This window comes from Indicator indicator, chromosome 1 (genome assembly GCF_027791375.1).
Source record: "Indicator indicator isolate 239-I01 chromosome 1, UM_Iind_1.1, whole genome shotgun sequence".
In the NCBI taxonomy this organism is placed as follows: domain Eukaryota; kingdom Metazoa; phylum Chordata; class Aves; order Piciformes; family Indicatoridae; genus Indicator; species Indicator indicator.
Genome location: NC_072010.1, coordinates 111,173,321 through 111,236,249, shown reverse-complemented (window position 1 = coordinate 111,236,249; position 62,929 = coordinate 111,173,321). Strand labels below are relative to the sequence as shown.

Genomic DNA, 62,929 nt, shown 5'->3' with positions numbered 1-62,929 from the left:
TGTGAGGGAGAAATGTATTTACTGACACACGAGCACATCTTGTCCCATCTCAGGTTAGTGGAAGTCTCATGGGCTGCCTCACACTATTGTCATGCTTCCGACTGCCCGACGTAGACGAGCCATTTTTGATGGGCCTGGTTCTGCGGATCGATATGATTTACGTGGGGGTAGTTAGTGAACTTTGTCACATATTCAAGCCCTGTTTTGCTTTCCCAGTTTCTTCTTCGCTTAGCAAACAACAGAAATGACTGACCGAGAAGAAGCTGAGATACAAATTTCAGAACTGGATTTACTTTCGAGCATGTTTCCTTATGAGGAGGAGTTCATTGTGACTGACCAGCTGGCTGTGGCAGAACTAAAACACTATGTGGAAAATGAGTCTGCAGAGATGCCATCTTCCAAAGTTCAGTTTATATTGAATGTAAAGCCAGAGGTCACTAATGCCTCTATGGTATTGTAAACACCTTTTTTATTCATTTTGTGGGATTTTAGGTCTTACTTTGAACTGAACGTTTGCTCATATGTTTTTTAGGTGGAATTCTCTATGTCCTGTGCTTTACCATTTAAATACCCAACTGTTCTACCAGAAATTACTGTCAGGTATGATATTAAAATACAGCTAACAAGAATATTTAGAAGTTATTATGTACTACATAAATACATTTATAATAGAAAAAATCCCAAAGCAAAACAGTCATTTTTGAATAGCTTACTGTCAGGCCAGAAATAAACAGTGCTGAAGGAAAAAAAAGTCTCCATGATTATGATTTCTCTGATGTCCTCAGCAAATAAGTGATAAAAATCACACAGAATCACAGAATGGATAGGGGTTTGAAGGAACCTCCAGTGATAATCAAGTCTAATTCCCCTGCCAAAGCAGGATCACCTAGGGCAGGCCACGCAGGAATGCATCCAGGCAGGTTTTGAAAGTCTCCAGAGAAGAAGACTTCACAGCCTCTCTGAGCAGCCTGTTCCAGTGCTCCATCACCCTCACCATAAAGAAATAACTCCTTGTGTTGAGGTGGAACATCCCATATTCTAGCTTGTATCCGTTGTTACTTGTCATATCACTGGACACCATCGACAAGAGACTATCACCATCATCCTGCAGTCATCCTTGTAGCTCTCTGTTGGACTCTCTCCATCAGATCCCCATCTCTTGAATTGGATGAGAAAAAGAAAAGTGTGGAGGCATGTCATCTTCTGTACAGAAGGGTTAAATGTAGATGTTATTCATAGGTTTTATGCTCGAGAAGAGAGACTGTTGCGTGTTCTGACAAGACTTAAACTAAGGAAATGAAAAGTTAATCAATGGTCTTTTGCTTTCCTTGTCAAATTGCTGTTACTCCCAGGTTTCTGTTAACTTTTCATTGGAACATTTCTGTTTCAAGCAGTAGCTTTACACATTACTGGAAATCAGTTCAGCTACCATACTTTTCACATACCTTCTTGATTTTGATTTACAGATTTACGGTACTACATGTGAATACAAGAGTTAGCACACCGGTGAAACACTAATTAAGACCTTTTCATAGCTAGTTTGACTTAAGGATCAATAGCAAGCATATGCAATCTAAATATGGCCTGTTTTTTTTTTAAGCTTGAAGTAAAACTGTTTGAAAAACATGATAAATTGTAAGCATATTACAACTGCATCTGTTATTTTTTTTTTTAGGTCATCATTCTTAAGCCGCTCTCAGCAGATTCACCTTAACTCTGATCTCAAAACGTATTTGATGCAAAACTGCAATGGTGAGCCCTGCATGTTGAGTGCAAGGGAATGGGTTAAAGATCACGCAGCTTCTTACATTGACAAAGAGCTTTCGGCTTCCTCAGTGACAACATCACATTCCATGCAGGCAGAAGATACCACCTTCACACGATTGTGGATCTATAGTCACCACATTTACAATAAGCAAAAAAGAAAGAATATTATTGACTGGGCCAAAGAACTCTCTCTGTCAGGGTTTTGCATGCCTGGGAAACCAGGTGTTGTTTGTGTGGAAGGTCTACAAAGTAGCTGTGAAGAGTTCTGGTCGAGGTTTGTATTTCTTTCTACTTAAATGCCATTAGTAGTTAGACTATTGTGTTTGGAGTTGTGTATGTATAAAGTGGGAAATCCAACCACATTCCAACCTATAAAAGTCTGCAAAATATTTGTGTTTAATATTTACAGTAATGAATATCCACTATACAGTTATCTGCAGCAGCCAAAGCTGCTAGTACCACATGGTGCACATTTATTCCTGTTTTACCTTCCTCTGTAGTTTATTTGTGTAGTGATGGTCTGCAGTACCCCAGTTGTGCTGGATCGGTGTGCTGTTAAATCACTTTACATTCATATTGTATTCTGTTCCCATCATTTATACTTCTAGTTGGTGCAGACTATATGGACGTTGTCGTTTGGTAATAACGGGTATGAGAATATGAGAATTCTTGGCACAGATAATGCAGAAGAGAGCACTGAAATTGAAACCACATCTTCATCAGTTATTTTATGAGGAACAACATTAAGGTTTTTGAAGCCTGAGAAGGTGTAAAGAGACAAGCTCCTGCTTATGGAAGTGTTTTCATATGCATAGCATTTCTATGATCAGCTAAGGAATCGTTATTTCTGTCAAGATAAATGTATAAATGGAATCTTCTATGATAATAGCTATTTTATGGTATTTTCTAAAGCAGTATTTATTTTATTGATAGATTCATAACTTTCCAATTGCTTTCAGAATAAGAAGATTAACGTGGAAAAGAATTCTCCTTCGACACAGAGAAGATGTTTCTTTGGAAGGTGGAGGACTTGCTGAGATTCAGAAACAAAGAAAATTCTCCACTTTGGAAGAAAAATGTTTTGATGCACATGGTGCCAGAGGAAATCATATGGATTTGGGACAGCTATATCATTTTTTGGAAGAAAAAGGTTGTGCTGATATTTTTCAAATGTACTTTGGGGTTGAAGGACATTGAAGGGGTTGAAGATCACCATAGGTCCAAGTGTAAGTTAATCCTCATAAGAGATTCTTTAGGTGATCTGCAACAGTTGATCAGAGAGAGAATTAATAATTCGTGGTTTATATGATGAATCCAGCTTTCAGTGAAAGCAAATATCCAGTGAAATCCTGAATAATGAAAATTACTAGATGAACGATTTATTACACTTTTTGGTTTTAAGGGCATTTAAGGGTATATACTTAACTGCAATGGAAGAAAGTATGTATAATAACCTTCCCAGCACTTACTGAATTATAGATGAATGGCTGGAATTGCATTACAGATGTTGGCTGGAAATAAAATACAGCAGAGAGGAAACAGTCCCAGAGGCTCCTAGAGTACGTGGAGGATAAATTCCTGACACAGCTAGTGATGGAGCTAACCAGTACTGTTAGCTACTGTACTACCTGTTACCCTGCTGTACCTGCCTTTTGTGAACAGAGAAGGACTTGTGGGTGATAGAATGGTTGGGGGCTGTCTTGGGCACAGTGATCATGAAATTACAGAGTTCTCAGTTGTTGGAAAAGTAAAGAGGCAGGGGTCATCAGAACTGCCATCTTGGACTCCCAGTTGGCAGACTTTGTCCTCTTAAGGAGACTAGTTAACAAGAGTCTCTTGGGATGCAGTCCTGAAGGGCCAAGGACTCCAGTGTCCTACTTAACACAGCCCACTTTCACAAGCTCCCCTCCCTTCACACAGATCCAAGAGATCCAGGAAGGCTGAATACTGTTCAAGTCTTAAACTATAGACCTGTCAGTCTGACCTCAGTGCCAGGGAAGGTCATGGAGCAGATCATCTTGAGTGCCATTTTGCAGCATGTCCAGGGCAACCAGGTGATCAGGCCCAGTCAGCATGGGTTCATGAAGGGCAGGAGGTGGGTGTTGGTCTCTTTTCCTCAGTAAAAAGTGATAGAACAAGAGAAAGTGCTCTCAAGGTGCAGCAGGGAAGGATTATATTGGATTTTAGAAGACATTTCTTCACTGGAAGGATTAGGCACCCTAAGGAAATGATTAAATCCCCATCCATGTAGGTGTTTAAAAGACACACAGATGTGATGCTAAGGGACATGATTTAGCACCAGACTTGATAGAGTTAGATAATGGTTAAACTTGATGTGATTCTATGATTCTATTCTAATTAAAATGAATGAGTGTATGGCTAAGAAGAAACAAAAATGAAGCGTGAATGTCTCAAAAAAAGACATGTGATGTTTACATTATTTGTTACTCTTTACATACACTACATGAAGACTTTTTAAATGCTTTTTTACTTTCTAACTGGACGTATTCAGTCAGTCATGAGATTCAGGTTTTATTAAAAAAAAAAAACAACATTGCAAACAGGATGAGCTCGGGTGCCTACTCTGATGCACAAGAATTTTCCATAGATAAAATTTTCCATAGGTAAAAGGGGTACTCTGATGGCTCCACTACATTTGGAGCTGAGGAGTCTAGTCTGTTTATTCAGATGAAAGCAGAAACTTTCTGAGGATTGAGCTCCCTTACAGTGCACTCCAGACTAGTAAAAGTATCTTCAACCTGTGGAGTTTGTGCGTCTGCATTCTACTGACATACAGTGCCTTACCCTGCCTATGCTTCTGAGTCTGGACTCAACAAAGTGGTTATCATTGAAGTTTTGTTTATTTGTTCCTTTGCTTATGGATTCTATGTCTAAATCACATACATGTCTTAAAAGCAGGCATTGGGTTGCTTCTGATGTCAATTTCTGATTTTCTGATTATGTATTTCTGTGTAGATATGGTAAAATACCCAACATTGTGATGTATGGTACAGATTTGGGCACTTTTCACAGTGATTTTATTTGGCAAGGGCAGATTTGCTTCTAATTTGAAACTCTGCCATATCCTAAGCCCTTGTCAGTGTACAAGAAAACCACAGTTCAATGAAGGCCTCACAATACTCCTGAAGTCTCTGCACTTTTAAGATCCATTGATGGGTACAAAATGTAAGGATATTTCAACTCGTTTATATCAATGCTCTATTTCACAACAAGGCATTGGCAACCATTTGCTATTTCAGTGCCAGCACTGGGTTGTCTGTCACAGGCACCTTCTGGGGAAGATGGCCCATGCCAGCACTGGCATGACCACTGACCATGGTCCCCGGGGACCTTGACAGGCTGGATAGGTGGGCCCATGTCAGCTTCAGGAAGTTCAACGAGGCAAAGTGCAGAGGAGGACTTGGGAGTGCTTGTTGGTGAGGCACTTGACATGAGCCATCAATGTATGCTGGCAACCCCAAAAGCCAACTATGTCCTGGTCTGCATCAAAAGATGTGTGGCCAGCAGGTCAAGGGAGGGGATTCAACCCCTCTACTCTGCTCTTGTGAGACCCCACCTAGAGTACTGCATCTAATTGTGGAGGCCCCAACACATGAAAGACATGGGGAGGGTCCAAATGAAGGCCACAAAGATCATAGGAGCACTGGAGGACCCCTTCTCGAAAGACAGGCTGAGGGTTTGTGTCTCTGCAGCCTGGAGAAGACTCTGGGGAGAGCTTATAGTGGCCTTCCAGTATGTGCAGTGAGTATATAGGAAAGCTGGAGAGGGGCTGTGATGGACAAGGAGCAGTAGTTTTAAATTAGAGCAAAGTAGATTCAGATTAGTCATTAGGAAGTTCTTTACTATGAGGGTGGTGAGAACACTGGGAGAGATGGCCCAGAAAAGTTGTGGATGCCTCGTCCTTGGAGGTGTGTAACACAAGGCTGGATGAGGGTATGAGCAAGATGGTCTAGTGGGAGGTGGCCCTGCCCATGGCAGGGGTGGGTAGTGCTACATGATCTTTAAGATCCCTTCCAACTCCTGCCATTCTGTGACTTCCCCGGACTGGGGAAGCCGCCGCCGCACGCCTGCCCTGCCTCCCCGCCCTCCGGAAGTGCTGCGCTCCTCCTCTCCGGTTTACCGTGCGTCTCAGCGCTCCCGGCCGCTGCTCAGTGCCGCCGCCGCCATGGGGGGCAAGAACAAGCAGCGAACCAAGGGCAACCTGCGGGTGAGCGTGTCCCGCCGGGCGGGAGACGGCTGTGCCTGTGAACCTCGGGTCTCTGCTAGTGGCTCCGGCAGGGCCGGCAGGCGGCCGGGCTGGGGAGGGCGGTGGGGCCCGGGCCCGCGCCCTGGCCTCGGCGCGGGGGCTTCCGGCACGGACGGCTGGGTTAAGCAGCCCTTCCCCACCTGGTGCCTCGGGAAGGGGGCTGAGGAGCACGGAAGGCTGTATCCTCTGGGGGAGGGCGCTACTTTTAGGCCCGATTTTGGGCCTCGTTAGGGCTATGGCCTCCGCCGGGCTTCAGGTGCGACTCAGCCTGGGCCCGTGTTTTAAGGGAGTGTGACTGCAACTTCCTGTGGTGGTTTCACGGGTTTTCCAGGTAGGAGCAAGGGCAGGGGGGTGTAACTGCACAGTCACCACGGACGTAAGTTCTGCAAGGCATCAATGGCTACCTTTAGCGGGATTTTTTTTGATTGGTTGTGGGGTTTGGTTTGTTTGTTTGTTTGTTTTTTTCGCGTGGAGAGTCTTAGAGTACACCTGTCGTGGTGTCTCTGACTTGTCACAGGGCTGAAGTAGTGTGACATCTGTCAAATGTGGCATTCACTCAGAATGGGGGAATTATAGCTCAAAGGTTGTATTCAGGTTATGTAATTCCTACAAATTTACTTTTGTTATGTATTTAGAGAAAACTTGGAACCACAATGAAGCATGTCCTGATAGTTGAGGTTTTGCATTAAAAAAAAAACAAAAACGCTTAATCTGTAGGCATAGTAGTCAGGTAAAATATCTAAGAAAATAAGAAAAGTACAGTGCATTTCAGCAAATAACCATTACTTAAAAAGCAAACAAAAAAACCCCAACTCACAAAACTGCAACTCTGCAACTGTTACTAGAAAATAAAAGGTATTTGATTTACAAGGTATCAGGAGAACATTAAAGCATTAGTTGTTTTTGGAATAGTCTTTTCAAAAGAGTGTGGTTGACATAAACATGAGCTACTGATAGGACGAGCAAGATGTTGACTTAACTGGGGCAAACTAGAAGAAATGCTGAACTTCTGTAATAAAAACGTGTATTTTATATATATTATAATTAATATCTTGGGCAGTGGTATCTTCAAACACCACAGTAACTTATTTACAAAATGTATTCACAGGTTCAGTTATTCTGTTGTGGGTTTTACACTCCACATATAAAGACAGTCAAATGATTTAAGCACAGATCTAACCTTTCCACTACAGCAATTCAAATTGGAAATACAGGTGCTGTGATCTTTGGATTTTCCCACAAATGGGATTCCGTGGTACATTGTCTGGGTACTCATGACTTGCTCCTCTGTCTGGTATCTTCCCAGACGCTGTGGCTATAATTCAAGCAGTCCTTGGCTCAGAGAGGGCTAAGGAGCGTCTCTCTTGTCATGCCCAGTCAGAGTCTGGAGCTTGCCCTGGGCTCAGAGAGGGCTAGGGGGCTTCTCTCATGTTCTGCATCACTAGGCTGCAGCCTCTTCTGGGATTCAATTCCCTTGGAGCTTTTCCCCTTTCTGCCTTGATCCAGGTGCAAGGCCTGGATGACATTGTTGGTCTGCTAGAGCAGATTCTTCAGCTGCTACTCGGGCAGCATTTGGCTTTTGTTGCTGTCTGGGTGAGAACAAGGCAAGTTGCCTGACTTCGTGGGTGGTTTAAATACTGTCCCAAGACAATTACTGCCCTTTGGTAACACAGGACCCTGATAACTGGACCTCTAGGATGGGGCATATCCAAACACAGCCAAGGGCACACGCAGTTCACAGCTGTGCTACAAAGTTAATTAGATGTTACACATGTTTATCTGGACCCCAGGAATTGTCCAGGAATGCCCATTCACGGGTGCTTACAATGTTAATCACATGTGGTATCCATTTACCTTGACTATCTGGACCCCAAAAACTGTCCAGGTAAGCACCTCAGAATGTGCTTAGCCTGTTGTCTGGCTACGGTCTGTTTGGGGGGGTTGACCCTTCAGGACAACTTCAAAACACTCATTGTAGTACAGACCAGATAGTAGTATACCATGTTACATATCTAGCTGTTTGCTCCATTTCTCTAAGTTTTTCTTGGCCCTTTTGTTGCTGGTAACAGCCTTTGATACATGTGCATTCTTTGGGAGATGTATTGGTCCACATACAATAACATAAGAAGAACTAAAAACAGAAGTAGTGAAGGAGGGTAAATTGTTTCTTAATAAGTTGTTTGCTTATTGAAGGACTCTTTTGTTACCCGTTTTTGTATGTGTATATAACCAATATAATTTTCAATAAGTATTCATGGTTTGTGAGCAAAGGGAATGCTGATTCTAAAAAGAATAATTTTCTAGGTCAAGCTTACATGTCTTTTTTTGTAAGACTTTGTTTCAAATAGGTGATTAATTGCATAATATAAAGAGAATCATTTCAAATGCATGATGCACGCACAGTAAAATTGCGGAAATAGTTAACTGACTTTTGTCCCTTTTTTTTTTTTTTTTTTTGTTAGCCCTCTAGCAGTGGCCAAGCTGCAGAGCTCCTTGCCAAAGAACAAGGAACAGTGCCTGGATTTATTGGCTTTGGAACATCTCAGAGTGATCTAGGATATGTTCCTGCAATCCAAGGAGCAGAGGAAATAGACAGCCTTGTGGATGCTGATTTTCGAATGGTGTTGCGAAAGCTTTCTAAAAGAGATATCACAACAAAATTAAAAGTAGGCATATCTTTTATCCCTCCTCTTGGAGTGCTTGAAAAAAAACAGTCCATCAAATTGCAGAATATCTATCTGACTTCTTAAATCATGCTCTTGATTTTAGGCTATGCAAGAGTTTGGGACAATGTGCAAGGAAAGAGAAGCAGAAGTTGTTAAAGGTGTTCTTCCTTACTGGCCAAGAATTTATTGTAAAATCTCACTAGTAAGTATTAAAAGCGTCTAAGTAAACTTCTCTGGATACTTTCTCTGAGAACCTCTAAGGCAGTCTTTGCTGATTTATCTGGCTTTGGAATTATTGACTTGTTCTAGGAAAAATTGAAGTTGAGGGAAAGTAGTCTTCTTTATCATGGATGTATTTCAGTAGTGGCAGTGGGTGAAATCTTGAAGCGTTGATGTCTAGGCTGTACTTGCTGGACAGAGATAGCTGTTTGTTAAACCTTTACATTACAAATATGGCATAATATATGTTCTCATGAAAAGTTATTTTATGTAGATTCCAGAATGCCTGAAGAGAATGTACTGGTCATTTAAAGAAGGTTTCGGTGGTGGTTTTTTTTTTTTTTTTTTTTATCTAGGACTAGTGTCTGACCACACTTGATAGTTAATAATCTGAAGAAGTTCCGTGAAAAAACCCCAAACAAACCACAAAAAAAACCATGCATAGACAGACAATTCAGTTTTCTGACATATTTAATGCATCTCTAAGCTATTTGAACTGGCTACTGTTGGAAATGTCACATATGACAAAATGAATCACTATTCTGAGCCATTAGGTCAATTCCTAGCGATCCTTCCAGGGGCCAAGAGCATAGATCATCATGATGTTGTAAATTCATACACAAATAATGGATAATAATGCATAGTTTGTGTAAGATTATTATAGTCATTTTAATCCAAATCAGGGCTTCCTCTTGCCTTTCTGTTAAATGTTTGTATAAAATGGAAATTGAAACTGTAGTTAAGGATATCAGGGAAAGATTACAATTTTGAATGTACAACACAGTGGGAATATGATGCTGCTAAGCTGGGACTCTCCCCTTACCTAGAGATACCAAGAGTTTTTGTTGTTGCCTGTTTTCACATCTATACAGCCTGAATCATTGTGAAAATACCTGAATAAAGAGGCAGGTTTTGGGTTTTTGTCATCACTTCTTTGAAGTACTCAGCATTGAAAGTACATTTCTTAAACAATAAACCTTTCTCTTGTTTTAACAGGATCATGATCGCCGTGTTCGAGAAGCAACTCAGCAATCTTTTAAGCAACTCATTCTTAAAGTAAAGAAACATTTAGCTCCTTACTTAAAAAGTATCATGGGATACTGGCTGATTGCTCAATGTGACACTTACTCCCCTGCTGCTTCTGCTTCAAAAGTAGCTTTTGAAAAAGCTTTTCCTTCAAGTAAACAACCTGAAGCCTTAGTATTCTGTAAGGATGAAATTCTTAATGTGAGTTTATATGTTTGTATTTCTTAAAGGCTTTGTGTTGAGCATATGTCAAATTTTATTGCAGATTGAAAATTTATCCTGCCCCCATCTATTCTTCATGCTTAAATTTCTTTCTCACCTGAAACTTTGCTTTTGCTAATGTGAGGAGAAGACTGTGTCCAAGTCACGTCCCTTTTTTTTTTTTTTTTGTGACTTGCAGACCCATTATATGTAAACTTAACCGTTTTGTTTTGTCTCTGTTTGGTGCCTTATCAGAAGCATGTTCACAGATGCACAGATTGCATTGGGTTGGAAGGGGACCTCAAAGGGCATCTTATCCAACCTCCCTGCAGTGAGCAGGGACACCTCCAACTAGATCAGGCTGCTCATGGCCACGCTGAGTCTCATCTTGAGTGTCTTCGGGAGTGGGGCCTCAACCACATCTCTGGGCAGCTTGTTCGAGTGTTTTACCACTCGTTGTAAAGAACTGCCTCTTTATGTCCAACCTAAATCTACTCTGCTCCAGTTTAAAACCATTGTGCCTCATCTTATCACTGTGAGCCCTTCTAAACAGTCCTTCCCCAGCCTTGTTGGTCCCTTGTTGGCTTAGGACTGCAATTTACAAAGAATTAGGAAATTTTGATTCAAACAGTACCACAGCTACTGTGTTCAGTAGGAGTCAGTTAAATTTAGTTCTTGTTCGTTAGTATCTAAAATGTGTTTGGAAGTCTTGAGTTGGAGGTTGTGAAATTTTATTGTGGAGATGTCTCCAATATAAATACTAGATTCTCATGTTTATATATATATTTTTTTTCCCCCCTCTAGGTACTTCAAGATCACCTTCTGAAGGAAACACCTGATACACTCAGTGACCCTCAGTATGTTAGCTTGCTTTAAAGTATGGTTTAATCTTGGTCTGTAGTGGGTTCTCTGTGCCTGGAAGTACTGGATTTAGTTTTGTTTCAAGAGATAGAGTAGTCATTTGAGTCCAGACCCTGGCAGGTTTCTCTGGGAAAATGTTACCAGTTGTCTGAGTCTTGCTTCAGCTCTTCTAGGAGTGGCATTTTTCAATACCTGGAAGATGAGATGACTTGAAACTTTCTAATGTTTAAGATGTGATTTGGTATCATTAGAACCTCTGGAAAGCGTACATTGATGGTGTTGCTGAAATCAAATGAAGGGCACAGAAAAACTGACTTGTAGTTCAGAGACAGTTTAGAAGAGCTTGAGAGGCCTGCTGATTTATTTATGGGTTCACTTTAATTTGTTTTTGTTTTCCAAGAACTGTACCGGAGGAAGAAAGGGAAGCCAAATTTTTCCGGATTCTGACCTGTTCCTTGTTAGCTTTAAAAAAGTTGCTTAGCATGTTACCAAAGAAAGAGGTGCATTCACTGGAGGGAAAGTTAATGTCACTTCTGTCCCAAAATAAATTTTGGAAATACAGCAAGCACAACGTACCACAGGTGACTTTTTTTATTTCTTCATTATTTTGGTTGATTTTAAAGATAATACACTAAGGCTAAGCAAGTATTAATTACTTTTATTTTACAAGAATGATCTTTGTATTTCACTGGATTCTTTTAGAAACAGCCTTCAATTTTTTAGGCCTTAAATAGACAGTATTTTTTAAAATTCGTCTGCTGGCCTAATTTGTTGCTTCTGTGCTACCACCACCTGCTTCTTGGCAATCTGTCATCATTTCAAGTGCATGTAAAAGATACAAACTGTGCCAGCTTAGTGCTTGTGTTGTTAGTGCTTTTGGATTTTTATTTTTTTTAAACCATTTTATTTGTCTTTGGTCTGCTAAGCTCAGTAGTGCATTGATGGTAGTATTTTGTAAAAATGTTACGGTGCTTTTGGGAAAACATTAGAAGTATATTAAAGTAGATTTTTTTTTTCTAATAAATGTTTTATCACCACACAGATTACTTTAAAATATTAAATAGGCTTATCAAATTTATTTTTAATAACATGTCTTTGCTGATGTGGTAAAATACACTGCATGTTGTAAGTTACAGTGACTTTAAAAAGGATGATGTAAACTACAGGGAGTGGGAAAAGTGTTGTCATTTAACTAAAACTTTGTTTTTTCTGTGGTTTATGTCAGGTTCGCTCAGCTTTCTTTGAGCTGGTTTCTGCTTTTTGCCAGTACTTGCCTGAGCTAGTGAAGGCTGAAGCACCAAGAGTTTGTCCTGCTGTTCTTCTCAGCATTGATGACAGTGATGCAGTGGTGTGTCCTGCTCTTTGGGAAGCTGTACTTTATGCTGTCACCACTATTGAGGTAATGTTGGAAAACCAAGAGGCAGGTATTTTACTTGCATTTGATTTTTTTTTTTTTTTTTTATCCAGTGACATTGTTCCATGTCTAGAACTAGGAAGAACAGCTTGACTAAGTTTTCTTTGTTATTAATAACATGAACTCGTCAATGTTACGTGCTCTTTCCTATTTAGGGTTTCAGTGTAACTTTCAATTGTGTCCAGCATGTCTGAAAAAAGTAGATTGACCTGAATCTCTTTGATTAAATAGTTACTAGTAAGTAAAATAATACTTAAAACCTTTTCTTAATTAAAGACAGTTACAGAAATGACCTGCAGTTCATTTTTTGTTTGTTTTCCGTGCTAATTTTATGCTTAGTTCTATGACGACTTTTTTTTTTTAATATCAAGTGAAATAGCATCTTTGAAATTCTTAGCAGGATGAGTGGTTGTCAGAGGTGGAGATGTTTTGGTGGTTTAAGACTGCAGATCTTTGTTATAACTTTTAGAACTGTAGCAATTTGTGGGGGAAAATCGATAATCTTTGTTCACATCTCTATAAGTATAGACACCTGGAAATATAATAGATCCAGTGACAAAAAAAGGTGGTGGTGGTGGAAATTGCCAAGGTATTTTGTAACCATCAGAAGATTTTTGAGAGGAGTTTTGAAGTTAGCAAATGTTCTAAAGTTAGGGTTTGGAAATCATTGCTTATTCTTGATAATAAGAATTCAGTGTTAAGCACAGGACCAGTTACAGTAATGATTTTCATGAGGAATCCTTTAAGCATTATTAGAGAGGCCTTTAATTACGTTTTGCTAACAAGAAAGGTCAACTGATTCTAAGCAATATGGAAATATTCCATTAACTTCTTAAATGCACAAGCTGGAATAGGGAGAAAGTGATTTTTAAAAATAGTAGCAGGTGAATTTAAATTTTACGATAACTTGTAAAATACATAGGGGAATGTGATAACCTAGGGGAAGTGTATTAAATGTCTAGCTTAGCAGTTCTTCCAGGGTAGTCTATTTGCATTTCATTTATTCTAAGTGTATTTCTTTCTGTAGGAGTGTTGGAGTCATGTAAATGCCAGAAAGGGAGTTCTACCAAAGCTATGGACAGTGCTTCGAGAAGGTGGACGAGGATTAGCTGCTGTTATATACCCAAATCTCTTGCCGTTCTTTAGCAGAGTACCTCCTGGTATTGCAGAACCAAAGCTGGAATATTTTAGAACTTTTTTCAGCTCTATGCTTCAAGGGTATGAACCACAAATTTACTAATGTTGTTTGGTTGTTTTTTTTTTCAGTCAGTCTCTTTTACATTTTGAAATAGGACAGCTAGTCTTCTCTAAATGCTTAAAGAAAAGTAATGTGTCATCTGGCTTGAAGATATTTAAATATGCAATAATTGTTTATTTGAGGAGACTGTTTTCACTATCATCCTTGAAAATTACATCTTTTTTGATTATGTCTTCCTTGCCTAAAGCATTCCTTGTCAAATCTTTGTGTTTATTCCATAAAAAGTTTAAAGTAAAAAAATTGATTTAAGCTTAAGAATGGCTTTGAAGATGTCAGGCTCTTCTCACCAGTGTGTAGCTACTACAGAGGTTATTGTGGACCAGCATTGTGATTGTGAAGTTCTTCTGATGCTGATTTTTAAAGGATTAAAATCGCTATAGGTTTTTGCCTTTGAAATACATCAAAACTAGCTTGCTGTCAAATCTAAATAGATGCATGTGCATTGTCTACTCAAACATATGTACGTTATTTTATGAAAGACTGAGATATAGCTTATTTAAACAGAAATCAATTCTTGATTAGTCTTGATGTGGCTATTAGCAGAGCTCTTTAAGAAAAACCTTATGTATGGGTTGATTTTTGAAAAGTGTATGAAATTTTATTCAAAGTAGTAAAATGGTTGTAATACTTGTATCTTAATTTGTGTGGTCTAACTTCCATTGAAAAACAACTCACAGTTGTTTGGACACAAACTGGCTGTGGCAAAACTATTTTGGTGGCTTTATGGTTTGATGCTTTTTTTTTTTTTTTCCTGTAATGACAGAAAGTGACACCAAATCTGAGGTGTGTGTAGAAAATTGCAAAGCAATTGACAAACAGCTAAAACAGCAGGCAGTGTGCTTGACTGGATAGGTTTCCTCTGCTTACACAGACACTGTGTTATGAATGCTAAAACTAGATGGAAAAAGTTATTTTAATATAAATTACATTACATGCCCAGATTTATTGTTTTAATTCTTTAAACATGTCCTATTGAATTTGTTTCGATCTGACTCCCATCAGCGATTCTATGATTCTGTTTTCATGTTGATGTTGTCTCTACGAGAGCAACATAACCAAGGTTGCATATGCAGTGTTACATGTGTGTGGTGCTTTCTCAGAAGCATAGGTGACTAAGGTGCCCTCCCTCCAACGATGCCTTCCAACAGGTTGTCAAGTGAGCGAGCAACAGCCAGCCTTGCGGAAAGCTCCGCCATATCAGCCACGTTCATGGAGTGCCTGCACTTTGTCATACTACAGAAAATAGATGAGGAGGATGACCAAAGGCAAATTCATCAGATGCTTATACGTGACCAGGTATTTAGTAGAAGTACTTCATATTGTTATGTGTACATTTAGTAAGTTAAGGGTTTATTTGTGTTGAAAACTTCACTAGATTTTATGGAAAAGAAGAACGTTACTGAATTCAGTCAATTTCTTCCTTCTTAGAAAATTCCCCCTTTTACTGTGCAGTTTAAATTACATCAAAGAGAAGGAAAAAGGAAAAAAAGCATCCCACCCTGTATATTTTTATTAAATGTTCAAGCATGAGTTACTCTGATGTTTTTGGAATTTTTTCTGGAATGTTTTTCAGAATTGTAGAATTTTTTTGTATTGTAAAGAATAAAATGATCACCTAGCTGGATCTCTGTTCCTTAATAATATTTTTTTGGTCTTTCTAGTTAATTCCTCTCATTGATGCTGTACTTAAGGAACCCAGGTTACAGAATGGACCAGTATTTTATCAAATAGCAGAAACGCTGAGCTCGTGGGAAGCTAAAGCAGAACTTTCCAATGATGATGGCACAGATGAACTTTTCCAGAAACTGTTGTCAAATTTTTGGGACCATCTTTTAAAAATGTGTGTATTGCGTGTCGACACACTGGATGCTGATGAGAAATCATTGTTTGCTGTATCTGCTATGCTAGAAGTTCTTCAGAATCCAAAGAATGCTGCAAAACCAAACAACAGGAAGTCTCTAAAAATCAGATTTACTGATGAGGATGAATCTGAAAGAAACACAGAGAATGGAAAGCTCACAGAATTGAGAAACAGTGACTCTGAAATACAGGCTGGCTTGCACCACAGTTCACTTTTAAGGAAAAAACATTTAGAGAATTTAGTCTGCAGCCTCGCTGAACTGAGTATTGTGTATGTCAATGAACAGAAGTCAGAACAGCATTTGAAATTTCTCTCTGCCCTGCTCAACTATTTTTCTTCAAACAGAGTTTTTCAAGTACTTTTGGAGCAGAGAAGTGATGTAAGCTCTGCTCAAGATGAATCCCAGAACGAAACAAAAGCCCGCCGTGAGAGTCCGTCTGTACAATTTCTGTATGTGTATTTAATAACTTGGTTGAAAGAAGACTGGAGGAAAGACACACAGTTTCTGGTCGACATTTTGTACAGTGTGCTGAATTGTTGCAACAGTAGTGATGAAAGGAAAGTCATTCTTGATGATTTAACAAAGGTATGACTCTGGTACATTTTATTAGCTTTGACAAAAGTTGATTTACTTTTTGTGGGCTGTGGTTAACCCTTTTAAATTGGGGCTGTAGAATGGAAGATATTTTATGTGAACTTGGATAAATTCAGCATAAGGAAGGTAGACTTAGGGAAGATGACAGTGCCAGGATGAAAGGTTAAGACATATGCCCTTTTTTTGTATGCTATAAATCTTTTTATTATTAAAAAAGTAACATCAGAATTTATCTTGCTTCTTTATACAGTGTGCTTTTACACTAGTTATCAATGGACTTTCTCATAAATAACAGTTCCATATTGTGTGTGTGGTAGAGAAGGACTTGGAAGCCAGAAATAATAGAATCAGTAACTTTATTACTGAAACTTAGCAACTTCTGCTTATCCCCTTCAGAAAATAAAGCTGTAAACCAAATAATTAAAATGGTATGAAACTCTTCCTATTCAACAAATTATTTGCTAAATATTCTGGAATTTTGTTTTTCTTTTCAGATGGATCTGAAATGGATTATTTTTCTCCAGATAATTCAAAAGGTACCTCTTAAGATTTTTTTTCATTTCTGTTTTGAATATTTCCCTGGTGCTAGATTTGAGTGGTAAATGTGTTCAAGTGACTTATTTTTAAAAATATAATTTATTTAAGTAGTGATAACTTCTATGGCTTGAAAGTCTTGTAGTAATAGTTTCAGGCTGTTGTTCATTTTAACTGCACTTAAACCTTGGGACATTCTTAGGAATGAAATGATGATACCAGAGCAAAAACATCTTTATCTTTTTGAACATGTTGCTCTTTGAGCCAGGTAGATTTTTCGTTTATTTCTGGTCATCCCTTCTAAGATAGAATAGAGTTGGGTATTAGACTAATAACTTAAATGCTTATTTTTTATCATCACCCTTGTGTCATACTTACAAGGGAACGGTGGCAAACTATTTTTTTCACATGGGATATTGGGAGACTAACGCGTAAGTGATTGCCAGGCATGAAATAGAGAATCACAGAATTAACCAGGTTGAAAAAGACCTTCAAGACCAACGAGTCCAACTTATCACCCAACACCATCTAATCAACTAAACCATGGCACTAAGTGCCTCATTTTATACGCTTCCAGGGACGGTGACTCCACCACCTCCCTGAGCAGCCCATTCCAATGGCCAATCACTCTTTCTGTGAAGAATTTCTTCCTAACATCCAGCCTAACCCTCCCCTGACGCAGCCTGAGACTGTGTCCTCTCATTCTGTCACTGGTTACCTGGGAGAAGAGACCAACCCCCACCTGGCTACAGCCTCCCTTCAGGCAGTTGTAGATAGCAATAAGGTCTTCCCTGAGCCTCCTCTTCTCCAGGCTAAACACCCCCAGCTCCCTCAGCAGCTCCTCACAGGGTTTGTGCTCCAGACCCCTCACCAGCTTTGTTGCTTTTCTCTAGACATGTTCAAGCAACTCAACATCTTTCTTAAACTGAGAGGCCCAGAACTGGACATAGTACTCAAGGTGTGGTCTAACCAGTGCTGAGTACAGGGGCAGAATGACTTCCCTATTCCTGATGCAGGCCAGGATGCCATTGGCCTTCTTGGCCACCTGGGCACACTGTGCTCATGTTCAGCCTACTGTCAGCCAGTACCCCCAGGTCCCTTTCTGCCTGACTGCTCTCAGCCACTCTGTCCCCCGCCTGTAGTTCTGCATGGGGTTGTTGTGGCCAAAGTGTAGAACCTGCACTTAGATGTGTTGAATCTCATGCTGTTGGACTCTGCCCATCTGTCCAGCCTGTCAAGGTCCCTCTGCAGAGCCCTCCTACCCTCTAACAGATCAATACCTGCCCCCAGCTTGGTGTCATCTGCAGACTTACTGATGATTGACTCAATCCCCTCATCCAGATCATCAATAAAGATACTGAACAGGATGGGGCCCAGCACTGATCCCTGGGGGACACCACTAGTGACAGGCTGCCAGCTGGATGTGGCACCATTCACCACCACTCTCTGGGCTCGGCCCTCCAGCCAGTTCCTAACCCAGCGCAGAGTGCTGCTGTCCAAGCCACAGGCTGACAGCTTGGCCAGGAGTTTGCTGTGGGGAACAGGGTCAAAGGCCTTGCTGAAGTAGAGGTAGACTACATCCATACAAAGCATACTAAAAGTTTTTGAGCAAGATCTCATACCATTTGATTTACAATCCAGTGCATTGGCCATAATACTTTTCCTTTAGAGATACTATATGTTTTAGGAATCCTCCAGTTTCATGATTTTGTAACTTTGTCCTATTTTTTTTTCCTGATTTGTGACCTTCCATTTCTTTTTTTTGAGAAATTTAGATGCTATAAATAGAATTTTATGTTTTAAATAGATTTAATTTCAGCCAACCTCGTCATCTGAAAGTTATCTAACTAGAGTGTAGGCATTCCTTGGGCTTTATAGTTGGAGAAAAGTAAAAGGAAGAGCTTGCACAAGGTGACTTATTTAATTCTGAAGTAGAGATCTGACCTAGCCATAAGTTGTTGTGCCTGACCAAAAAGAATGTTGGCGGCAGGGCTTGTTGCAGATATAGACATCTAGAGAATGGTTATGACAGATGATGTGATTCCCACTCTCTGTATATAAATTTGGCTTATTAATCTTAGTAGCAGAAGTTAGTACCTTCAGGACATTATCAGTGTTATTTTTTTGTGATTCAGGCATGCTCAAGCACAGCAAAACTTAACTTGGTCTCTGACTGGCTGAAAGGAGATACGCTTGGAGAAAGACTTGTAATGCTGGCAGACGATCTGTGTCATCTGGGTTTAAAACCTGTAGCAGCTTCATCAGAATCATTGTCTTCAGAAAGGTGGACCCTCCTGAGCTTAGTTTTGTCACAACACATTAAAAATGGTAAGCGTATTTTCCTTGGTGTTTGGGAAGTGTAAATACCACACTTATGCTTTGTAGGAGGTTGAAAGGAATTTGAAAACTTGAAGAATTCTTAATTTGTAACATCTAGGCTTTCTTTTCTAGGCTTTGTGTTTCGTTTGTTTTGTTTTATTTTACCTGACCCAGTTAGCCAACTCCAGTTTAATTAAATAAACACTTAACTTAAAACAACAACATCGCGACATTTTTGTCTGTGGTGCAAAACAGAAGTCAGCATTTAAAGAACAGATTCAGATTTATGAGTCTGGGAAACTGAGGAAAAATTGAAGTAAGTTTGAGTTACTAGCTGGTGTGCTATAAAGTAATATTAATTTTTAAACCATATTACCGAAACCAAATTTATCTTCAAAACTAGAATATCAAAAATAATGGTTATGGGCCCATGCATGCATTATCAATGCATTGTTGCAGGACCTATAAATTGCTTTGAGCCATTTTCAATTAGATTTAATGTAGTTTAAAAACTGTGTGCCTGTACTTATGCTGTATATGTGTTCTATCTTTATGATAGTATCCTATTTAATGTCTTCTTTGCATTTTATGGTATCTGTGATGTAAAGTTACACTGCAGTTCAATTTTCTTGATGTTTTCCATGTAAACTTGCCATTTGTATCCTGTTGAACTCAGCATTTGCTTTGATCCCTGAGGTGTAAGGTACTTCAGTTTATTTGAATGCTGGGCACGTTTGTGGTGCTCTCAAGTTTCAGAGTTGCATGTAGGTTAACTGGAGTGGATATGCATACATTGTGCATCCTTAGGTGTTACAAGATTGCTATTTCTGTTACTGGAACTTCTGATGTAGAGGAGTGTCAGGAAAAGCTGTTTCTTCTCTCCAGAGAGAATTCAGCAAACTTGCTTGCTTCTGAGTCAGCTGTGTTCTAGGACTCATGGTCCAGTTACTTCACTTTCGGTGTTTAGAGCTGAAGGTATTGCTGAGCTTACTTTGTGCTGGGTGCTGTGTGACCTGTTTTTAATGCGTGTTGGATAAGTCCAAGATCTTTCAGGAACTGTGGTGGTTCTTGACTTAGTGATTTAGACCAAAATAGACTGCAGACTTTCAAAAAATGTGTTGTGGGGTTTCGTTTTGATTTGGTTTTTTTGTTGGTTAGTGTTGTGTTTCTTTGTTTGTTTTGTTTTCTGTTATGAGATCTCTCATCTGAGTTTCTCAAAGTAAACTGTCATGGAATGAATGGAAGGGCCTTTCATGGATCAGCAATCAGGGAGATGTAAGGAATTACAAGAAAAAAGGGATAAACACTGTAAGGATGATAATTGTTTCTGATAAAATATTCAGAATAGTTAGAACTGAAACTTCATGGAGCTATAACAGTGTTTTGTGATACTGAATGACTAACTCATATAATGAAAAATTCAATTCAAAACCAGTAATATCAAAAGAATATGTAGAAGGAACAGTATTGTATCTATTCAGTGGTAGGCTCTGAGCTATGAAAAATCACAGAGATCTTCAGTCATTGTGATGATTCCCTGTAAGTAGCAGGTTGGTGTTCACTAGTTAGAAAAGGACTACAGGTGGTTAGGAGCTGCTGTGAAATGAGAAGAGGACAAATGAAAATTCTTACAGCATTGGTATGTCAATATCTTGACTGCCGCCCATAGTTTTAGTCACTGCAACATTCTTCTTCACCTACGTGTTTCTGAAAAAAGGAGTGTTAGAATTAAAACATGCCCAAAGAAAAATAGCAGGAGTTGTCAGGCAAATGCAGTGGCTTCTGCTTGTAAAGGCAATAAAACAAACTAGATTTTTTCAGCTTGCAATGAAAGTGAGGTCGTAGTAAAGAACTATAAAATCATAATTTGTATGGAAAAAGCAAGTGGGAAGGCTGTTCATTATTTCATTAAATGGAGGAGCCTGAGGTTGCTTACAAATATTTAGATAGGCTTGAGGAAAGAGAAAAGTATATGTCTTCATACAGCTCATAAATAAATAAAGGAACTTGTTGCCACAGGATGCATGGTGTTTGAGGATAAATGGGATTAGATCCTGTGAGAAGAGGGCTAAGCATATCCATGAAAGATTGAGCTGAGCAGTGGTCCAGGGTAATCTCTGGCTCACATTTGATTGCCAGAAGCTGAGAGGGCATAAAAGGGGAAGGGAATGCTCACTTTCCATCTAAGCTGCTTCTGGTGGTTTAGTGAAAGGATACTTGGCAATGAGAAACTTCGGCTAGGTTGATACTAGATTACTGTGGAATAAGAGAGTTTAGGTATACATTAGACTGAAACTATTTTGTACTCTATTTTGCATTCAAAATTAGTAAACAAAACCAAATCGGTACGTACTAATATCTTTCAATTATGTTTGCAAAGAAATCGAAGCATTCTGTCTTTATTTATTCCCCAACAGAATCTTTGATCGGTGAGACTTATGTTGAAAGAATTATTGATAAACTTCAAGCAGCTCTGTCTAAAGCCAAGGATCTTTCTGAAGCTGGAAATACTGAACCATCAGTATCTTTTATTTGCGATGTAGCCTCAAACTTTTTCAGCTCAGTTAAAGGGTGTTTACTGCTGCCATCCTCAGAAGACTTGCTGCTTACCATCTTCCAATTGTGTGCTCAGAGGCAGAATGCTACACACTTAACAGGTAATTTGGAAAAGGAATTTCAGCCAAACCTTGTCATGTTTGAGGATTGCATCTTTTTCATGCAACAGGTTCAAGTATATAAGAATATTGAGTTTACAGATATTGAGCACTTGAAGCTACAACTGACATGAAAATTTGTGCTTTTAATTTACAATACTTTATTTTACTACTACAAAGAAGTAATTATTACTAAACATCAAGTCTTGTACATCTTTATAAGGATTTTGACTTTGTGCTTCAGCTATCCATGAGGCTGTGATACTCTATACTTTCTGGAGTGTAACTTAAGTCATTTAAGGTCTGTAGAGTACAAAAAGCATTTTTTCTGGTTCATTTTGCGGTGTGGAAATCCAGTGCAAAAAGGCACAATTGCTTCATCAAAAATAAATACATTTATTCTGAAACCATTTATATTGGTCAAGTTGCTCTGAGAAGTTGCTTTGTTTGCAGACTGAGATCCTGATTTGTATTCTTTAAAAGCAGAATTAGAGAGTGACGAATTATATTTACATTTAGCAACATAGATGCAAAGGAGGTGTTGCAGTTGTGCTCTAGAAGCAAAGTAGGGCAATACCAGCCTGGAAACTGCTGCTCCTTTGCAAATGACTATTGATACAGATATTCAGTGTTTCAATATTCTAAAAACATCTACAGGTTCAAAGACCATATAGACAACAGGAACATCACTCTTACTGGTTTTGATTTTTGTTGTTGGTTCTTTGTTTTTCCCTGTTTCCCCTACGATAGATTTGCTTGTATGTAAGTTAAAACACACTTGGATGACCGGTGTAAATTCACTCGTGCATCAACTTTGGAGTATGCAGAAACAGAGTACCTTCTTGCATAAATCTGCACAATGGGTCAAGAATCAAATTCTGTCTTCCTCTTTGGATGTTAAAAGGTAACTCTGATGCACATTTCTGTTCCATAATATATTGTTCTCCAAAGTATATGAAGTTCAGTGGTATAGTATTCTTTAGTTAGTTGGTGGCTCTATTACTAAGAGATTTTTCAGCCTGATAGAAGTGAGAAGTGTGGGTAGAGCATAATGTAAAAGGGCATTCGTATAGCAAGTATACAGTATTGATGCAACAAACAGCATTTTAACAATTAAAATAAAGTAGCTTTCTTCTACTGAGTAGTGGCAAACTTGTTTATAGTGTTTTCTCCTTTTCTCAGCCTTCAGGTTTTAATCTCTGCTGTTACTGATTTGCTGTCTAAGCTTATGGAAGCTGAAGGACAGTCTGGATATCTTGTGGGAGCCTATGTTGAGTGTGTCACACCAAACAAAACCGAGTGGGGAAAACTACATGAGTCTCTATCCACTGAGGTATGAAAATAATAATGGACTTGAAAGCAGTAGTCAATCTTATCATGAGTCTCTGCTCTTTAGGGTGATAGGCATTCTTTATTTGGACGTGACACTGCAGTTATGAATACGCATGTCTGTGCAGAGCTTCTTTTCAGCCTCTGACCATGACAGGAAAAGCTACTCTATGAAACTACTCTTTTCCTTATGAACACCACTATCTTACTTTACAATTCAGGAATTTCCTGAAGGTGTTATTATCTTGAAGTTAATTCTTCTATAAAATTAATTTTGTGAAAGACAGGAATATCTGCAGAGGGACATGATAGGCATTTTCTGTCCAACCACCAATCTTCAGAAAACTTAATATTACTTGTAAAATATATAGAGTTCTGAAGATAAATATTTATTTCTGAGGCAGCAAGGCAGTTTCATTTAGGTTTTTTTTTTTTAATATGCTGGAGTGGGTCATCCTTACCCCTTTTGGTGTCATGTCTTTTGTGGTTTTTTTTTTATTTGTTTAAAAATAATTCTGAATTTTCAAGGTTAAACAGATCATAGCTTTTATATGCATAATTAAAACGTCAGTTATTTGTTCATATTCTTTTTATGCATGTACTACAGTGGATGCACAAACCTCTTTTGGAAGGAAGGCTTAGTATGAATTGTGAACCTTTGGGATCACATGTTAAGCTGTGCAGCACAACTAAGCTTCCAGGCCATCTGTGTACTTCAGCCTTATTAAGTAAAATGGTGCTACTTGTGTTGGAAAATGGTGTAGTCCATGGAAATGATGATGCCGAAAGAAAGAAAATTGACAATATAAGTAAGTTACAATGGTAAAACTTGAAAGAATTTAATTTTACAATTAGATGCAAATTAACCTGAATTGATAGTTAGTTGGACATACGGGTATGAGAAATCATCCTTTAATTCTTTTATCTTCTGCTCTCCTTTAAAAGTGTGACTATGCACAAGCATAGAGTTTATATTTGTAGAACTTTTTGTGGTTGTTCACATTCTATCTCAACAGAAGCTTGAATTTCAAAGTTGTTCAGTTCAGGCTCTGAGGTACCTGAGATTGCATGTAAATATAACCTTTTTTAATGTATTAAAACCACATTTTTAAAAATAACAAACAAACAACAATAGAAGCAAACAAAATCTGAAACCTCATGCTTATATACTGAATATATTCAGCAGTTGTTAGTAAACTACAAATTTTGTTTAATTAGTTGTAGAGCTGTTGTATTCATTACAATGGATTGAAGAATTGGAGAATCCTCCTGATCTGCTTCTGGAGTATCTTCATATGTTAGAAGACATGCACATCACATATGAGAAGTTCAGTACACTTAGTAATACAGCTAGCCTTCAGCAAACAATATTTGATAGGTATGTAAGAACAAGTAAAACAACACTTAACTGTGTCTTTTATATTGTATAGAGTATTGAATGTCACCCTGTTTCCTTACGTGTAATGATTCAAACTTCATCTAAATGCTTTTGTTGTGACTGCACATACATGTATGTTAACCAGGGTCTTTCTTCTCCTTTGAAGATCAGAGGAACGTGGAAGACTCTGGTCCTTAACCATGGCTAAAGTGATTCGTGTGGAAAACACTGTGTCCTGTGAGATGAATCATCTGTTTAAGACAGCAGAAGGGTATCTTAATACTGCTGCCTATAAACTTTTCGTTTGTTACAAATCTTGGTACAAATCTTGGTAATGTTGAATGATACTGATTTTGATGAATGACAAGACTGAAAGTGTGGTAGTATGTATGTATGGTAGGTAAAAATGAGACTTGGTTTAATGTGTGGGATTGGTTATGTCACAGGAAATTGGATCATTATGATCTGATGGATGTTGTATTTACTAGGTAAAGTTTTGGGTTTATTTCATTTTGGTGTTTTGCTTGTATAAATAGGTTTTTGCCATTAACAGAGGGTAGATTGCATACTCTTCAGTGTCTATCACCTTTTCTGATTGAGGAAGAAAAGAAAGAACTTGTCTTCCACTGTGTGGCCAAACTCATGACATGCACACAGACAGAGCTTTCCAGCACTGATGGTGAGTGTGTTCTTGCCTCAGTCCACTTCATTAGAATTTAGGAACATTACTTTGCTTTAAGATAAAGCATGTTAACTATAAAGTGTAACACAGGTTGTAGGCTTCGCAGTCGAGTTGTTTGTGGGTGGTGGTTTTGTTTGTTTTTCCAGAACAGGAAAGTGCTAGTAAATGAAGTGCAGTTTTTGTTTGGTATTGCTATGCATATACTGTACTTTATAACTAACTCAGTTCTTTGTCATTGTGCTTATAAGGTGTGTTCTTGTTCTCCAAAAAATCCAGATAGGTGAAGTGTTCCTTAAAAATGGGAAACAGTACTAATGCAACAGTAGTATCTCACTCAGAAAATAAAAATTAACACTTTTACAGTAATACTGAAATTCACAACTTGCAGTTGCATCTGCTTAGTTATCTGTCCAAATTATTGCTTGGCACACTACATTTTTAGTAGCAGAAATAAATTAAAATCTTACAAGGTGGGTTTTTTTTTTTTTCCTTTGTTAACTTTGAACTAATAGTGGGTCTTATAAAAGTTTTTGGTTGGTTTGAGGTTTTTTTTTTGTTTGTTTTTTTTCTTTGAAGTTTGGGTTGGATATAGTCTTTTTTTATTTAACAAAGGCATCTCTAGATTAAGTGTGCAAAGAAGAGGGCTTAGATATTATCCAAACTGTCTTAAGAATACTAATGTTAAGTTTAAATAAAATGACCCAGTCAATTGACACATGTGCTGATGTTTGTTTTGTCTTGAAAATTATGACCTATTGAGTATGACATTTTTATTATGTTACAGGAGCATTTGGGTGTCTTTCCATTTTGAACTCCTGCTTGAAGGATAGAAGTATTGACTGTGATCATCTACTACCTGGAATACTAAAAATCATAATATCTTGGAAAAATGATAACGATGATAGCTTTCTCTTTAGCTGGTGTGTACAACTTTGAGCTAGACTTTTTAAAAATCCCTATCTAAACCAAGAGTTTAAAAATACACAGTGGTTATTAACTCAAAGAAAAGCCACAAAGTCAATTTGTAAGTTACAAACACCATCTCTAACATTATGTTTTTTAAGCCATTGTAGAACTGCATCACTTAGTTTAATATATCTGTCTTTAAGTATCTAATAACTCATCCTGAAGAACATTCCCTCAGTGGTTGAAGGGCTGAATGCACCAAGACAGCAAGTTTTCAAAAGCGTTCATAGCTGACGAACTTTTTTAAGGTGTTGCTGGTTATTCAGCTCCAAATTCTAATTGCTTATTGAGATAGTAGAAAGAAAACTTGGATACCAAGCTTAGAAATCTTCTTTTCAAAAAATTCTAGACCTGAAAATGTAAGTTGGAAACCATCCAGCAAGGAGTGAATAATACTGAGGTTCATTTGTGTTGAGTGTAGTGAGAAGCATCCAGGCAACAAGGGTCTCAAAACAATCTGCGCTACTTGGGCCCTTTATGGCTTCTTTTTTTTTCTAATTAGTAACTTAATTTATTATTTTTCTTACATTGATCTAGTAAATACTACCAAATTTCATAGTTTATGTAACTTGATTACTTGAGTGAGTATGTAAAGAGGAGAATTTTAGGAATCTGTAGGACAGGCAAATGAGAAATTAACTCTGATGGCCTGTTTTGTGCCTGTTTACTGACTTATTTGACTTGTCAGCTAGTGTGGCATTCTGGTTTTGAAAATGACAGTGCCAAAAGCACGTAGGGCAGAGCCTGCTGCAAGACTAATTTGTTCTAAGAGGAGAAGTGAAAGCAAGAAAATAGATACTCAGGTGTACAACATGAAGATATGTAAGTTTTGGTTGTGTTTTTATTACAGCAATCTGAAAGAAACAAGTGCTCAGTTGGTTGGTTTCAACATAGAGATGATCCGTTACCTGCCCTTGCTGCTGAAGCATTCCACAGCTCCTTTGGCTGATAGTGAATGGGACTTCATTATGTGCTCCATGCTGGCTTGGTTAGAGGTAATATGAAAGAGACTGTTAATAAACATTGCATTGTAGCTTTTCCTAGGATCCTCCTGATGCCTATTGAACCTACTGGGTTGATGGCAGAGATGTCAGGGTTAAAAAACAGGGCTGTCTGATTGACATTGCATCCTAAAGCTTGGAAAACTGTATGTTAAAAGCTTACCTATCTGTTTACAAAGTGGAAAGTGGGGTGTCAGGATGATACAGTAAAACATTGTAGAAGGTATGCCACATAGCAATTAAATTTGAGAAGTGCATAAGGATTGCCAAAAGGAATGGAAATCAGAGTGCTGCAAGCTTATACTATACAATAGTCTTAAGAAATTTTACTTTGTTCCAGCTAATGTGTGTTACTTCTCAGGTACTTCAGAGTAAGGATGACTATTTATAGCTCAGTATGCAGCATTTCAAAGATACCTTATTTTAAAAAAGCATTTCATTCAAAATGGAGAACTAAAAAAACAAGCTTTGCCTACCCCAATGAGTGCTAATATTGCATCTCCAGTTTTGATGTACTTACTTTTTTAGACTGTTCTCTGGATATCACAGGGATGTAGTTATCTCAGCTTAGCAAATATTCAACACTGTTAAACAGAACTGCACTAAATCCTTTTATCATTGAACTTTGGCAGAGGTCATGTGTATATTTGGAGATAAAATTACTTCCCCCCTTGAAGTAATATGATATTTAATAATGGCTTTAGTAGTCAGGGGATAATTTTGCAGTGTGGCAGCTGTAGGTCTCTATGTTGAAAAGAAATATTCCTTTAAGACCAAAGACATTTAAAGATTAGCTGAATGAAAAGCACTATCTGCATTTCAGTATCTAAATGATCACATGCAACATCAAAATTATATTCTAATGCTGTTAGGAAAAAAGGTTAGAGTGAAGAGCAGATTACTTCTTTATTAATCAAATAAAGACAGAATCTCTCAACCTCTAGTTTTTGACTGGAAACTGCCATGTGTCCTTTCTTGGTCATGCTTACATTTTTTGAGGGCCTTGAAGCATTGATATTCTATTTAAAAGAAAAATAAAGCAAAAAACCCATAGAATGTGTATGAGCAACTTATTGCATAGATTAATGCTTGGGAATTTTACTAATATTTAAAAATACTGCTTTTGGGGGGGTATATTACTAAGAAGAAAAATAAAATGAAGATGCTGTATTGGGTGAGAGGAAATAGGAGGAAATGTTTTCCTGATCACCACTTCAGTAATTTTTGGTTTACAGAAGTGTATTGCCAGTTTTCTTCGATTTGGAAGCAGATGCATGATACTGGTATGACTTTTGTGTTTAGAAGAGAAAAATGAGAGCACTTTATGTATCCATTTTGGCTCACTTGTGTGCACAAGTGCTCCAGATAAGCTACAGCTGTGTGCATTTCTGTTTGAATCCACTTGGTGGCAGTTTCTTTCTGTCATTAGAAAGTTAACATCAGGGGAAGCAATCGAGGATTCTAAACGTTGATGAAACTTGAAATAATTTTTAGCACATGTTACTAAAATACAAATTATATTTTAAATATTTCTTTCTGGTTTTTTCTGTATTTAAATAGTTTTTTTCTTTTTGCCTCCAAGTCATTTAAAAATGTTTTTCTGCAATTTTGTTTTCTTTAAAATTACACTTTGTGGTATTGACAGAGAATATGGAACATATTTTAAAGCCAATTTATAGTTACGAATTCTTCCTTTCATTTTTTTTCCTCCTAGACAACAAGTGAAAACCGTTCGCTTTATCATGTTCCACTTGTGCAGATTTTTGCTTGTGTTAGTTGTGACTTGGCATCTGCTCTTAGTGCTTACTTCGAAGCTGCAACTCCTGAAACTACTGAAAATCTTCCTGTGAACTTGATCAGTGAATGGAAAGAATTCTTTTCTGAAGGAATTCACAATTTGCTGTTACCTTTGTTGGTGAAAGTCACAGGCAAGTATATGGCAAGGAGGGGGGTAATAGGCTGTCAGGCTATCCTGAAATGGGACTTTATGGGCCATATTTTTGAATTTATAGGAATATTATGTCAACATAGCTTATTAAAAAACTCACTTTCTCAAACAGTTGTATGCTTAATTAGTAATTGCACTTAACATAGCAACTTTTAAATTTAGATAGATTTTGACTGAGTCTGAATTGTTTCTAGTAGTGTTTGTTTATGATATCATCTATACATTCTGTGTCACTGCTTGTCTTTCTCTGTTTTAAATAGGAGAAACCAAAAATGCATCTGAAGGCTGCTTTCAGAATGCTGTGTTAACATCTTTGGGTGAAGCTCTAACATACATCTCAAAGGACCAGCTGTTAAACCATAAACTTCCTGCAAAGTTTGTTGCAGGCCAGAAAACAAATCTTCCAGATAAACTTCAGACTCTACTAAATACATTATCTCCATTGTTGCTTTTCCGGGCTAGGCCTGTGCAGATTTCTGTCTACCATATGTTGTATAAGTAAGAATCCACAATTTTCTCACTTTGCTCACTTCCCCCAACTCCGTTTTTAGTTTAAAAAAGAAAAATAAAATGCTGCGGAACATGCACTTAGAGATGTGTTTAGCAAAGTCATGTTCCATTGCGGGAGAAAATTTGTTCTGTATTGAAATGTTGAGAAAATGTTCTGTATTGGGGAATATTATTTAAAGCTGTGAATGCTAAATTTAATTGTAAATTTTCTCTCAATATCATATTGAGAAATTTTTCTGTAGTACATGAAGATAAAATTTTATTTTCTGTACCATAGTTACACGGATATCAGTATCGTAACGATAAAGCTATTTATTTTTAGCATCTCTTTTAACACTCAGAGAATCCTAAAATATATACTGAAATATTCCAGGTTTGATCTAGTTCTGACAGTATAATAGAATGACCCTTTTATTTTCAGTAGTTCAGATCAGGAAAATGAGGAAAGTGAGTAAAAATCCTTAGTATTCTTGTGGAAGTTTTGGGTATCTCTAATAGCAAAAGAAAGAATACAGACTTTGAAAAACCATATCTGCATTTCACTGTTCTAGATGCAGATTGTGAGGCAGATGGCTCAAGCATAAGTCTTTCACACTAATGTGTGAAGTTGCAATAGCTTTACTCTGAGACACAAGTTTGTTGTAGCATGACTCAGGAAGTGTAAAAGGTCTGGAAGAGAACGAAGCAAGGCTGGTGCTTGTTTGTCATTCAGGAACAAAATTTGCAGTGATGACATTTCTCTTGAAATTCTGTTTTGTTATTATTAAGGAATTGCTACTGTTACGTTACTGCTTATCATTGATGTTGACACTGATAAGCAAAGAACTATGCATCACATATATTAAAACTGTAGAAATTAAATCTGATTTCCATGTTGTCTATAGATTAATGCCTGAATTGCCTCAATTTGATGACGAAGATCTCAAATCTTATGGTGATGAAGAGGAGGAATCAGCATTGTATGTATTTTTTTCCTCGTCGTTTTTTTATGACTTTTCTGTATTTTTAAAATGTGTTACTGAAGATGAGATTTGGAGCAGAGTAGTCATCTGTCAGGAGATGATAAAAGGAAGAAAAATGATGTTTATGACAGCAGGGATCATAAATACTGAAAATATTCTATATAATTTGCTAAGTCTGCTTTAGTGATAAAACTGGAAACAATATTTGCAATTGTTTTCAAAGTCGAGTTACTAAATTAAGTGCAACATTAATTGCCAATACCACAGTCCAAACACATTCAGTGATTAGATCTACTGCTGAGTTGCTCCTTTGTTGGCATGACTTGACAATTAAAGCAGGCAGGCAAACCAGTTGTCCACAGTGTAGACTTAATCTGCTCAGCTATAGACTGTTTTCATATTAAGTGATCGACATTCAATTTCTATTTGTCTTGCAAGAGGTAAAAACACCAAGTATCCATTTCAAGGAAAAAAAAAATCTTACAATCCAGCACTAATGTGTGAATCAAAAAGTAAATTTTCCTGTAATAGTAAGGCCCTTTTATGTTCTACTTAACTGGTTTTACTAACAAGTTTCTAGGAAAGCTGTGAATATAAATGCAGTTAATATTATGATCAAGATTTGAGTTCACTAAGCCAGATAACATTATTTTTCCATAGATCACCTCCAGCAGCTCTTATGTCTCTCCTGGCCACTCAAGAACTGTTGCTGGAAAACATTCTGGAGTGTATTCCAGTTGGAGAATTTGCAGTTATTCAGCCCCTGAGCGATGAGTTCTGCCTTGTTCTAGGATACCTTCTCACTTGGAAGTTAACATTAGCTTTCTTCAAAGCAGCTTCTTCTCAGGTACTTGTTCAGAGTCTTTATTTTAACTGACTTTCTCAATGTGCTTATATGGTTGAATCTTGAAGTTTAATTCCGTATCTTCCTTCATCTTTTGTTTGTGTGGAATTAATGGGATTCTGAAACCATCAGTAGGCTTAGATTTCTGCACTGCAGTAGTAAAGGACAGTAATATTAAAGTAATAAAGAACAAAGAGCCATTAACAGAAGATTCTTTCTGGCGTTTTTAAACAAGTGTGATACATTTATATAATCTTAAAATAACTCAAAACGGTGCAGAAAACTAAGTCACTCTTCTAAAATATGAATATGTGAGAAATATGACTGCATTATTTACAGAATAAGCTGTACTCACTAAGTCTCATCTGTATTTTGCTTTATCGTGTATGTTTGTTGTTTTTTCAGCTGCGAGTTCTCTACTCACAGTACCTTAGAAGAACTAAAAGCTTGAATAAACTACTTTATCACTTGTTCAGGCTGATGCCTGAAAACCCTGTCTCTTCTGGGCCAGCTTTAGAAACTCCAAATAAGGACACGAAAACCTTCTTTACTGAAGAGCTTCATCTAGGTGTTAAAGGTTAGTAAAAATTGTAGTTGTGTGTTCATGAGTTTTGATACTGCTTAAAAATACATACTTAGATAATCTTACCTATAAAACTATATAGCTTAAAAATACATACTTAGATAATCTTACCTATAAAATTATATAGCTATAAATACATACCTGTTTTTAAAAATCTTTGGCTAAGACTCCCATTTGAATCTTAACCAAAATTGAAATGTTTATCAGAAAAATCAAGCAAAAAAACCCCAAACAAAATAATGAAATGCTTAGATTATTAATTCAGGACCCAAACAATACATTGCTACTTGTCTGAATCCTGAATGTATGCAAAGATTCCAAAATACTAAAAATGATTGATTATTCTGGGACTTCTCCATTTCTTCTAAATAAATTATTTTAGTGCTAAATGGAACTTCTGTATTTTTTCTTGTATTTTACTACTTTTTTTTTTTTTAATTGAGATGATAAATTGTGTGTTGTTTCAATCATGCTGTTCAGAACAACAAGAGTTAATCAACCATGATGAAAGAAGAGAGAAGAAGAGAGGCCTTTTTTTTTTTTTTTTTTTCCCCTGAGAAACATGAAAAAGAGAATTAGGTTTGAAAGCTACTTCATTGAGATTTGTTATTTTATGTACCTGTACAGATGTAAGAAAAGATACTGAGTTTTCATAATTTTTTGCTTGAACATCAATGTATGTTGCTGAACAATTTATCTGGATGACAGTAAGAAGGAAATACCAACAGGATATCCCAAGAGAAAGATTTCCCTTAGGCGCTTGTGTCCTTCTGTAGAACACTGCAAACCTCAAGTGTGCTCCAAACATCTTACTGTTTGTTTGTTTCAAAGTGAGCATTTTGTAATTTCTAGGACATAAATTATTCTTGATTTCTGGTAGTCCATCAAGTGTTAGAAGATTAATTTCCTCTCTAAATTAGGAAATTAATTTCCAGTTGTGAAGTGTTAGCCTAACAAAGAAACTAGACTGATGAAGAAAGGCAGAGTCAAGCAAGCACTTAGAGTAGCAGATGGAGAAGGAGCATATGCATGAAGTTCCAATTACCGCAGTTATGCTCGTCTCAAAATTTTTGTATGTGGTGTGGAGGAACCAGCATTTGTAACTAATGGCTTAGACTGTTTCAACAGCTTTTTTTTTTTTTTTTTTTCCCTTCCCCCTCCCAGGGACAGGAGACTTGTCATCCCAGATTCCACACTTGGCCTGCTCTGTATACCATATAACACTGAAAGACTTGCCAGCCATGGTCAGGCTTTGGTGGAATAGCTGTGAGAAACGTGTCTTCAGTGTTGTAGATAAATTTACAAGCAAATACGTCAGCAGCATCCTTTCTTCACAGGAAATATCTTCTGTTCAGACTAGCACACAGTTATTTAATGGCATGACGGTCAGTAAGAATTCTTGTCTTTTTTTTTTTTTTAATTTAATTTAGTTCTTTTACAGATGTTTTAAGAAATGTTACTTCTCAGAACCAGTCTTTTTATTACAGCGTTTTATATGCTTGCGTTTTTGTTGTTCTGAGTGGTTGATGAGAACATAGTTTGGCCTGGTACTGATACACTGTTAATGCTTATTAATATTCTGCTTGGAAAAAGAAAAGAATGAGGTTTATGATGTTGGAGGAGTTGAGGGAAGTGGAAGATACTGCTATCAATATATTTCTTTTTGGTTTATTAAAAATGGTAATCAATCATTAATTAATTATATCATAGAATCCTATCATAGAATGTCTTTAGTTAGAAGGGACCTTAAAGATCATCTACTTCCAACCACTCCCGGCATGGTCAAGGACAGCTCCCACTAGACCAAGTTGCTTAAAGTGTCATCCAGCCAGGTCTTGCACACTTCCAGGGATGATGCATCCACAACTTCTCTGAGCAACCTGTCCCAGTGTCTCCTCACACCCATAGTAAAGAAATTCCTCCTAATGATTAATCTAAATCTACTCTGCTGTAGTTTAAAACCATTGCCCATTGCCCTATCACCACATGCCTGTATAAATAGTCCCTCTCCAGAATTCCAGTAGGCTCACTTAAGGAACTGGAAGGCTGCTGTAAGGTCTCCCCAGAGCCTTCTCTTCTCCGGTCTGAACAGACCCAACTCCCTCAGTCTGTCCTCATAGGAAAGGTGTTCCAGCCCTCTGATAATCATTGGGAAATGGCTGGTAATTTCTTTTTTGGTTTTGCAAGATATTAGTGGATTTTTATCATCTTCAAGGAAAGTGTTTCCTGGTCTAAGAAAAGCAATTATTGTGTGAAGTATTTATGCTTTATTTACATATGCACCATCTCTAATAATTTTATATATTTTTTCTGGAGTTTTTTGATATGTGCATTTTTTTAACAGGTAAAAGCTCGGTCTGCAGCACGGGAAGTCATTGCTACCTATTCAGTTGATGATATATTTATTGAATTAATAATACAGCTTCCATCAAATTACCCCCTGGGATCCATAACAGTTGAGAGTGGAAAGAGGGTTGGTGTGGCTGTACAGCAGTGGCGCAATTGGATGCTACAGTTAAGCACATATCTTACCCATCAGGTAAGCTTAGAGAAAGCTCCGAGTTTTCAAAACTTGAGAGTGTTGATGATAGCAAAATATTCTTAGTAATGCAGTATTATTTAGATCTGTATAGTGGATCACACCACTAGATCTCAAATGACTTCATAAAATTGGTCACATCTGCTTTTCTTTTGGTCCTGAATCAGCAAGGTAACATTATTGGCATAGTAAGTTCTGTAAATCCATAGACAAAGTTGAAAATTTAGATCTGTTTGAGACATAGCCCAGTGTTTGCCCCAATGCCATTCAATTACAAATTGAAGAAAAAAAACCTCCAAAAACTAGTACACTGAAGTCTCTAAAATGGTGGTTGCTCAAGTTGCAGTATCTGTGATTAGACCAAAACAGGGACTGAAAATATTAAAATCCCCTGTGAAGTGCTCCTAAGTGTATTCCTTTTGTTATGCTGAATGCTTGCATTTCTATGGATTAGATTGTTATCTGTATTTCGTATATTGGCTTTGCTTATACTTTCAGGTTATAAAGCCTTCAGGCTTTGTTTTCTTCATATGCTTAAGAGAAACAGGGAGTATATTCTGAAGGAATTGTACAGTGTTAACAACTTCTTTCTCTGTTAGAATGGAAGCATTATGGAAGGCTTATCATTGTGGAAAAATAATGTGGATAAACGTTTTGAGGGAGTTGAAGATTGCATGATATGTTTTTCAGTCATTCATGGTTCCAACTACTCTCTTCCCAAAAAAGCTTGCCGAACATGCAAGAAAAAGTTTCATTCAGCTTGCTTGGTAAGTATCTAGACTAAATCTTTTAAACATGCAAATCAATTTATAGTTTGAACTAGAAACTTCTGCTGTAATACTATCAATTCTCCATTATGTCATGGGAATAGCTGGGATTGGCTGAACTCTTTAAACTGTTTTTATGGATTTTGTACTAAGCTGTAAGGGCACCTAATGAGAGAGAGAGGGGTTGCTACACTTCGCAGATAACTGTTTGGAGTTCACTAAGGCAGAAGTCATTACATCTGCATAGGATGTAGTGACAGCCTCTTGTTTTCAGCTCAGACAGGAGAGTAGAAAAGGCTAAATTTGATTCATGTAGCATATTCTTTAGTAAACTCTGCTGATCTGGATAATTAACCTTTACCTATAGCTAACACAGGCACTGGCTGTATGGTTAGAGTTGGCATCTGAATGGTCTTGGAATGGTGGAATTACTGCTGGCTTTAAAAACACTTTTTTTTCTGAGACTAGGTCTAGATGAGAATTCTGTGGTGTCAGGGTTTTTAGAATAAAACTTTAGTGCTGTGTATACAACGTGTACATACATCTGCAAACATGCATATATATGAGGTGTCCCTGCCCATGGCAGGGGGGTTGGAACTAGATGATCCTTGTGGTCCCTTCCAACCCTGACTGATTCTATGTACATGCACACATAAATGGAAAGGGGGTTGTTTTTTCCTGTTTCTTGCTGGTATTTTTAAAGTACAGTTAATGTTTTGATAGTTAATCATTATTTCCTAATGAATATATTATTAGTGATAGATATTAAAGAGTTTTATTTCTCTTTCAGTACAAATGGTTTACATCCAGCAACAAATCCACCTGTCCACTCTGTCGAGAGACATTTTTCTGAAATAAAAATGGTCTTTCTTCTTTCTGTGAGCTAAATAATAAATGAAGAGGAGGCAATAAACTGTATGTTGAAAGAAGCTAACTACGTGGAAGTAATGTCAGTTACTTTAAAATTCTTGACTAGTGGCATATGACACCTTTACCTCTGGACTGTTTTTTGTAAGTTTGAAGATTCTTCTTTGATATAAAGAAATATGTAAGAATAATTTATTTTAATTTGTATATTTTAAAGGTATCGAGAGATATTAAAAAATTCCAAAATACTGCAGCCTTATGTCTGAAAAGTGATGTTGAAGCCATGGTGTAGTGGATTAAAACCTCTTATTTTAGGTATATTTTAACATGGTGTTATACACTTAACCTAGATCATACCTCTTAATGTAACAGCTGAATTTAATATAGGTGGTATGAAGACTTGATTTTTTTATTATAGTGTGTTTGTAATAGTTCCTCTATGGAGGAAAAAAAGAAAGTTATTGCTCTTAGACATTAAGGCATGGAACGAGGGTGATAACCTTCTGTTAAAGCATAACTTTATACACAGAATGCTCTAAATTAACATGTTTATAAATTAAGCTCTCACTTTGACAGTCACACTTTCCCAAAAATACCTTAGCCATCCAGCACCCTAAAACCACAAAAACGTGGAAGTCCAAAAAAATAGTTATTCCAACATGACAACGAAAAACGTTCCCTGTTTAGTGTTGATTGGCTTTTAAAGAGAAGGCCTCTGTACTGATCAGTTCCTGTTCTCATTATTTCATTTAGTGTATTCATTAGCTGGTAAATTAACTGTCATTGAATGTACACTGGTGCTTCCACTGTCCCATAATAATGACTCTTAAGTGAACATGACAGATGAAGACCATTAAATTCCCATATAACCCATACATTTGGGGTTTTTTTTCTTAGCAGCAGTATCATACAAAATATGTTTGATCTTGGATGGTATTTTAGGTGTTTTTCTTTGAAAAGTCAATAAAAGGGGGGATAAATACATTTTGTCATTCTCTGGATTGCTGTGTCTTCCTGTTGTTTGGTTGGTTTTTTTTCTTTTCAGAAATTAGTACCATGAATTTTCAGATGCTGAGTTTTATAGTGTACCTAATTGGTAGTACCTCAGCAGCTGGGTTTTTTCAGATGCTGTATGTGTTGTCAAAGTTAGTCCCTTTTTAGGTAACAGCTCTTGCAGTAATTTTTAGCTGTTGATAACATAGGTCTGTGTTTTTCATGGGTGACCCTGGGCTTCCAGAGGAGAAATTTCCTGACATTTTTTTGAGAAAGACAGAACAGAAAGGATTTAAAACCGGTATTCTAAAGGTCTAGCTGAAAACAGATTAAGGAACAAGCTGCATTGCTCCAGGATTGTTTCTGATCCATCACTTCAGTTATTCCATATGACTTCTTTACAAGTTCAGTAACAGATGTTAAGTCTAGTTGTGGTTAACTAGGTATTGCTTAGAAGAGCCATCTTGAACTCCCCTAGCAGACACTAACGTGCAAGTTGTCTACTAGGAACAGACTTGTGGAGAGCTTTTGTGGCGGTTACAGTAGAACAAAGATATGCAGGTGCTTGCAAAGCAGCAGTATGTCTTCTGACACTGGTACTTGCTGACATAGCAGAGCCAGAAGAGTCTGGTGGAGCACAATTTTTGCTTTCTTCTTGGTAAGAGTTTGATGCTACATATGTCATCTCTAGCTGCCATGCAGCTTATTCTCATGTGTCTTTGAGAGCACGAATATGCTTCCCAAGGGGAGGACATAGGTGTACCCTTGCAGATGCTAAGTGTACTTGAAGACCTCTCTGTAGACACAGCAATTTAAAAGTTACCTGGCTTGTCACCAGTTGCCAGTGTTCAGTAAGATGCTGGGAGCATAACAAGAATCACTTCTTGCAGAACTCACCCATGTTCTCATTTGGATTGCATTTTGACAAGTGCTTCCACTAAAGTTGCAGCAGACAGTGGGCCCAGAATTGACTCGTTAAAATGGATGCATATATTTCCTTGTCCAAATAGCCAGTTGATAGTCCAGTGCAATTTTTTGTTGAAATCATGTTCTGATTTACTATACTTTTAAGTTTCTATTTTCATTATCATGCCTTTTAATTTAAAACTGCATACACTAGCTATTAAAAAAGGAAGAATTGTATAAGTACATTATTTTAATAACCCAAAATGACAAATACACAAATACCTCTTTATAGAGGAAAAGGTCTTTAGTGCAAATGCAGCAGAGTAGGGTATTTCAGTTCCCCCACAACTGTCCTGTGGAAAGCCAGAGGACAACTGTACCTCCTATAGTGGATAATAGCTGGTTAACATTCAGAATACCAAAAAACCCAAAACAAAACAAGAGTCTCAATCAGTTTCACTGCTGTAATCAATACCCTTATGAGACCAAAAATCTTGGCTTAAAAAAATTGATTTGACAGCTTCAGTACTCTATGTGGAACTTTCCATCTGCCTGGAAGGTTAAGACTTCTTAAATTTGAGGATAGTAAGCATCTCTTGTCCTGCTTGCCTGGAAAGTACTCGTGTGCCTTCTAAGCCACATTTCTTCATTGTTTCCAGAATTTCATCTGTAAGGGAAAGTGCAGTGTTAAAACTGAAAGTCATCACTTTTAAGAGGCAGCACTAAGGTATCTGTCAAACATAAGCTGTAAAGCAAAGATTATGAACTGTGTCCTCTTTTAGACAGTAATTTTTATGCAAAGTACCCTTCCACCAAGGACAACAAAAGTTCACAATTTACTAACAAGTTTTGTATTTTGGTATTATTAGTAGCAATGAGAAACTCAGTTACAAAGCTAATTTATAGGGGAAACTGAAATTTCTAGCACCTTCTTCTCCCCAGTGATGCCTTAATCAATCAGGTATGAAAACGTTTTTTTTCCAAAAACTACCCGATAACATACAGCCATTCAGCATCAGATCAGAAGGAGCAAGTCCAAATCTTTTCTTTGTGTGTCAAAATTAGACATCATCACATCTCTAGCTAAAGGCTTTTGCCTTTTAAGTTTACAACACCATTCTCTTTCAGGAGAAAGGGTCGGTCTGATTTTGTTACTTAGCTGAGAAGATTTACAGTCACCTTTCAGACTTGGAACTGGAGCCTTACAGAGCTGCTAGAGTCAGAACCTACATATTACTATTCTCCAACCTAGCTTAGGGAGTTCTTAGTTTTGGTAAATGTCCTTATGTTTTTGGTCACTGGATGCACAAGGCATGAATTTAAAAAAAAAATAAAAAATTCCAAAAGAATCAGGTTATGTAGAAACTTCTCTGTAGATTACAAAACTTGTCAAGATGAGAAGCACAAGAGTCCACAGAGATGCCACAGTTTGTATGAAGCCTACAGATGCACTCTACTCATCTGTAGCATTTCTCAATGATAACCTAGAACACCTATGTGAATTTCAATACATGCAGTCAGTATTCCAATGACTTACCACTACATGGCTGATTCAACTGATGTACTACTTTTTCTTGTTTACTGATTACCTAGAGAACACTGCTGTGATTAACATTTTGATTAATACACTGTTAAATCTGCTTTGGCATATTTAAAGGGTTCAGGGAAAGTGATCACCTGGATCATTTTCTTTAATTGTGACCAAGTAGAATAATCCTCCTGGTGAAAGTAGGTCTGGTACTAATGGAAAAACTCTATCCATTACTTCTCTGCCCTTTTTGCCACCAGCCCAGGATGCCTCTATTCCATGGCTTTCCACCTAGAAGAGTGACATCAAAGAGTGTCATAACACAGAATGATAGAAGTGTCAGTGGTACTTATATGGGAAACATCATCATAAGTGTTTGCAGCTAGACAACAGACAACTTTGATTCAGTAGATGACTTTATGCAGCAAAATAATTTAAAGATCAATTTTTACTTGATGGAAAATACTATTGTTTCAAATTCTACTCTTAAACCGAAGTAAAAGCTAGATTTTGCCAGACTTTGTATTTTCTTACAATGTTTTATGACCTTATTTGTCAAGTGGAAGGTGGCCAGAAAATCCTTTAAGTGCTCATGAGTCAAATACTGAGAGCAGAGTATATTTAGTAGAGATCTGCAGAAGCAGAGGGTATTTATTTTATAGGGAACAAATGCATTTTCCATTGAAAGTCTTCTATAATACCTTAGCATGCCCAACAGAAGTCTTACATGGTTTAGATTTCATGGAGAAACTAGGGAAGACTGAGAAGCTGCAGCTAGCTTATTCTGAAGCTTATTCTCATGTCATCTTTATAAGCAGCTCTAGTAAATCAATTTCACCATGACAGTGCTGTTACAATACAATAGAGCTATTCCTATAAAATCGTTCACTATTTAAGAAAAAACCTCCAGTTTTCATACCAAAGCTTATTTCATATGCCATCTTGCCTCTGTCAGTAGAAATACCATTTTTATTGTGCATTTTGATGGTTCCTACCTCTTCAGAAGGTGTTACCACATATGGTGGATTAAATAGGAGTAGATCAACCTTCCCATTTAATCTTGGAGACAGTCCTTTGACCTGCAGATGAAGTTGATGATTCTTTTGTTAATTACTTTTGTTTGTTTGCTCTTTGAAACATAAAGAATGCAAACATTAAAAATATAAAATAAATTACATAGTGCTGGATATTCTCAGCATTTCAGCCTGACTCAGGAATGCTAAACTTTACTTTCTGTGTGCAAGAGAAGCATCAAGAAGTACTCATACACAGCAAAAGAATTTTAATAGTCTTACGACTATTTATGTATGGGATGTAGAAGAGCAAGAGAAACACAGAGCCAGTACTTTATTCATGCTCAGTTCAGAATTTTAAGTTAGATATAAAAGAATCTTGAATTTTTCATCAGTTAACCTTTTTTACCCAAAATGACCAATTCATGATGGCTGCAGTTCAGTACCCAATTATGAGCAGCTGTTTATCCATTTTAGATCCATTTATTGCTGCCTATCTTTGTCATTTTTTATAAACACATGTATTCAGTGTATTTTAAACAAATAGGTTCTAAGGAAATGAGAAACTTAGCTTTTCTACATACCAGTTTTGTAAGAAGCAAAAAGTAACAACACATACAATTCCTAATAAAATCAGAAAGAAATGTGAACCAGGAATTGCATAGCATCAGAGGGAAGGACTATGATAATGTCAGGTCACTGCAGAATTCCTTGTGCAGCATTTTCCAAATTACATCTCTAATTTTTTTTTAATGAATTAATTTTTAAATCTTAATTTTAAAGCTTAAGTTAATTTCCCCCTTTTTTCATAAACACACTTTGTTGGGTTTTGTTCATCTGTGCTTATGAAGAGAACGTTTGTTCTAGACTTTGATTAATTTTCAGTACCTAGTAAATATTAAGAAATTACAAAAGATTAGAAAAAAAGGAGATATTATTGAAATATCTGTCTTACCAAGTCAGTAATGATTGGCTGAAGGTCAACATTGTTAAGCAGAGCTGTCTCCAGTGTACAATGAGCTGCCATTGGGTTGATATCTGTACATCTAAAAGCATTATATTATGAAGTTACTGGCTACTGTATCAAGAAGAGCCTGTGAACCACATGCTAATTTATGTACTTCTAATAAAAATATCCAACAGCCTTTACTTTGCAAGTAGATAACAAAAAGTATCCAGTAGAACACACATAATGTATCAGTAGCTAAACTACTCTAGCTTTGCTGCTTTAACCGCTGTCTTAAAGCCGAAGTACAGGATTTCCTTTTCAATGCTATCTCTGCATAATATTTATGCATACAAGTCTCTAAACTGCCACCACATTAATGTTGTGTCACTGCCCCCTCAGTAAGACTAGTGAGTGGCTAAAGTGCAAGATTCAACCCAGTAAGCAGAAGCATAAGCTGGGTAATTTGTCTAAGTGGAAAAATGTTATGCTAGTTGCACTGTTACTTCAGGTTGTTACAAAACCTAAAGTAAGTAGTTAAGCTGTCTTCACTTTGACTTCTGTATCTGTAGAACTGAGCTATCTTTGTGAGAATACCAATGTGAACATAAAAAAATGTGCATGTGAGGGCTAAATAGTCTTCATTACCACATGCAAGAGTTTAAGACCTATTGTACTTACATATATATTGCACTGGATCCAATAATGGAAGCTAGAAATGCTGAAACCACACCAGATCCGGATCCTATTTCAAGACAGATCTCAACTCTAAGGAGAGAAAACTGTATGACTTAATTGTAACATATAAGAGCACTTCCAACAGATGCAGGTTGGGCTAGACTGTTATTTCACCCAAACATCGTGAAATACTTACTGATCATAGGCCCTCAAAGCCTATGTCCTCTGTCCTCCCCCAGGCCAATTCACATTCCCCTGTGTCTAACATTAAGGTTCCATTATCTACACAATCTCAATAGTACAGGCTACATTTCTACAGCATTTAATGCACATTTATTGCAGCAAGTCTGAATAACAGAAATTATAGAAGTTCACCATGAAGCCAAACAAAAGCAGAACTCAAATGCAGAATACCTTAGTAGTCTTTCAGCCAGTTCTGGACAAATAGCAGTTACAGGCAGTTTCAAAATAGACACTCATAAGATCAACTCCTTGGGTGATTTCTGTAGTATTTAGGTTGACAGCTGTGCAGATGACAGCCACTGACACAGAGCAATGACCCAAGCTGCTATGAAACTTCTGTAGCTGTGACATGGATATTCTGCTACAGTCATAGAATCACAGAATGATTTGAGTTCAAAAGGGACATTAAAGATCATCTAATTCTACCCCTTCTGCAACTGGCAAGGGAAACTTCCACTAGATCAGATTGCTCCAAACCCCATACAACCTGGTCTTGAACTCTTCCAGGAAGGGGGCATCTGCAGCTCCTCTGGACAACCTCTGCCAGTGCTTCACCACCCTCACAGCAAAGAATTACTTACATCTCGATCTAAATGTATGTTCTTTCAATTTAAAGTCATTACTCCTTGTCCTATCATACCCTCGTGAAAAGTCCCTCTCCAGCTTTCTTGTAAGTACTGGAAGGCTGTCATAAGGTCTCCCCGGAACCTTCTCAACCCCAATTCCCTCAGCCTGTTTCAACAGGAGAGGTGCTCCACGCCCCGAGCATCTTTGTAGCCCTCCCGTGGAGGCGCTCAAGCAGGTCCTTGTCTTTCTACAGCTGTGAGCCCCAGAGTTGAGCATTCAGGTGTGTGCTGTTGCTAACAAAGTTAAGTCTCAGCCCCGTGCACAGCTGCTCGGTCAGCTACCCCGCAGCGTGCCACCTCGCAGTCAGCGAGCAGCGACTGCCAGCCGCGCGAGGGGCAGCTAGGAGGGGAACCACCTTCCCTAGCCCTTCTCACAGCGGGAAGGCCACATCCCTCTAGGGCTTGAAACCCCACCAGCACCTCAGAGACCCACGCAGCGTGGCCGCGAGATCCTATGTTATGTTATGGCATGGCATGGCATGGCATGGCATGTCCCCTGCCCCCGCTCCCTGCGAGAGAAGCCTTCCACCGCCGCCCCGCCCCGTCTCCCCAATTGGCCGCTCCCGAGTGATGCTCTCGCCCCTCCCTGTCGCACCTACCCAGCCTGCCGCAGGCGTTCCGCGTCCTGCTCCAGCGCATCCAGCAGCAGAAAGGTGTCCTCAGCCGGCTCGTACACATCCCCGAAGGGCCCGTGCGGCCCTACGTGCTCGTACCGCGGCGTAGGGAGCGCGGGCGCCGCCATACTGCCCCTCCGCGGGGCGCGGGGCGCGCGTGCGCAGGCGCGCCCAAGCGCCAGGGGATGAGGGTGGGGCCCGGGTCTGAGCGCGACGCGGTGACGCCAAGGGAAGAAGGGCGGGCAGCGGCGAGCCGCTCGGGCGACTGACACTGGCAGTGGGAGGGCGCCGGGTGGGGCCTGCGGGGCGCGCTCCTCGCGCGCGGCCAAAGGGCAGTCGCGTTGCCTCAGCGGTGTGGTGAGATTTCGTTTCCTTGTTAGGGAAACTTTAGTGTGAGCTGCTAGTGAAAATACTTTTCCTGGTGAGATTCCAGCTCAACTGATCCAACGTTAAAAATCTTCGTCTCGATCTAAGTCAGTTTAAGTGTGCATAGTGATCCCTGCAGTGGGTGACCCAGCCGTCTACGAAGATGCAGAAGGAGCCTGCAGCTATTGTTTATGATTGTTGTACGAGCTTCCCAAACTGCTTTTCCACCTTTGCACGGCAGGTTAGCAGGAAGCTACACGGAAGAGCTGCTGAGGAAGTGTCTCAGCGCCAGTTCTACAGTGAAGTGCACTGGGGAAAGATGTTGATACTAGAATGAAGCTCATTTTTTCTAGTTATGGAAGAACGTGTTTCTGTGATTCGTTGTCAGGGACACTTGACAGCATCATTAGGCCCAACCCTGTGAATTCCAGTCTTGCAACAAAAATGAGGCTCACCAAAACTAAGAATTGAAGGGAAAGTTCAGGGCACAGATCAAGTTAGTAATTTGCTCCACACAACAAAATACAAATGAGCAAACAAATTTAGATCAAAAGCAGGAGAGAGGTGTACAAGTTCTAATTCCCATGAAATGTCTGTGTTCAATTATTAATGTACTGAACACTCAAATTCGGAGAACGAGATGAATGTCTAAGTCATGGAAGGAAAAGGGTGATGTTAATAGGTTGGGATATTAAAGCGTTTTTTATAATTCAAAGAACATCAGAACTGGGAAAAGAATTTTTTAAAAGGACATGACTAATTCAGTGGATTAATCTTGATTGAGCACATTTACAGGTTGAGGTGTGTCTCATTTTCTAGCCTCCATTTTTGGCTCTGGAACTAGGGAAAGAACCAATTTCCATTTTTCACTTGCAACTATAAATGGCCTCTGTAAAACAGGGAGTATCTTCCATTCCTGATTTCTCAGCAGCTCATAGTTCATAAACGCAGCTAACTAATTTTGAAGCTAAGTCTGTTCTGTTCATTCCTATATCCACCACTGATTAGCTTTGCACAGAAATGTAGGAAAACTCTGACAGGGAGTTGTTCCTCCTTTACAGGAAGGTGTCATCCTTTATCATTCACTGCCAAGAACTGTGAAACAGATACTTTGCCCTGCAGGTTCACAGATCATCTATTCCATATAATCATGTGAGGTAAAAATAATGTCATCAGTATATTAAGTCTTTGCAATAAGAAAAAAATTGTTTGGGTACATTCTCTTAGAGAAAGGACTATGCCTGCATGCTGGAGACAAAGAAAAAACAAACAAACAAACAAACAAAAAACCCCAAACCAAACCCACAACACCAAAACCTGCAGCAAATGGTGAATTTCCAGGACTCTAAGAGCAGATGTCTCACTGCAGATGTGATGACTTGTGTTACCTAACCTGGTGTTGGACACCAGCTCACCAGCTTTCTGGAAGATTTAACTGAAAATTCAGTATTAGTGCATCCTGCCTCGCATCTGCCTTTAGCTGTGGCCCACCTTTCCAAGTAAAATCAACACAGTACCCTTCAGCATCAAAGTTAGTGCTTTTTCATGTAGCCAACAGGAATTGTGGAGAATCATAATTAATATGCCAGAAATATAGGCAAAGAATTATGAACAGTCAGTAGTAAGCAAGTGTCCTTTATGTCAGATCTTTAGGGGTAAGTCAGTGTAATCAGATATTCAGAGATTAACAATCAGAGAGCCAAAGGTCTTAAGGATGATTTTTGTCCTGTCACAGAAATGAAACTGTCAAGCTTTATCTTAAAATGTTTTAGGTTTCTTACTCCACTGTCTACTGCATAAAGCAATTCTAGAAACTCAGAAACTGAGTAAATCTAGCCATGGAGCTGATCTGGTACTATTATTATCTTTTAGTTTAAAATGTTATTTTCTCTTAATTCATTCCTCCATATGAAGTGTTGTTATAACCTTCATTTTGCCAACAAAATTAACCATTATTGCCTCCTAACTTAGGTCCCTACTGTGCTCTTCTGCAAACTTTTTTTTGGAGTTATTCTGTCTTTCAACATCATGTCTACATAGAGGTTAAACAAGATCATAGCTTGTGAGAAGATACTGATGGTTTCCTTTACTGGAAATCCATTGGCTAACGCAGAGCAACCTGGAAAAGGTTGCCCAGAGATGTGGTGGAAGCCCCATCGCTGGAGACATTCAATACCAAACTTGATGGGGCCCTGAGCAACCTGATCTAGTTGGAGGTGTCACTGCTCACTGCAGGGGAGTCAGACAAGGTGACATTTGAGGGTCCCTTCCAACCCAATGCATTCTATGATTCATTCAGTGATTTATGATTCATTCTAAGATTATCATGCTTGTGTCAGAATGACAGAGGTTAGCCACCTGTTGACTCTTCTAGGTTACTTTGGTCCTCATTTGAGCACAACAGGCTGCTTCAGGGGGGTAGTAGTGAACAGGAGCCTCGCTAGAGACAACATCAGTTTTTTAAATGCAAAAGGAAACCCATTACATACTCCTTCATTCCATCTGTCTTCCCAATGAGTTGCTGCTGTGCCAGAGGAACAAGTACATGTAAAACATACTAAGCTTGCATAAAATTCCATTACTTTGGCAAAATGAAGTCATATTAAGAGACAGAATTTTGCACTGTGTCCATATTAGGAAAGTGAATTCTTTGGATAATTTTTCTTTAATCTTCACAGGTGGTCAAGCTTTGGAGTACAGGAGAAGAAATGACTTCACCATATTCAGCTGTACTCGTTGTTATTTCTGGCTGTTACATACTTCATGAAATCTGATTAATTATTATTGTTTTTTTAATACATATAAGTCTTCTGGGTGAATTCTATAAAACATTTATTTTTATTGCTTATATAACTACCTAAAATGTTTTTCTTGGTAGACAAATATACTGTTTTTGCCAAAACAGATTCTGTTTCAATTTTGGGAAATTATTGGAAAGCTAATATTCCCATTTTCAGTGGTTGCTATGCCATGTTATTAAACTAGGCTTTATTGAAATGAAAAATGGTTCTTGACAGGAATTATAATCATTTGTTTACACTAAGTAAGCTGTATGGCTCTATCCCACTTGGAATTTGGTTGTGTTCCTCTTATACAGTGATGCTTATCTCATAACCCCTTAGCTGTCGGCATTCAGAGGTCTCCATTGTAAATGTCTCAAACATTTCATGGCTGCATCTGGCCCCCCATGTTCCAGAAGAGATGCAGACTTGTGCTGGACCTGTGAATACTCTGGTTTCTGTACATTTGAGGAAGTGGAGCCACCAGGATAAGTGAAAATATAGGACTGCTAAGAGAGTTCTGGAAGAAATCTTTTTATCTGTGTAGTCCAGCAGGCAACCACATCATATAATCTTTCTTAAACTGATCTAGTATTTTCCCAAAAGTAGATAGGTTTCTTGCCATCCGTATTTCTAATGCAGAGTTATTATAACACTTCAGTGCTCTAGTGATTAAACCTTACAATTCCCAGTCTAAATGTGGTAGTGATAGGTTTTATACTCACTTACTCTTCTGGAAAGTATGTGTAAGTTTAAGCAGCTATTTTCATATTTTTTGCTTGATGGATTTGTGGACAAAAAAGTCTCTCATGAGCCTTTGTTTTGCTTGAATAAGTAAGATGTGCTCTTAAGTGTTTCCTGTCATAAGACATTCTTTCCATTTGTCTTGCCACTCTCTTAGACTTTCCACATACAGATTTAAGCCTGACTTCACCCTAAATGTGACTTGTACAAAATACTCCAGGTAATGCTGGATGCTTTGCAGAATTTACTGGCTTCATTTATCTCTCCTGGAACTTTGCTGATACATCCCAGAATCATAGTTGCATCATTTTCTTGCAGGAATGATTTATTAAAATTTGGGGATTAGCTATTTTCCCTCAGTTTTTCCTCAATGGTTTCCAAATACCTGACAACAAAGTGAGAAGCACAAAGCATTTTATTGCTTTTACTAGTCCACTTTGCATGCCTGTTGCTCATATTCTGGTCATTTTGTTTTCCCTGTGTGATGTCTACTGACTTCACATTGTCATCAGAGTGATGTGAAGGTTATTGATAAAAACACTAAGTAAAACCAGGCCCAAGACTGATCTTTCAGGAAGTCACCATTACTAACTTTTCACCTGATACTGCTCCTTTTCAGTATGGTGTATGGTTATCTAACCTTTATTAAAGTTTTTTGTGCACCATGTTTCCTATGCCAATTCCATCCTCTCCAGCTTAGTTCATATTTTTGCGTGTAACATCACATCAAAAGCTACATGGGAGTCTAAGTAGTTTCACTGTGCTTCATTTCTCTTCTTGAAAAATAGAGACAAACAGTGCAGTAACGTAGCAAGTAACACAGCTCTTGCCATCATGTTGTTTTTGTTATCCCATCTTAATAGCAGAGGTCCTGCTGCTTTCCTTGTCTTTTTGTACATGTGTGAAAACCTTTTTGCTCTGTTTTAGTATCTTCATTAAAACTACTTCAAATTGAATTTAGCAATTCTTATTTTACATATTTTCTAGCTTCTAAGACACAGGTTTTTTTACTGATCAGTATTTTTTCTCTTTTTGACACTCTGCATATTCATAATATCTTGCTTGGGATGGTTATTTAACTGGATTGAAGCCTATTCCTGCACACATTCATTCCCATGCTTCCACCTTTATCTACGATCAAATATTTTCATTATCTTTTAATGCAAAACAATTAAGAACTCTTTCTCATTCACATCCTGGAATCTTTTCCATAGTTTGATTTATTTAATTCAATTATGCTTTTTAGTTATTAAAGCTTGCCAGTTTAGAACAGTGTGTTTTAGATACAGACCTAGTTTTGTTTATCCTTTGTTTAATTATGTTCAATTTTTACATGGTCAGTCATGTAATGTTATTTTCCTTGATGTCCTTGACACAACATAGTAATTACTTATCAAAGTCAAAAGTAGTATCTTCTTTTTACTGCTTCCCTGACTAAGTGAAGAACTACACTACTGTTGATGTGAAGAACACTTAGACATTACTAATTTCTAGTGTTTGGATAATTAACTTATTTGCCCATGTGTCACATTTCCCAATTATATTTCCCTTTCTACTCATACTACTGACTTCCCTAACTATACCAAAACCCAAGCCTTAGAGTTTATGGTCCATTCTGGTCTGCTCTCCATTCTCCATAGATACAGGATGAGTCAGGTTTACACAGTTTGTTAATCTGTATTTCTAAGGTTAAAAGTTCTAATCTTTTTTCACTTCCTTGCTTTCTTACTCACTGATGGAAATTCTTGCCCTTACATCATGACATTGCTTCAGTACACAGTGGCATGGTTTTGTTTAATCACGTCTGTGGAATTTTTAGACCTGCTAAGAAAAGGTCCAGGGATGACATATGAAAGAATAAGAATGATGGATACTTGTTTATAGACCTTCCTGAAAAGATCCCAGAGTGCACGCTAAACTTTACAAACCAAATACCAAATATTCTATTGAAGGACTTACCTCACTCATCATTGAAATGCAGCTACCTCCAGGAGAAGGCAAGGAACTTTTTAATAGTCTGCAAAAGTATTTTAATACTTGAGGGGAGAAAATGAAAAATACCATGATCAACTAAGCAGAAAGAGAACGTTTAGAGAAGTAGTAATATTTTAACTGAATGTGAGCCATATATTTAGGAAAGACCTACTGCTAGTGCAAAGAATGTAAATGTGATTTTAAAGTCACAAATTATCAAGTCCTTTGGTTTACATTTACATTTTAAAACACAACTCAACAAGCAGCAGAATAGTAGCAGAACTTTCTTTCATAGCTAGGTTACCAACATTGCCTTCTTCAGTGGATGGGAATTATATTTAATTTCCCCAAGAATTTGCTACAATGTACGTCAGGGCAGATTGGCTCTTTCAGCTATTTTTAGGGTGTTTCTGCTTTTTCTTGCAATTTTAAACTGGTTTAGACATAAATAATACTAAAAAAATGTTTTATTGCATTGGTTTCTGACAAGCAAACTAGCAAGATAAGAGAATCCTTTACTTCCTGCCTGCCCAAATACTCAAGAGAAGTCTCTATGCTGACTGCTAGTTTTGAGTGTGCTTCCTTATTTTGTCTCCAAGGTCTTTGAATGGAGAATTCACAGAGAAAGAGAAAACAGGAAAATAATGGGCAGTCACAAGACAATATGCCTTCTTAACAATTACAGAAGATCAGGAGTCCTTTTTACAAAGGTTAAAGATAATGTGGATTACTCTAATCGTGCTGTTAGTCTGTCAGCAGCACTTGTGATAGTCTAAAGTGTAGCTGTGTTTCTTGTACATTTTAACTAGAACCTGCATGAAGGTGAAAGGCTTGGAAATCTCTTACAAATAGCAAAACTGAGTGCAGTCATATCTTCCTTGAAAGGGTACCTATCCTTTACACCTCCTGGAAGTTGTCTCCAGAGGCTGAGGGTTTGTACCATTTTTCTGATAACCCTGTCAATGCCCTATTCCCTAGACAGGGATAGTAGCTCCTTGGCTTCCCTGCCTTCTAATTCCGAACTACTGGCTCCACTACACCGGCATTGGAGGAGCCAAGTAATAATGGGCTCACCTGGGTGGCAGCAAAAGTTCTTTTGTATGTCCTGCACCTTGCCCAGGAATAAAGCTTGACTGGCTACCTCTGGCGCTTCCTCTTGTTTCCATGAAAATGAAAGTGTACAAGTCCATGGGGCCTGATGGGATACATCTATGGGTATTGAGGGAATTGGCAGATGAGGTTACTAAACCACTCTATTATATTCCAGAAGTCTTTTGATTGGCAATAACTTAACGAGGCAGGAATTTAAAAAATGTTGTTATCTTTATTTTTCCCAAAAGCCCTGCCTCAAAACTATGTGCAAACTAGTTAAATTTTATTTACAGGTTGTCGGGAATTCCGCAAAGATGCTTATGGGCAATTTTGGTCCAATTTAGAGAATTCAGAAAATGGAAAAGGTTAAGACACAAAATAGCTTTACCCCACTTAGAAATCAGAGGCAAGTCAGGACCCTAGGGAAAAGGTGAGAGTGCCGGATCTTACTCACGAGGTTGAAGTAGGAATTTGGACATGGTCCCTGGGTCTCTCCTTAGCAGAATTCTCTGGAACTGCAATCTTTATAATCCAATGTGTGGATCATGCAGCATAAATGCAAAGAAAATGGAACCCGGCAAAATTAAAGTGTCTCCAGACATGACTCCCAGGAGGCAAATCTCATGGAGCAGCGCTGCCTTAGAAGCACAAGTCATATTGCTGGCGTGTTTTCAGTGAACAGCCACAGTTTACAGCAGCAGCAGCAGCGTGGCTCCAGCACGGGGCAGGGAGCAGGAACCCAGGGTACGTAGATCTGGGGAGAAGTCAGGTCTGGGTACTGCAGGCAAATCTCTCCAATTTTGAATCAAATGACGCAAGTCTAGTGAATCCCAAAAGGAGTACAAGTCTGAGTCCACTTTCTGGTCACTCTTAAGATCTTCACCAGACAATGTGCCCAGTGCAAATATACTGGGCACGAAGAACCCAGCCAATCACAATTCCAGATCCCAGTGTGGGCTTCCCCACGAGTGAATGCATGTGTGGGACTAGCTCCTGGAGGGAGGAAAGGGCACCTTTTTGCCTTTCCCCACTCAAGCTTGCAGAGGGAGGGGAAAGGAATTTCGCACCTTTGTCTTCCCCCATACAAACCTCTGCAGATGGACGTGGGGGAAGGGGGTTTTGGAGCACCCTGCGACAAAAAGTCATGGCAGTGCAGTGTAATCCCCAATGTCTGGAAAAGGGGAAACATAATCCCCATTTTCAAAAAGGGAAAGAAGAATGACCCAGGGAACTATAGGCCAGTGTGCTGGGTTTAGACCAGTGTGCTGGGTTAAGCCCACCCTCAGGTGGGCAAAAGAAACCTGATCCAGGTGGGCAGAGAGACCTCGCCCCCTTGCAGAGGGAGAGGTCCCTGGGTCAAAGTCTATTGCACTCCCACTCTCTGTCCACAACCCTATTTAAGAGGGAGTGATTTCCTGTCTTGCTCTCTCCTGTCCTCGGCACTCTGACACCCTGCTTCTGCTGTTGCTGTGACCTGTTAACCACGTGGTTGGGCCTGTTCCATGCTGTTCCAGACTCATAAGGGAACTGCATGTGAAGAGAATCCATCTTACATCTAGAGAATCCTTTGCCAGCTGTGTCTGGTTTTGTATGTATTTTTATTTATTCCTTTTCCTTATACCTTTGTAACCTTCCTTTTACTCAAATGCCTTATATTTTTTGTTAAACTTACCCAATCTGTGTGGTGCAGCTGACACACTGTAGGAAAGGACCTTGACAGTCTGGAGAGGTAGGTCCGTGCCAACCTCATGAGGTTCAACAATATCAAGTTCAGGATCCTGCATCTGTGCTGGGGCAATCCCAGGCACCGATGTAGTCTGGGCAGTGACTGGCTTGAGAGCAGCCCTGAAGAAAAGGGCTTGGGGGTGCTGGTGGATGAGAAGTTCAACATGAGCCACCAGTGTGCACTTGCAGCCCAGAAAGCCAGCCGCATCCTGGGCTTCATCAAGAGAAGTGTGGCGAGCAGGTAGACAGAGGTGATTGTACACTGCTTTCATGAGACCCCACCTGGAGTACTGCGTCCAGTTATGGAGCCCCTATTACAAGAAAGATATGGACATGCTGGAACGCATCCAGGGAAGGGGCACGAGGATGATCAGAGGGCTGGAGCTCCTGAAGAAATTGAAACTTAAGTGATTTCTCAGGAAGTCATAAAATTTAAAGGCAAGAAATGTGTTTACTTCACAGTATGCAATTAAGTAATAGAATGAATTTTCAGAATATGTAAATGAGCCAAACAGTTTAAAGCAACTTACTTAAGGAACAGGCAATAAAAATGCTAACATTTTTGCTTCAACTAAACAGCAGCTGTCCACAAATAGGCATTTAGAGTAAGATTTATTAAATGGTCAGGTTTCTCAAACATCATGCACTTGGTTTTAATTTTGATGGGATAACTCTACATTAAGAGTGACTACTGAGAGTCATTAGTTGAAAAAAAAAAGTCATTTTCTGTTGACTTGCTGAAGCAGTTTACACCAGGAATGCCAGGCATAAAACTCACTAAGCAAAGTGGTTTGGTTTGAACTGAGTTATCTTTGAAGAAGAAGCCTAAACACAAGCAAACATTGTGAGAAGAGTTGAGCTGGCTTTTTAAAAAAAATCTTACTTTCTATTAAAAGGCCTCTAATTACAGGATCAAAGAGTAACTCAGATGCAAAGGGGCATCAGGTCTCTGGTCCAACCTCGTGCCTAAAGCAGGGACATCTCTGGCATCAGACAAGACCACTTGGGCCTTTCTCCATGAAGGCCTTGGAAGCAGGCAAAGATGGAACCTGCACAACTTTACTGGCAACTGTTCCAGTACTTGACTGTTGCCAAAGCGAGAATGTTTTTCTTTGTATCTATACTGAACTTACATGGTTTCAACTTGAGTCCATTGCATCTTGTCTTTCTGTCACAGAACTAGTCCTCCCAGACGCTCATTTGAAAACTTGCTTCCAAGGTCGTTATAATACAATGTGCTTGTGAAACAATTGTCCAGGAAAACGCCGACCCTGGAGATTTCGAGTACCTTCTTCTGGCCAACACTGCTGATACTATTACGTGGAAACTAATACTAGATTAGGCAGGCTGTGGGACTTACATTAGTAAATGTTATGTCTTTCTCTTTTTGTTTGGATACGATGAACATTTTTCCAGCACCTTCTAATCCATACTGTTTCCTGGACAATGTTAACGTTTTCTTTTAGTCAGTAAAGGAAAGCATGCCTATTAAGAAACTAAACAAAATCTGCATGTAATTATGTTTTGGGTTGCAGTTTTCCCTGTATGTATTTTAGTATGAAAATCTAATAAAGCGGTATTAAGAAAGATTTTCACTTCAAAACAACCTTGAAATGTCTTTCATAATGGTATTTGATATCCCATGACAGCCATGCTTCAAAAGTGGAGGGTTTAGACAGTTGTCTACCAAAACACTGGATGTTGATGTAGAAAGCTTAGTAGGCTCTGGATAGAATATGTCATCAGGCACCTCAGAGAAAAGATTTTCTTGAGGATTATATAAATAAAGCATCTTGATAGACTTGGTAAAAAGACACTAGTGGCATGCAAAATAGATGTTGTCTATAGCTGTATATATTGTAGATGATTGATGAATACACATTGTAAAAGTTAAAGTCATAAGTATTCATATAATGCCATATAATTTCCGAAATCACACATTGCTCAGTCAAACAGAATTACCAAAATTTGGCCCATCATGAAGGACTGTAGTAAAGGATGCATTAGGCCCAGAATTATACCCAAATATTGCCAAAACATGTCCCTACATGCTTTGCTCAAACCCTCCTTCTCCCTCCTTTCTGGAGTGGGTACTCAGCCCAGAGCTGAGAAAACAAAGGGCCAGTCATCAAGAAGCCTGGGTAAACAACTCAACCTGCCTTGTTGGGGTAAACAAGAGCATGGGATCACCTTGAGGGATGCTTGTGCTTCTTCCAAGTATAGGCATATCCTGGCCATATGCTCTATCATAGGCTATTGGTGTTTACCAAGTTTGACTATTGGCTAAATCCAAGCCTCAAGCAAATTATAAATAGTACCCAAAACTGTAAAGAACTCACTCCTTTGCTCTATTGCTCTTTTGTGCTCTCTTGCATGTGCTCTGCCCTCGTGCACGTGTTCTGCCTCGTCAGCAGTCCAGAGAGAAGCCTGCTACCCGGGAAGAGCCATTGTGCCTCAGTTTACTTGGGAACCAGAAAGAGTCCTTCACATTAACTGCACTGAAACTGTAGCCAGCTTAGTATGGTATCTGCAGTTCCGCTGGTAGGAAGAAGCTGCCTAACTGTGCCCTGAAGGGACAGAGACCTGAGAAGCCAAGCCGCATGGAGAACTTGCCTGAATCCCTTTCGGCAATTCTAAGCGTGTCTGCTGTGAGCACAAAGTTAGAGACTGTGAGTCAAAGCTGCACTTTGTGCGCTGTTCACAAAGTCAGAAGTGTGCCCAGCCACTCCTGTGCTGGCCACTAAGTCATGGGAGAAGGGGCCACTGCCCACCGCTCCACAGCCCTGTAAGCCAAGCACCAGGGCGACCCAGAGCACCGTCTGTGCTCTGCTGGGACCACCTCACCGCCAGCACCGAGGGAATCGCCCAAGAACCTGTTCCAGGTGAACATGTTTCAGGTGAACCTGCCCATTGACAGAAGACCACGCCGCACCCCCACAGCAGTGGGAGAAAGCTGCCTCGGCTGCGTCTGGAAGGGACTGCCTCCGGGAGCCAGCCACAGCCCTGCCGAGGCCCCACGAGCCTCAGCAGCTACCAGCAGCGACCAATTTAGCAACCAGCTTAGCAACAAGCCTCTACCAGTGAAACTGTTATCTTTTTCAGTGTTCACATGTTTAACACCAGCTTTGGTTCTGTTCAAAGTCCTCGTGCCCTAGCCCGTGTGGTATTGTAACCTGTGGAATGTAAAGCAGCAGCTCCTGGCTATACCCGGAGCCATAATTCGTGAGTAAAAAATTGGTTTCAGTCTCTGAAAAGTTCCTTTAATTGCGTGTTCGCTGACACGGAGCTTCAGCAGTGCTCAGCTGCCAGGTGTCTTGTCGAGTCGCCCCCTAGTGGACAAGTGGCAAATTGCACCCTAATTCTTACTGAATAACTTTTGTATTTTTCTAATTTAGTTCAAAATTGATAAACTGTACCAGTTTATGGAATTATATCCACAATTGTACACTATAATATGCATATATATACTGATTAAAAGTTATTAACATATTTATATTAATAAATAATAGTTAATATTATTATTAACATTTCATAATTCATGTTAATAATAAAGACAAAGACCTTATCACAGTACAAGACAGTGAGGATAAGGCTGCCACTAAGCTACTCTAATGTAGTGCAGAGGACTGTGGATGAGAGTCCACATTTGCTATGGCTTTCCATAGCAACAAATGTCTGCTAGCACTTAATAAATAATGAAGCAATCCTGCATTTAATGGGGTCTGTGGGTTGTCAATAACTTTACATCAAGGCTTTAATTACATTTCCTAGTTTTTTTCAGGAAAAGCAAAGAATATACAAAAAAAGCATGACTGAAAGAAGAAAGTAAATATGTTGTGGGAAGGAACTTGAAGGTTAGTTTATTTCTGGCTGAGTTAGCCTGATCTACAATCAGAATGTGAGATTTGGGAAACTTCTTCTTTTTTTTGGCTTGTAAGGCTATATAGTGTAACATTTTCATTGGACTACACTCAAACTGAATCTTTGTCCAGCAACAACAACCTCCTTAAGCTGTCCATTTTCACATGCACACCTGTTAATATATTTTACAGGAAATACTAAAAATACATTACAAGTAGAGACATAACATATGTCAGTAAGAATAAATTAGGTGATTTAGAATTGCATTAAAATCCTCAAGGTGCCTGGTTGGTGTGCCATGCTCTAAAGTGTTGCAGATTTACCTCAGCTGGAAACAGGATATGGCCAAGCAAGTAAAATTGCTGCGAAGGATCCTTGTCATTCCTGTTCTCTTTGTGTAGCACATTATGGTTGCACTCTGGCCTCTTGGTGTGCAGCTGAAGTTTGTTGTAAAGTGTTTTGTGATCTGTGATGAGTTGTGCCAAGCGTAGACAAAACTCTGTAGATCTGCTTCTATTGCACAGTTGCGTGTAAACTTGGAGGACCGAACTCAGAGGTCTATTTGTTCCCTTTCAGCAGCAAATCCCCAGCTGTGAGCATAGGGAAATAGATGGGAGGTTTAAGACTACAATGTCTGAGAAGTTGAGGAGGAACTCAAAGGGACAAATTTCCTAGCAAGAAGGAACAGTATAAAAGAAAAAAACAAGGTCCACCTTGAAACAAGGAATATGTTACTTGCTTTAGAAAGATTCTGGTATTTCTTGTATAAGATAAATTGCAGTTTGTTTTCTTTTTGCTGAATCTGTATGTATTTTCCTCAGCTGTCACCTATATCAACAGTAAATTGCAATGTGCCATATGAGTTGGGGAATGCTTGGTCTACTGAGACACCTTTGTGCCTAGACACATGGATTGAGAACACCTGGGGGGGTTTTGAGCCTTATTTCAGGAAAGTGTGTGGGGCAGTCTGCTCTTATGAAGCATGCCACTGAGCTGATGGTTCAATCCTTCCTTATCAGGAAGAATTTAAATTCTTTTAAGACCAGTATATCTGTACTGACATAGAAACAGGATTAATAGGTACAGAAAAGGTTAATTGACACTAATTAACACCAGGTGATCATAAATGCAAATGTGAATACTAGTTAGATATCAAAATTGCCATTTTATTTTTCTTCTAATGGGAGTAAATGCTTCCTGAATTGTAGATACCCTCTAGTTATCTCTAAATTCACTTCACCAATAACATCACCAATAACAATCTTTTAAAACATGACTTTCAAAACTCTTAGTATCTCGGGCAGATGTTCAGTCAAACATATGGTACGAGAGATGCCAGTAAGCTCCAGGAGATAAAATTTGGGATGGAAATGAGAACCTTTAAATAGATACATAAACAAAGTAATTTTTAATAGGATCACAGCAACTGCACATAGAAGAAAAATGCTATAAATCCTTTCTGCCTGTTATAGTCAAGTACATATGTTAAAGAAAGCAAAACTAATCAAACATTGAAAGGTAGGCTGGTGGTCTTATTAGCTAAATGCATTTCTCTCAAATTTTTGTTTTCTAAAATATACTAGATGCTAAACCTATCAAACAAAACTTAGTGTGGTCCTGGATTTTTCAGTTTCCATCTTAAAATAACAATACTGACTTTGGCATGAGGTAAGTTCTTGAGATTAATGACCAGCTTGTGTTGATGATCCTTGGCTGTGCTGCTGACCTTCATCCCCTTCCATCTGGTCATTAATCCTTAGGAAGTTTGCTGCACTTTGTACATTGGAGATATAAGAAATAACAAACCTCAGAAGCTACATCAAGACCTTTTACAACAGAAAACAAAGAAAACCATCTTTGAAACGTTGAAAAATCAGAAAGGCAAATTATGTGACTTTGGTCAAAACATTAGTTATAGCTTTCATTTTGTCTGGTTTTCTCTGTATGGATGATGGAGCAATTATTAAAGAATATTACAGAATACAAAAATGTAGCGCTTGGCATTGACTGGTTGAGGAATTTCTGAAACAGCTATCAACTTTGAATTTAGATGCCAAGCATAATATTTTGTCTTGATGTAATTCTTCAAAGTACCTTTCTTTGTTCTTTCACTGGGAATGGTGCAAATCAGAACAATTCTTTTATGAAGCATTAATAAAATGAATGGGGAGGATTTTGCTCATCAATTGTTCTCCTTCCCTACCTGTCACATAGTTAGCTCATGCACTTAGCTGCAGTTTATAGACAGAGATTATAAAGCAAAAAGAATATGTGATTTGCCCAAGACCTTATAAAGAGCCATATATGTGGAGTTATAGTTAGAAAATGAGATTTTTCTGGTTAATGCCGTTGTTAGCATCCATTCCTGAAGGCCATTTTTCCTTCCCGGCCTGTTCTAAGGATGCAATGCTTATATACCTGTTGATGGCATATGAACCAGAGTTGAGTTGCCTTTCCTAGCAACAGAGTTCCAGATGTAGAAACAAATACGAAGGAAAATAAGTGATATGATACTCCTGTTTACAGCTGGTTGAACTGGCAGTTCAACAACAAAGAAACAACTCAAAACCCATGACTGAAACCAGATATAAATACTTCATGGCTTCAAAGGTGCTGCTGTTAAATTTGGATCCAACTAAAGTTCCTTCTCCTTCCAATAATCAACAAATTAGAAACCAGGAGTTTGACTAAGCAATTCAGAATACTTTAGACGTGTAGGTTAACGCCTGTGGAATTTATTTAAGCAAAGCCACTTTTATTTGCAAATTAATGGTTTTAAAGGCCAAGGAGGCAACTTATTCATAGAATGCATTGGGTTGGAAAGGACCGTCAGTGGTCATCTAGTCCAACCCCTGCAGTGAGTATGAACATCTTCAAGGAGGTAAGTTTGACTGTGAACGTCTCCAGGGATGGGGTGTCCACCCCTTCCCTGGGCAACCTGGTCCAGTGTTCCCACCCTCCTAGTAAAGAACTTCTTCCTGCTGTCCAATCTAAATCGACCCTTCTCTAGTTTAAAACCATTGCCCCTCACCCTGTTGCTGCATTCCTATGTAAAAAGTCCCTCCCAGCTTTCTTGTAGGCCTCCTTCAGGTACCAAAAGTCAGATATAAGATCTCCTCTGAGCCTTCTCCATGCTGAGAGTGGCAGCCTACCATTCTGTAGAACAGAAGCTATGTAAGTTATAAAAAGGGTGTATGGAACGTCCTGTGGCCCAGGGGTTGGAACTAGATGATCGTAAAGGTCCCTTCCAACCCAAACTATTCCATGATGCTGTGACGTACAGACTCCCTGCCGTTGCACGGCACACAGCAGCGTGCCCTGTTCCCTGTGCGGGAACGAAGAGAGTAATTTCTGAGGTGAAGCACAGCGCCAGCTGGGTTCAGGGCGCGCAAGCCGACACTGCGCTGAAGGAGCCCAACTCGGGCACACAGGAGCAGGCCACAGCCACGGCCAGGGCCTGAACTGTATCAACATGACGGCGCTGTGCGCCGCTTCTGCCGGCGGGGCCGCAGCGCCACCTACCGGCACAGCCGAGGACAGATCTGCACCGCCTCACACCCGTACCCGCACCCGGGCCCATGGGTTCCCGCCACCCTGGGGAAAAAGGGAGAAGTAGAGGGCCCTCACCTGTGTGCCTCCCTAAATCGCTCCCAAACAGATAGCCATGTGCGACACAGCTTCTTTAAAGGTGAATTTGAAAGTTATGCTGCTGCTGCTGCACTAAGAAGTCATGCCTGAGCAAGGGTGCTTGTTCTCCATCCATCCATGAGCATCTGCATCAGTCCATGGTAAGGACAGTAAGAAAAACTGAATTCCTCAGTCATCAGCAGGCTGAATAGTGTCAGCCTGGCTCTGGGTCATGCTGGGGGCAGTCAGAGGGCAGGCTCATCATGGTTTACTTCCCTGTGGACATCCTGTACCACTTGGGATGGTGGCAAGCTCCGTTCGGGTCTTCTGAAGCTGGCTGGTCTTCACCTGGAAGAATGAAAGAAATCAAAACCCAAACTCCATTGTGCTCTTAATCCTTAGTCATTACTGGCCTGCTTGTAAATGGTTTTGCTGAGGAGACAAGCACTTATTTAATTTAAAATTGCACAGTGTTGTCCATTCTCTTCCACTCTTTGTGACTTTCTCACTTCTGCTTTCTAACCCATGCCCTGCATTCCCTATCAGCTGTGTTCTGACTAAGGAAGGGTAGATGAGAACTGTGGAGCTGCTGTATTTAAACCATCTAGGAAGATAATCAATGAAAGATCTAAGACATTATTTTTTCTTTTTTTTCCCCTGTAAACAATTGATCACAGTATGTTCCCAGTATCCCCAACATTCCCAGGTCCTCTAGTCTGAGGTGCAACCTCCTCAGGGACAGAAATAAACAATTACTATGTGTTTAATTTCCAGAGTAATTTCTGGCTTTGTGTAGAAGCAGGATGAAACAAGCAGGTGGAGAGAGGTGATTCTCCCCCTCTACATCTCTCTGGTGAGACCTCCACCTGGAGTACTGTGTCCAGTTCTGGAACCCCTATTACAAGAAAGATCTGGATGTGCTGGAAAGTGTCCAGAGAAGGATGATCAGAGGGCTGGAGCACCTCTCCTGTGAGGACAGGCTGAGAGAGTTGGGCTTGTTCTGTCTGGAGAAGAGAAGGCTCCGAGAAGACCTTGTTGTGGTCTTCCAGTGTCTGAAAGGGGCCTACAGAAAAGCTGCTGAAGGACTTTTTAGGGTGTCAGGTAGTGGTAGGACTATGGGGAATGGATCCAAGCTAGAGGAGGGTAGATTTAGATTAGAAGTTAGGAAGAAGTTCTTCACTGTAAAGGTGGTGAGACACTGGAACAGGTTGCCCAGGGGGGTGGTTGAGGCCCCATCCCTGGATGTTTTTAAGGCCAGGATGGATGTGGCTCTGGGCAACCTGATCTAGTGTGAGGTGTCCCTGCCCATGGCAGGGGGTTGGAACTAGATGATCCTTGGGGTCCATTCCAATCCTGACAATTCTGTGAAGGAGTGGTCTTCCAAAGAGAAGAAAAAGCATCAAAAGGCAGTTATTGTATATGGACTTTTGTTATTGAAAAAGCACTTTTGAATGAGAAAGAGGAGAGTTAGCTTTATACACATTATGTATAAAATCGATACACCTTTTCTTTGCCTGCAGTCTAAGCATCCATGAAACTCTAAAATAAAGTAACAATATATGGAGTTTCCCTACTATATTTTCATAATACAGAGTGCAAACAATTTAACTTTTCTCTATGGCTAAGAGGATTTTACTAAGATAAGAAGATGTTCAGAAGTTAGCAAAAATGTGGTTTTAGTGCAAACATACAACTTTGTAATGGAGGTGTGGAATAAAGAAGAGAGGTCAGGAACTGACAGAGAGTTTATCTTTTGAAGAAGCCCTGCAGTCTGTTGAGGTAAAGATGGAAATCTTCAGTCAGCAGCAAGATGTTCAGAAAAATGGCAGAACTGATCTAAGGGGACAGGAGTGGATACTGGATGTGGCAGCTGGTTGCCATAACAAGGGAATAAAAGGCTGACGATTTCTGGAGGTCAGCCAACCTGGCTGCTGGGAAAAGTGAGATGATGAATAAAGAAGGAAGGAATTGGCACTATCCATCTCAAATACCCTGCCACACCATTTTAATATACAAAGCAGCTTGATGTTGATCTTGGATTACTAGCTAAGATGCAGATTTTTAGTTATTTTCGGGGAGACTAAAGTGACTTAACAAGAAAACATGCAGGTAAAAGAACTTCACTGTTTTGGCCAATCCATAACACGAATTAAATATTTTTTTCTCCATATCTCTTTTTACCCTGTGTCTTTTCAATAACATGAAGTTTATTTACACTTTCATTTCCAAATATGTTTTCTAATGTCACACCAACATGGGAACATGAGTGATATTTTTATAAGTATCATCAATATGAATAATATACATTAATGATTTAACTAAAAGGGTACGCTTAGGCTTTTCCCAACTGTCTCAATATCCCATACTTGAAGCAAACATCCCCAAATATTTAGTTATTGATTAACAGCAGCTGGCTTGGAAAGACTTCTCTAGAAGTAGAGTAAAGGGGACTTCTCTAGAAATAGAGAGATATTTAGACCAACATAACTAAATGCACAATTTTGGTATCTCAGCAAAGACTTCTTTCTTTCTGTCTGGCAGAAAAGGAATATATTAATGAAGAGCTCAGGTTACTAAATATTTATGACATGCATACATGTAGTATGACAGAAGAAGCTTAGTGTCATCTGAGATTTTCCAAAGTCTTTGCAAATCCCTGCTTAAAGGATTGTTATGCATAACTGTATTAATATCACCAATGTGATGACTTTTATTACAAAACACATTCAATGAAGAAGATGCAGAAGACAGAACTGCCTTTTTATGAGATTAACAAAGGGATTGGATTAAAACTGCCTAGGTGAATGTAAATGTTATGATCCTTAACTTTTGAATGCCTCACTTCATAACTGTAGTTTTATTTGAACGTAGTTCAAATGCATAATGCACATGTGAAAGAAGAAGAGGCACTCTAAACAAGCAAAAACCTGTCATAAAAGTAATGGATATCTCTGCAATAAAAGCAGTTTGTCTGGAGATCTTCAGGTTGAGGTTTTCCTTCATAGTTAATGGTAATGTTTAACTGCTTCTGACAGCCTGCTCCAGACAGTACAGATAACTTTCATATTTCTATTATCATAGAATCATTAAGGTTGTAAGAAACCGTTAAGATCATTGAGTCCAACAGTAACCCAACTACCATGACCACTAAACTACATCCTGAAGCATCACATCTACATGCTTCTTGAACAGCTC

General features: G+C 38.8%; 3 protein-coding genes across 4 annotated transcripts; 2 read left to right on the top strand and 1 right to left on the bottom strand.

Annotated features, from left to right (window-relative positions):
* Positions 1-241: 241 nt before the first annotated feature.
* On the top strand, positions 242-2,964 carry RWDD2B (RWD domain containing 2B). The gene is made up of 4 exons (XM_054388082.1): positions 242-451; positions 533-600; positions 1,676-2,041; positions 2,727-2,964. Exons 1-4 carry the CDS (start codon positions 245-247, stop codon positions 2,962-2,964), a joined length of 879 nt encoding a protein of 292 aa, XP_054244057.1. The 5' UTR covers positions 242-244.
* A 2,989-nt stretch (positions 2,965-5,953) lies between these two features.
* Positions 5,954-36,201, top strand: LTN1 (listerin E3 ubiquitin protein ligase 1). Of its 2 annotated transcripts, XM_054399699.1 has the most exons (30): positions 5,954-5,995; positions 8,497-8,700; positions 8,804-8,902; positions 9,916-10,146; positions 10,951-11,003; positions 11,408-11,588; positions 12,233-12,406; positions 13,449-13,639; positions 14,828-14,975; positions 15,341-16,126; positions 16,630-16,671; positions 18,805-18,997; positions 21,406-21,645; positions 22,393-22,546; positions 22,825-22,975; positions 23,579-23,780; positions 24,190-24,349; positions 24,516-24,620; positions 24,886-25,028; positions 25,816-25,951; positions 26,848-26,992; positions 28,713-28,926; positions 29,207-29,444; positions 30,341-30,415; positions 31,079-31,265; positions 31,668-31,839; positions 33,010-33,230; positions 34,190-34,384; positions 34,984-35,151; positions 35,942-36,201. In XM_054399699.1, the coding sequence occupies exons 1-30, from the start codon at positions 5,954-5,956 to the stop codon at positions 36,002-36,004; spliced, it is 5,313 nt and encodes a 1,770-aa protein (XP_054255674.1). In that variant the 3' UTR covers positions 36,005-36,201. The 2 variants fall into 2 exon arrangements, with proteins under 2 accessions (XP_054255674.1, XP_054255682.1); XM_054399707.1 differs by lacking the exon at positions 16,630-16,671.
* Positions 36,202-38,302: 2,101 nt separating this feature from the next.
* N6AMT1 (N-6 adenine-specific DNA methyltransferase 1) lies at positions 38,303-43,693 on the bottom strand. Its single transcript, XM_054388048.1, has 6 exons — positions 43,551-43,693; positions 42,086-42,172; positions 41,414-41,504; positions 40,441-40,524; positions 39,595-39,736; positions 38,303-38,584 (listed from the first exon to the last, which is right to left on the bottom strand). Exons 1-6 carry the CDS (start codon positions 43,691-43,693, stop codon positions 38,478-38,480), a joined length of 654 nt encoding a protein of 217 aa, XP_054244023.1. The 3' UTR covers positions 38,303-38,477.
* Positions 43,694-62,929: the final 19,236 nt, after the last annotated feature.

Excerpts from the sequence above, each read along its gene's own strand:
- RWDD2B (XM_054388082.1), top strand. The coding sequence starts at position 245 with ATGACTGACCGAGAAGAAGCTGAGATACAAATTTCAGAACTGGATTTA. Across the intron at positions 452-532 it reads AGGTCACTAATGCCTCTATG|GTGGAATTCTCTATGTCCTG; the intron begins GTATTGTAAACA and ends TATGTTTTTTAG. Across the intron at positions 2,042-2,726 it reads TGTGAAGAGTTCTGGTCGAG|AATAAGAAGATTAACGTGGA; the intron begins GTTTGTATTTCT and ends AATTGCTTTCAG.
- LTN1 (XM_054399699.1), top strand. The coding sequence starts at position 5,954 with ATGGGGGGCAAGAACAAGCAGCGAACCAAGGGCAACCTGCGG. Across the intron at positions 14,976-15,340 it reads AGATGCTTATACGTGACCAG|TTAATTCCTCTCATTGATGC; the intron begins GTATTTAGTAGA and ends TGGTCTTTCTAG. Across the intron at positions 31,840-33,009 it reads GCTTCATCTAGGTGTTAAAG|GGACAGGAGACTTGTCATCC; the intron begins GTTAGTAAAAAT and ends TCCCCCTCCCAG.
- N6AMT1 (XM_054388048.1), bottom strand. The coding sequence starts at position 43,693 with ATGGCGGCGCCCGCGCTCCCTACGCCGCGGTACGAGCACGTAGGGCCG. Across the intron at positions 40,525-41,413 it reads AGCCAATCATTACTGACTTG|GTCAAAGGACTGTCTCCAAG; the intron begins GTAAGACAGATA and ends CTTCATCTGCAG. Across the intron at positions 39,737-40,440 it reads TGGTAACACCTTCTGAAGAG|GTGGAAAGCCATGGAATAGA; the intron begins GTAGGAACCATC and ends TCACTCTTCTAG.